Source organism: Ostrea edulis, chromosome 3, assembly GCF_947568905.1.
Source record: "Ostrea edulis chromosome 3, xbOstEdul1.1, whole genome shotgun sequence".
NCBI classification, from domain to species: domain Eukaryota; kingdom Metazoa; phylum Mollusca; class Bivalvia; order Ostreida; family Ostreidae; genus Ostrea; species Ostrea edulis.
In genome coordinates this window covers 18,154,963-18,210,703 of record NC_079166.1, presented here as the reverse complement: position 1 = coordinate 18,210,703, position 55,741 = coordinate 18,154,963, and the positions used below count along the sequence as shown (strand labels likewise).

General features: G+C 34.6%; 3 protein-coding genes across 5 annotated transcripts; all 3 read right to left on the bottom strand.

Moving 5' to 3' along the window:
* Positions 1–10,008: 10,008 nt before the first annotated feature.
* LOC125674639 (multiple epidermal growth factor-like domains protein 10) lies at positions 10,009–14,469 on the bottom strand. 2 transcript variants are annotated; one of them, XM_048911890.2, is made up of 5 exons: positions 14,356–14,469; positions 13,612–13,743; positions 13,358–13,483; positions 13,033–13,206; positions 10,009–10,379 (listed from the first exon to the last, which is right to left on the bottom strand). In XM_048911890.2, the coding sequence occupies exons 1-5, from the start codon at positions 14,444–14,446 to the stop codon at positions 10,177–10,179; spliced, it is 726 nt and encodes a 241-aa protein (XP_048767847.2). In that variant the 5' UTR covers positions 14,447–14,469; the 3' UTR covers positions 10,009–10,176. The 2 variants fall into 2 exon arrangements, with proteins under 2 accessions (XP_048767847.2, XP_048767848.2); XM_048911891.2 differs by having other exon boundaries at positions 14,352–14,467.
* A 10,060-nt stretch (positions 14,470–24,529) lies between these two features.
* Positions 24,530–28,658, bottom strand: LOC125674650 (multiple epidermal growth factor-like domains protein 11). The gene is made up of 4 exons (XM_048911908.2): positions 28,131–28,658; positions 27,568–27,623; positions 27,237–27,368; positions 24,530–24,922 (listed from the first exon to the last, which is right to left on the bottom strand). The coding sequence occupies exons 1-4, from the start codon at positions 28,220–28,222 to the stop codon at positions 24,720–24,722; spliced, it is 483 nt and encodes a 160-aa protein (XP_048767865.1). The 5' UTR covers positions 28,223–28,658; the 3' UTR covers positions 24,530–24,719.
* Positions 28,659–34,720: 6,062 nt separating this feature from the next.
* On the bottom strand, positions 34,721–54,361 carry LOC125674668 (platelet endothelial aggregation receptor 1-like). Of its 2 annotated transcripts, XR_007370184.2 has the most exons (6): positions 53,804–54,361; positions 53,272–53,702; positions 44,228–44,356; positions 39,590–39,715; positions 38,662–38,727; positions 34,721–37,260 (listed from the first exon to the last, which is right to left on the bottom strand). XR_007370184.2 is itself a non-coding variant. In XM_056160260.1 (5 exons), exons 2-5 carry the CDS (start codon positions 44,274–44,276, stop codon positions 37,058–37,060), a joined length of 444 nt encoding a protein of 147 aa, XP_056016235.1. In that variant the 5' UTR covers positions 44,277–44,356; positions 53,272–54,361; the 3' UTR covers positions 34,721–37,057. The 2 variants fall into 2 exon arrangements, 1 of the variants encoding a protein (XP_056016235.1); XM_056160260.1 differs by having other exon boundaries at positions 53,272–54,361.
* Positions 54,362–55,741: the final 1,380 nt, after the last annotated feature.

Sequence of the window (55,741 nt, the reverse complement as noted above, 5' to 3'; positions counted from 1 at the left end):
GAAGTGTCTCTTGAAGGAAGTAGCAGTAATACGTCATCCTTCCGTGACAATATTTTCCAGAAATGCTGTAACACGTTAATTTTTAAATTATTTTTTCTTTTGATTTCGTAAGCTCTATAGCACATTTATTTCCTTATAACATATATGTAAGTACATATTAGTACATGTATGATAGAGAAAAAAATGTATTGACTTAACAAAAGTCAAATATATAACCTGGCGGATAAACTGAACCGTAAACAAGTAATTCTTTTCACGATAATCATTTAGCAACACTCCAGGTTGTTTCTAAATTCGACATATTTAAGTCATCACATTTTCTTGCCACTTTTTGGGCATCCACTGCATGATTACACAGGTTAGCTGCCATTCATTTCCAAAGATGGGGAAGGGACATTGTTTTGTACAATCCATCCCAAAAAACTCAATCTCACAGGCTACAATTTCAGGGGGAAAAGAATCTTTTTCACTTTTGACCTCGAACACGTAGGACCAAATTGTAGTATATATTGATATGTTTGGGGATTTTAATTATCATACTTTTTGGTCTTTTGTATGAAATTACATTCTAAATATCTTCGTGCATGTACTGATAATGTGTTTGTTATATCTATATACATATGGAAGAATTTTTCACGATTGTTATCCCATTTCTAACCGTTATGCCATGTCTAACCACTGCAACATTTGAAAGATCTGCAAAAATGGATAAATGCGAATGTGATACTATGATACATAGTCTTTGAGTCCTCTCTACATTCACAAAAGTTTTAGCAATAGAACACTTACACCCACCCCCACCCCCCCCCCCCCCACACACACACACACACATTACCATCATCATATGCACACCTTTACTCTACTCACATACCGTTTAATATCATATGATATCAATAATTATGCAGGACAATTATGCGAACGTCATTTCTCACCCACCAGACGGAATCTCATTCCAACAAACCAGCTGCAGGGATAACTTAATGAAGATGGAAGACAACAGTCTCCCTGCGTTACAAATTAAGAGCATCTCCGGCTATCAGTTTCTCATTACCCACGTTAATGCTGTAATTGAACTCATTACACATGTCCAATACAAGAAAACAGAAAATCAATATCAATTCCAAGAAGTTGAGTGTGCCTAAACAAAATTGATCCCTAATTCACAATGATACATTATTATTACAACGTTATGAATTACCTGATCAAGATATAGGGTTCACGGTGGTTGTAACCGACCGACAGGGGATGTTTACTCCTCCTAGACACCTGATCCGACCTCTGGTGTGTCCAGGGGTCCGTGTTTGCCTAACTCCCTATTTTGGATTGCTTATAGGAGTTATAATATTGGCCACTGTTCGTTATCTTCATCTTTCATATATGTACGCTTATGTAGTTCTAAGAGAGAAATAGTTAGTTTAACGCACCTGATATAGCATCCAGGTCAAGTAAAATCATTTTCCTACAACTTGAGTTTTATACATAAAAATGTCTATCATTCACGTATGGATTAATTTTCATGAAAATGTTTACGAAAATCACTTGGTGTGATTTACAGGACGCTATCAAACTTTCACCTGAGGCATCGAAACTTTTGTAATGACATGAGTTATCGCTCGTAATTTTATAACGTCATCTGAAACAACTTTTGATTGCATGACAGACCAAATTTACAGAGTTTACATCGAAATGCCCTTCATTTATTGTACAATGCGCTGCTTTGAACTGCAACGTGTTCTTTGTTTTATATTACCATAATACAAATTAGGTATGCTTATTTATTTATTCTATGTATATATCCATATTTTTATGTTTGTGTTGCAAACTGTTTTCAGTGCTGCATGCGCATCTTAATATAGCTAGTCCCTGTGTATATATATGCATGACTTGTGATGTCTGTATACATGTATGCGTCCTGTTCTATTTCAAATTTCTGTTTTTATGTCTATGCATGCAATTATATATCATTAGTGCTTTTTTTTTTAATGCTATATAGTCGGTTAAAGAGCTCTTAGCTCATGTTTATTGTTTACCTGTATATAGTTCCGACTTTAAATAAAAATTACTTACTTAGATAGGTTGTCCGTACTTCTAAATGTATTTATGTTCCGTGGTTTGATTATTTCACATTGAAGATAACCAACAAGTCACAGTTTACATATAAAATTATACATGATAAAACATGAAAAGTTTATCACTTACAAAGCACAGGTAAATACAAATACAGGCGTAACACATCGTGTCCCGCTACACTGCACTTTGTAACAACATATTACCTGTTCTTCATACTGCAGAGTTCTCATCTACATTGTAAATCTTCTGTTGTTTTCCCACGATTCTTTGTTTCTACATGAATGTGATGAGATACCTAGATGTACATGACTGTTAAGATAAGAAAAAGTAGTTGTAGCGTTGTAATGCTGATAACCATACCTCTTTCCGTCTCGTTCAACGTTTTCCACATTCATGCAGAGTCACTTTGAATTGACGTTTCTAAAATATTTATGTCATCATGATTATAATGCAAACATGTAGATACATGGTGTACTGTACTGTATATCTGGTAATAAAACAGAGCATTTAAAGTACCCTGCAGCGAATGCAAGGTGAAGATAACGAACAGTGATCAATCTCATAACTCCTACAAGCAATACAAAATAGATAGTTGGGCAAACACGGACCCCTGGACACACCAGAGGTGGGATCAGGTGCCTAGGAGGAGTAAGCATCCCCTGTTGACCGGTAAAACTCTTGAAATTATTTTATGTAAATTCATATTGATCGTTGGTCATCAAGTCTTCCAAAAATGTTGTGGACGCCTAATAAGTGCGAATTGTGTTCCTTTATTAGTCGATATACTCTTATATTGTAAAAGAGGCAGTATTTATTCAAAAGCTTCTAGCATAGTGAGAGAAAAAAATGATTTTGCCTTCACCTTAAAATAAAGATTCATCAACGTTTGTTTTCTATTCAAAATATTCATTTTCATACATATGTAGATTCGATATATCCATGTGAACAACGACTTTCACATCTTCATATTTGGATATTTTATTGCAATATTCCGTGATCGCATATCGAAGTTATGCCTTTCGAATGATTCAATACACAAGAGCATGTTCTGCATATGACCAGTTTTTAAATTGAGGTAGACTACTGATACGTAAGTTGATGTTACAATTCCACAGTCAGTTCCGCAGATCGCCGGTGGTAACTGTATCATTTTAGCTATATTCGTGAGCATGCGCAAAAAGGGGTCATTCGTGATGAATGATTTTTTTTTCTGAATGGGTGTTAGTGTACGTTATAAAGTAAAAATGTCATCCCTTTCAAGAATATTATTTCAATCTGAATGAGTCTCTTGTTCAAACTTTGTTTACACGAAGTGTTTATTCCGCACGAAATTGTATTATAATTCAGAAGAGATTTGTATAACGTTTATTCGAAGAGGAATGCATGCTCAAATAAATCTAAAATCCATAAACTCTCTGTGAACATTAAGCATATTCTAATCTAATTTACCTTTGGCATATCTATAGGAATAAACTATAACTAAAACATACATGATTTTTTGGAATTCCGATTTTATCTGATATTGGAAGCATATAATATTTCATTTAACTCAAAGGCACGTGGATGATTTTTTTAAATTTATATAATCTCAACTAATGTGTAATCTAAAATGGAAATTTTACTTCTCTCGATTCTTCTTAATATTTTGAAAATTGCAATCTTAAAATTCTTTATAATTTTAGTTTTCCGTAAAACTTTGATCCATGGAAACACAAACAAATATTTGACAACTATACTAGCGCTTGTATTTTGACAAAACAGCACAACTATCCTGATAAAAGTTAAAGCTTTTCAATATGATTCGAATAATATACCAACCAACTTAGAATTTGGTGAATTTGTTCTGAACATTTAAGGTAGACCTATACTCGGTCGTAAATGGACTCAATCATGGAAAAATTGCCTTTATAAGATAGATATGTATTCCAGTAATAGATAAACATTGAAAAATATATATGTTAACGTGCTATTTTCATTGTTATTGCTTCTCAAAAGTAAGTACCCCATTCACATATAATCAGCATTAATGAAAATGTATTCCTCTTTCTTATTTTACTTAATAATTATTATTTTTACAAACAAATGGGCTGCAATAAGCAACATAGACTATATACCCATTGTTTAATGATATGTAATCATTTATTGTAATAAATTTGATAACTATTTTCATAATGTACACTTTGTGAGCCCAAACATGTTAAAACAAATACTGTTGAAAATGCCATTTGATGTCAATATTGGTCTTTTCTCCCAATTTTTATGGACTAAACCTTAAAGAATTGTTTTCTAATTTACAGATTATTATCTCATAAAAAAGATTTGCGTTGGAAAATAATATGTTGACGTATCATTTTAAAAGCTATAAGCTCTACAACAAGTACACCCCACCCCCCCCCCCCCAACAAATCTGAATTATACATTATCGTATTTTCATACGACATGTGAAATTTGAGTATATTTACAACCTTTGATAATAATTTAAACTATGCCAAATGATAAGTACTATAAGATACATGTGGTTTGCAATTAAATTTTACATTTTATCTGAAAACCAATTCTAGAAGAGGGTATTCACCATGTGAATGTAAAACGAAAGTAACAAACTGAATTTTGATAGTTTTGCTTATTATGATTAATGCATGTGTGTAATTTGTGTTATATCTTTTTGTCATGGAATCATTTGCATGTACATAAATTGGATACAAGTACATGTACACCACTTACGCCGATCTATGTAGATGCAATTTCAATAAGGAACTAATCACGTTATACAGATGCCGCCCCAATAATTTTGAAAAAAAGGAGAGGGGATGAGGAAAAAATGACAAATTTATGACGGTCGGTGAAATAAAACACATTATTTCCAGTCGTTCTTTGAAGCTTGCGTCAATATCTGCAACATTGGGGCAGCGAACACAACCACGATTGGTGTGGTCACTGGAGCAGCGAAGTGTGAATTGTATTTTTACACAAGCTTACCATGTATTTGTTCATGATAATTTGGATTCAACAGCTGTGTAGTTTTGAATTAGCAATTATTACGCTCGAGAATTATTTACTCATATGGAGACGTCACCATTACCGGTGAAGGGCTGCAAAACTTGGGCCTAGGCCAATGCTCGACGGGCTTTGAGTAGGGCTTTTTAGCGTGCCACACCTGCTGTGACACGGGGTCTCAGTTTTTGCGGTATCATCCGAAGGACGGTCCCATTTAGTCGCCTCTTGCGACAAACATGGGGTACTGAGGACCTATTTTAACCCGAATCCTCACAAAAGATATAATATTATCATGATGCTGGTGGAAATATGAATTGGTTCCCCTTTCCCATCCGCCTCTCCAACTTTCTGATGCCCGCGTAATTCCATATGTTGAACATGGATCATTTTAAAAATTTTACATACATGAATAGTCAAAGTACCTCACGGACGCCCTCATCCGCCAAAATGTTGTCTTTTCTCCAACCGATTTTTTTCTAAAGCTTGAATCATCTCTAGCCCCCTTTTTTTTTCTTGATACAAAATTTGACCGCAGCTGATAAGAACGCCTTGGAAGGAATTAATATAGGACATCCATATCGCCATGTAAAAATCAAACCGATGTCTTTAAAATACCACATTTCGGAAAACGGACGAGTGGTTCCGCATTTACATTTGATTGTGACGTAGGCCGAGTATAGGTCTACTTTAAGGGTTGTATTGACATATTTGGTTTTTCTATTTGAGATAAAGAAATTTAAGCCAGATTCTTTAGAAGATGCATATAGAATACCACTTAAAATTGACGATGTCCTTTCTTTCCTAGCAAATTTATATCTTTCTCATATCGAGGATGACAAAAGAATTGAATCAGTGTAGTACATATCATGAAAAGATGAAGATAACGAACAGTAATAAATCGCATAGCTCCTATCAGAAATACAAAATAAAAAAATTGGGAAAGTACAGACCCCTGAATACACAAGAGGTGCGATAAGGTGCCTAGGAGGTGTATGCATCTCCTGTCAACAGATCACACCCGCCGTGAGTCCTACATCTTGATCAGCTGAAGAAATAATCCATAGTCAAAATTAGCATTGAAAGAATTGTTATAAAACACGCTAGACCACATTCTCCGTGTGAGCACAGTGTAAATTTATTTTGCAGTAATTTAGTTTGAATTCTGGGCTGATTCGAAGTAAAGTTTTTACTTATTTGTGTAAACGAGGCAGTGTGTTTTATTTTGTTTTCGTTACCTTTCCGCAAAAGTGTAGTCCTTAATATAACAGTTGAAATGTCAATGTCAGCATCATGTCTTAGTGATACCGAAATATCATGGGTCATCCTGGCTTTGCAACAGGTGTTGCTGTGGCAGCTTTTGACAATATCTTCCAAAAATCCATCACATCATTGTATACTTTATTTCTATTTACTTTTAAAGGAATGTTTGTTTTCATTTTGTAAGTTGTGAAGTATAAATTTCCTTGTTAAGCACATGTATTATACAGAAATATTTGTAATAATAAAACTGTAGACCATGGTATCCATTTACTGGATCACACTTCACCTGTTCACAGAAACATTTATTCTGACATTCCGTACAAAAACTTGGATACCGGCATTTCACGTCACAAAAGTCACCTACATAGCCTGGCAGACAATCTGAAAAGTCAGCAAGTAACAGTTTTCAACATCATCATTGTACGTTATTCCAGGATGTCTCTAAGGTCAATACTTAATCATATTCCGGTATATTTTATATATCTCACTTTCTTGCCACTTTTGGGGCATCCTTTTGCATGACTACCCTAAATTTTAGAGCAGTTGCAGGATAACTGACATCCCTTCCCAAAGGTGAGAAAGGGACATTACTGTCTACCATCTATCCCAAACTAATATCACAGGCTACAATTTCAGGGGGACAGAATTGAAAGAATTCCGACAAAAAGTTTTGTTTCTGTGTTTGGGTTTTTAAACTATCATAATATTCGTTTATCCTCAATTCAAAATATCAACATACATATATTGATTGTTTCTTTTAAATATTATAGATGCTGATATTCTCATTTACAAATTCATGCACATACGAAGACATTTTGCAGGATATCTATCCCATTTGTATCCATTGCAACATTTGAAAAGTCTACAAACAGATAACACAGATGTGGTATTATAATACAAAGTCGGAGAGTCTTCTCTGCTCTCAAGATGTGTAGCACTAGAACATTTAAATACAATCATGTACTACTAATGTAAAACGTCTCCGTCATCATATACACGTCTTTACTTTACTCACATCTTGTTTCCTATTGTATGCAAGGTGAAGATAACGAACAGTGAAGCAATACAAAATAGATAGTTGGGCAAACACGGACCCCTGGACACACCAGAGGTGGGATCAAGTGTCTAGGAGGAGTAAGCATCACCTGTTGACCGGTCACACCCGCCGTGAGCCTTATATGCTGATAAGGGGTCAGTAAACAATGTAAACAATTATGGCACCAGAATCATTCAGGAGGAAAAAATCAGGAAGATTTATTAGTAAAAAACGTCATCAAAGGTTACAGAATACTAAGAAAGGTTATACATTATCCATTAGACGTAAGATAGTGAACGTTGATGCCAATAACAACGTGGTGATCGAGGAGAAGTTGGATGAATCAAGAAAATTTGTTCGTCTGGTGATAATTCACAAGAATGCCTAGGAAATGAAGACACGTATCGATCTGATGCATCAGAGAGTGAGGAATCGGAAGAAGAGCACGAGGAGGTGATTTGTTGGAGAAGTGGGAGATGAGTTGTGGAACTTGGAATTCTAGTGGACAATTTGGAAAAAGGTTGTGTTGCGTGTGGTAGACCACTAGATTTAAGACATTGCGAGGACGAAAAATGGTATTGACTTGGATCATTGCTATATTATAGAAGATGTCAGCAGGAAGCATGCAGTCATCTTTCTCCTGTTTCTACTTGGAAACGTCGAAATGCAGAAACTAACGTAAAATGGCACATCAAAGAGATGCTGTATTAGGCAGATCTTTATTATTTTTAGAGATGAATAGCAAAGTAAAACCAAGAGTGACAAAAACAGTAAAATCATCAATGCCATTGTAAATTATTTTCAGAAATTGTAAAATTTTATTCTTATATTATGGGAGATAGCTCTTCTTTGTCTTGAGAAAATCAGCCAATGCCATTCTTACAATTTTGCTTCTCCTCAGAAAATTCACCCCGTATGGTATATGTTCTTTAAGTTTATATTACACTTTAAACATTAAGTCAACATATTATGAAGTTTATTTCAATTTGTAAACCTTTACTGAGGGTGCAATGTCCATATATGTAATTTTATTAAAGCAGCAACTAATATTTTCCGAGTGTAAAATTTATAATGAATTAATAGTTTACATGCTATGTTGTAAATCTAATATCAGTACACTCTGTTCTCCTTGAAAGTCATTTTTTGAGGGATAAAAAAGGTAAACAAATGAAGAATAAACTAATTTACCATGCTAACTATTGTTTTGTACATTTTTGGAAATACAGAAAATATTTCACTCTCCAAGTCAAAGGGGGAAAAAATTCAAGGAATTATCCACTTTTATAAAAGACTGACATCATATAAAGCCTCTTCGAAAGAAAACAAATGTTTGTATCATCTGCTCTTAACACGTCAGACAGCATTTGACCCAATAATATAAATGATTATCCAGGATCATTATATATATATATATATATATATATATATATATCACATAATGAACACTGACACCAACTGTCTCCCCGCGATACAAATCATCACTAATTTTTGCTATCAATATTGTAATAATTTCTTACTCACGTTTGCGACACAAGGAAACGGAAATTATTTTGCATAAATTTCCTTCAATGCCACCTGTTATCACTACAACATTAAAAGTATCTATTTACATGCCTATTTGGTTCTTAGAGGGCAATAGCTATTTAACTGATGAATCATCCAGTTTTATGAGTTCACATGAGAAAACCCGTTTACTATCATCGTAAATCAAAGGAAACTATAGTAATTGAAACATATAGTTACCAGAAAATCTTTGACTGGTCCTCCTAGATTTCTTGTTTCTCCTAATGCGATTTCTTGGTGATGTACTGTTGTGGTACCAACCATCCTTGTGACGAGTATTAATATTGTGCGGCACAATTTGTAAAACATCTTCTCGCTAGTGTTATGTAAAGACATACTGGCTTGTTAATTATTTTTCTCAAACCACTTCCATCTTCTAGTTCATCATTCACTTTTGTTCTCCAACTCCTTTTCAAGGAGTTTGGTATCCATTACAAATTTACATATTGTTCACAAATGTACTGTGATTTAAGTTCCTGATTAGTTTAACTACCAACGATTGATTAAATGAACACTACTAAATTCCGAGAACTAATACAATTACGTGTTACGTCGAATTATTAAACTTATTACGATCTAAAATACATTTACCTGAAACGAAGCTCATTAAGATATAATAAAACGGAACACAGAACACAAAGCGGAATTTCATTTTAAAACTGAAGACAATCACGTCTCTATAAAACCTATTTGTTTGATAATGAACTCTATCTTGTTCTCTAATACATAAAGAAGGGAAAAAAGAAATTTCCAAATATAGACACATCTTTACTTCCTGATTTATACAGCCTGAGTCTATAACACTGGTCAGTAGAACGATGTGGCTACCTCATGACCAAATACTCGTATATAAGACACTGATGTCTACTTTAGAATGCTATAATAAAGATATAGCATCATATTTGCAAATTGGGGGGGTCTGGATCTTGAACAGATATCACCATTTGTTCATTGTTTTATATTAACATAAAATAAATCAGACAGGTTTCCCTTACCTATAAATGTATCATATATTCAGTAGTTTGATTATTTCAAATTGAAATACAACCAGCATATCACAGTTTACATAAATGTATTTATATAATTCCTGATTTTATTATTTAAATTGAAAGACAACCAGCAAGTCACAGTTTACATATAACATAATGAAGCATGAAAGGTCTATCAATTACAAAGCATAGTTAAATACAAATACAGGCATTACACACCATGTCCTGATACAGTGCACTTTATAACAGATTACCCGTTTTTCATACTGTAGAATTTTCATCTAAATCCTCTGTTGCTTTCCTACGATCAATTGTTTCTACGTGAAGTCTATGAGATATCCAGATGTACATGACTGTTAAGATAAGAAACAGTAGTCCTAGCGTCGTAATACTGATAACCATGCCTCCTTCCGTTTCGTTCAACGTTTTCCACATTGATGCAGCATCACTTTGGATTGACGTTTCTGAAACATTTATGCCATCATGATTAAAATGCAAACCTATAAATACACAGTATTTGGTTTTGTATTCAATACTGCTTTTAATTTTGCTTGCAAAATTAAAAATGAAGATAAGAAAACGAAATATTAACTTAATCTGGGATAAAAACTAAGAATTTATAGTACCCTGAAGCCAATGTAAAAATCTTGAAATTATTTGACGTAACTTCTTAATTGTCTTCGATCATGAAGTGTTTTGAAAATCTCTTGGACGTCTCATAGGTACGAATTGTGCTTCTTTCATAAACGAGCTATTTTTATATTCTAAACAAGGCAGAATTCATCCAAAAGCTTCTAGCATATGACGAAAGACACTTTTGCTCTGTGCAACGTACTTCATAGCAATATTTATATTTCATTTGATGTATTTTGTTTTTTTAAATTGTGTTTATTATAACAATATACAAGTACCTGGAATTTTTTATTGATATTTATATTTAGTAACACGTGTTCGTTATGTGAACTTGCAGTATTTTGTTATGTTGAAAGTTATATCTTTGTTGCTATTTTCTCACCCTTTTGTCAAGCGTCATAGGGATGAGGGTTTGTCTTAAAACACTACTGACGGAACAAGATTAAGTACGGGGACCCGGATTAGTTCATCAGTCGATATTCACGTGGCGCAAGATATGGTGACACGTTGGAGTTAGAAATGATGGTATTGGTACTGTATAATCCTGGAGTAAGATCAATGACATGTCTTACCTGTTGTACTGTATGTCACCTGTTCTGTAAAAGTCAACACCGCATCGTGTGTTTGTGTGGTGTCACTGTGTTCCATTTCGTAACATTAATATCGGCAGGATCCAGAACAGAAATCATCTGATGCTCACGGAAGATGGCAGATATTTGAACACGTTTGAATTGATTTTCAAATTGAATAATTGTATTTAGGAAAAGTATAGTGAATATGTGCTTGTAACAGTTATTCAAAACCGGCTCCAAAACTAGAAAGTATTAGCGTAAGGACTTAAATCAATCTGAAAGACTGAAACAATTTTGAGTCGAGATTTATCATTTCTCAACAGTATCTTTTTTTTTCTTTATGTCTATTGTATATTTTTGTCTTGTAATTAAATGTTTTGTTTATTGAAATTGGATTTGGTTGTGTTTTTTTGAGTAAACCCTTCATCAGTAGTGATAATTCATGACATTTGCAAGGTACCTTCATCTCCAAATATATACGAGTATTTCTCATCGATTCTTCTATTAACAGTGTTCATTTTCATTCATACGTTAATTAGATACATCCATGTGAACTCGAAATATCATACCACAGAGTGTCTGTCTCCTCTTATGCACCTGGTCCCATTTTGTTACATTCATTTCCATTCAATGGGAACATGCAAGGTGAAGATAACGAACAGTGATCAATCTCATAACTCCTACAAGCAATACAAAATAGATAGTTGGGCAAACACGGACCCCTGGACAACCCAGAGATGGGATCAGGTGCCTAGGAGGAGTAAGCATCCCCTGTTGACCGGTCACACCCGCCGTGATCCCCATATCCTGATCAGGTAAACGGAGTTATCCGCAGTCAAATCAGTGCGCCAAAAACGGCTTAACAATCGGTATGAAACACGTCAGACAGCATTTGACCCAGTGCGAGGTTGTATTGACGAACTAGATCGTTATAACGACCATATAATTTGCGAAATGCTGACTTCAATCAAGACTGTTGAAATCCCTGTACCATCAACTTGTTTGTCAGTAGCTTACCTCGATTTAAAAACTGACTATACCCAGAACAAGCTCTTGCATATCGAATTAGTTGAGATATATAAACACCATATGCAGGTGATAATAGAATATCACTACATAAATGTGGAAAGTTGACGATGGAGAAGCTGAAATCATCCCGTTTGTCATACAGTTGAGTTATCAGTTTGCCGTTAATGTCTACTTTCAATAAAATATCTAAATATGAAGCAGAAGTGGACGACTCTGTGGTGTCCTTTATTTCGAGCTCACAGGGATATATCAAATCGACATATGAATGAAAGCTATCATTGTTAATAGACAAAACGTCATCGATATATCTAAAAGTCGAATTGAAGGTCACAGCGATATATTTTTTCTTCTCACGTAGAAGTTTTTGTATAAATTCTGCTTCATATGAATATAAAAACAGGTCAGCTAACAAAGGAGCACAATTCGTGCCCATGGGAATTCCAACAGACTGTTGGAAGACCTGATCACCAAAGACCACGAAGATATTGTCAATGAGGAACTCTAGCATATTTTTTATTTCAACTTCAGAGAACATAAAATTAATTCAGAGAACATAAAATTAAAAGTTGGGAAAACACGGACCCCTGGATACACCAGAGGTGGGGTAAGGTGACTAGGGGGAGTAAGTATCCTCTGTCGACCGGTCACACCCACTGTGAGCCCTATATCTTGATCAGAAAAAATAGAAATCCGCACAATCCGAAGTCAAAATGATTGTGTAAAGAATGGCCCATCAATTGGTATGAAACACGCCAGATAGCATTGTCCTTGTCAGCGCGGTGTGAATTTTCTTTGCAATAATTCATTTTGAATATTAAGCTGATGCAAAGAATATTGTATGTATATTTGTGTAAAGAAGGCATTGTGGTTTTGTTTTCTTTACCTTTAGAACAATCTGAAACATCTGGAGTCGTTAACAGAACAGAGGAAATATCTCGTGAAGAAAGACTTCTGTTAAAATCAGCATCAGGTCTTAGTGATACGGAAATGTTAGGGGTCATCCTGGTCTTTGGAGCAGGTGTTGTTACCACTTCCATGACAATATCTTCTAAACTTCCTGTAACATACCATTCATTCTTTGTTTTCATTTACTTCCAAATAAATATGTGTTTTTATTTTGTAACTTGTAAAGTATATATATATATGTATTTATTTCAATGATAAGTACATGTATCATAGAGAAAATTTGTATTGATAAAACTTCCAACCTTGGCATCCCTTTACAGGATCACACATCTTCTGTTCACACAAACATTTATTCTGACATTCCGTACCAAAACCTGGATACCGGCATTTTACGTCACAAAAGACACCCAAATAGCCTGGTCCACAATCTGAAATGCAAACAATCAACATTTTTGAAGATGATCATTGTGGAAGATTTCTAGGTGTCCCTAAGTTCAATTCTTAATCATACTCGTATACATGCAAGGTGAAGATGTCTATAACTAAGCTTTCTTACCATCTTTTGGGCATCCTTTTTCATGATTACACTGATCTTCACAGCAGTTGCAGACTAACTGGCATCCCTTCCCAAAGGAGGGGAAGGGACATCGCCCTGTACAATCTACCCCAAAATACCCTATCGCACAAGCTACAATTTCAGGGGAAAAGAAATTTTTATAACAATATCACAAAGATTATTGTATACAGTTATATGTTTGGATTTTTAAACTATCAAATTGCTCCGTTATCATCAAAATTAATTTGAAATATCATTGTACATGTACTGCTATGTTTTTAAAATAATATACATGAAGATATTGATAATTTCATTTGCATATCAATGTACATACGAAGACATTTTTCAGTATCTCTATCCCATTTGTACCCATTGCAACATTTGAATGGTCTACAAACATAGATAAAGTGGATGTGATGATATGATATATATAGTCGTTGAGTCTTCTTGTACTCAAGAATGTCTTAGCAATATAACATTTACATTCATATCTTACTGATATAAATAGTCCCCATTATTATATATACTTCTTCACTCTATTCACATAAATTGTTATTAGAGACTATTATGCAAACGTCATTTCTTAACCAATAGAACATTCACATACAATCATATATTACAGACGTAAATAATCCTGATCAAAATGTATACGCCTTTACTTCACTCACAAATTGGTTCTTTTTTTATTATCATATAATTTCAATAATTATTCCGGACCATCATGCAACGTCATTTCTTACCCACCACACGACGAACCATTTCCACCGACCAGCTGCAGGAAAAACGAAATGAACAAAGACACCATCAGTCTCCCTCCTATCCGAATCATCACCATCCTCGGCTATCAGTTTCTGATGATCAACGGCAATGCTGTAATTAATTCCTCATGTTTGCGACACAAGGAAGCGGAAATACATCAATTGTTAATGCTGGTTTTACCTTCATATTTCCCTAATTCACAATGATACAGATTATAATTACAACATTCAAAATATCTAACACATGCCTATTTAGTTTTGAATGGTAATAGCTAGTTGATGATAAAGCATCAGAATTTAAGAGCACATGTTTTCTGATTTGAGATTCTTGTTAAGCCGCAAATATATAAACCGCTTCTCTTACTACACGTTGAAATGACAAACATTCACATGTGCAAAATATGTTGATACAACTGAAATTAATAAATAACGGATTACATGTAAATATCTAGGTTATTTGTATTGTATGGGTCTATATTGGAAAACATAATCAGTTGAGCAGAATGATACTAGAATTATCCCAAATACAAAATTATAAATGAAAAGGCTAGTACGTATAACATTTTATTTTCTGCAACTTTCACATATACATCTGTGGTATGTAGTATATTTATATATATTATATACAGCATACCAATTAGCTCATACTGTTATAATATATAAAGGGAAGATAACTCTGTATAGCACAATAAAACACATAGAATGTGAATCTCAATTTGCTACATAAGCAGCATATAACTATGTTATCCAGAATTTCATGGTATCAAACTATATTAAGAAATAATTAAAATTTGATATTCCGAATGAAAAGTGAAGTTATCGAATAGTTATCTCATAAATCCTATAAACATTACATAACTTATACATACGTGACATGTTGCTGTTCAGCAGATTTAGAATTTCCTCACTAGATTGTACATATATGTGCATGAACAAAACTGTTATCCTCACAATTGTGTTTGCACTTTTCAAAACAAAGTTCAGATGAACAAACTGTGAATCGAATAATTGAATAACGCCATATTACTGTTCGATTTTATATTGATACATTGGGTTAAACGCTGTCTGACACGTGATCCTATATCTAGGATATCCTGGGGTCCGTGATTGTCGAACTCTTAATTCTGTATTCTTTATAGGAATTATAAGATTGGCCACTGTTTGTTATCTTCACCTTTATACGAATTATGAGACTGATCGCTTTTCGTTATATTCACCTTTATAGGAGTTATGAGATTGATTACTGTTTGTTGTTGTCATCCTTATAAAAGTTATGAGATTGATAAATGATTGTTATCTTCACTTTTGTCATACATGATACATGTACATAGAACAAAATATACATTACAGTGTCCATATTTATTCAATTTTTAAGCACTTTTCTCAGAAATACAGTTCCTACAATTTGCAAATCCAATAAATAGAAAATGTGAACATGAGAACCATTATCAGTGTTGCAGATGTTAGCTTATTGTAATATCAAGGGCTATGCGGATCGTGTATATCGGTTAATTGATTAGAGCTCTGACAAGTAATGGAATTGTGATTTTAATCAGTTAAATTTGAAAGTGTAAGTGTATTGGGTTCGTAAGTTTGTGTGTAAACATGGTCATGTTCCCACCCTTGGTCTGTCCAACGGTTCATGTTACATTGTGTATTCTTTTTTAGGATTTTTGATATTGATCGTTGTTTGTTACCTTAACCTTCCCACCTTAGTGATATGTGACGAATGACGTTACATGTATAACTTGATTTAAAATTGTAATACACATAAACATTTAAATTTCCTTGGCACAATATCCGGATGAGATTTTGTGTGCCAAAACTCATTTAGAACAAGGACGTGCGTTTTTTTTATGTCTACATCATTGTCAATGGTAATCATGCTGCTTGCGGGATGGTGTTTCGGTCCTTGTATACACCTTTTCCACCCATGCGCATCAAATAATTCGAAAAATATCGCTAGAAAAACTTTGTAGAAAGCCTGTACAATATAAACGCCAAATCGTTTGACTAGCATATTGCCAAATGGAAACCATTCACTATTTACAAAGAGTAAATCACGTCACAGTATTCTTTAAGTATTAGAGGATGTTTGTCAATGAAAGAAACTGAGAAGCTATGAATGATTCTGCATCTGAATAGCAAGGGTGTTTCCATACAAAATTTTCCATAAACAGCTGCGTTAACTCCTATCATCAGCTCGATCGACTTTCCGATAGCTTTACGTGATGGTCACATTTTACGGTTACAAAGCCTGGTCCTGCAAATTAGTCTTCATTACCAAGCAAATGTACTTGTATGAACTCAAATACTGATTACTTATGAATGATTAATTCAACATCTGTCTTCTCTTAATCATCATAAGCGAGAGATGAAATGCAAACATTTTTGTAAAAGTATATACATCATGTACTTCTACATAGATACATGTTTACAATGGTCACTCACACGATGTATCATGTAATCATTTAAATGAATAGCCTTATATTGAACAACAGAGTACTTATTAGAGCATTTCCTGTAAACTCTATTTTGTTAAAGGATGTACTTAGAATTAACACATTCATAATTTTCATCCCAAACAACGCTCACTTTATAACCAAATGTTATAGACATTGAACTCTATATATTATTTTATCACAGACAACTAAGGGCAAAACACATCATCATCTCGTAACTAATACGGTCTGGTTCGATAAAATGGGCCATCCACCGATGCAGGTAGATTACGACCAATGACATACTCAAGAATTAATGTCTAGTTTACAGTGCTATCATGACGGTATCATTAGTGCATAATGAGCGATGGGAATCATACACATATAGCATCATACACTCACTGAAAATTAACCTGCATTTCACAATTTACATCTAAAAATATAAATGATGAAATGTGAAAAGTTTATTAATGACAAAACATGAATAAAAACAAATATACCATCGCACGCCATTTCCCCATACATTGCACTTTATAACAGCGGATTACTCGTTTGTTTGTTTTTTCATGCTATAGACTTTTCATCTCAATCTTTTGTTGCTTTCTCACGATTATTTGTTTTCACACAAATGCGATGAGATACCCAGATATACAAGAATGTTAAGATAAGAAGCAGTAGTCCTAGCGTCGTAATGCTGATAGCCATACCTATTTCCTTCTCGTCCAACGTTTTCCACATTGATGCAGCGTCACTTTGAACTGAAGTTTCTAAAACATTTTTATCACCATGATTAAGTTAAAAAATATATAGATTATGTAGAAACATGACGGACTAAAATATTTTTTCAATACTTGTTTTAATATTGCCCAAGAAGCCAAAAACAACCATGATATTAATGTGTGAATGAAGATAATTATTCAAAAGCTTCTACATGAGAAGAGAAACTATCTTGCTGTGGCCGTCCGATCGACATTTAAATATATCGACGACGTTTTAGCTATTGCCAAGAATGCTTTCATTCATATGTCGATTAGATATATCCCAAATTTGAGGATTTTTAAACTTGCGTATTGGCGTTACGAAAATGAACACAATGGTATTATGGCATAATTGAATAATTCAAAACATCGAAAACAGCTTGTAGATATTACAGAACGGTACCTGGTCGGTCATCTTTGTTTACAGACAGAGTGTAAAATCTAGTCCAAAACTCAGAGCCGCGGACTTTCATTGGTCAACAAACAAATAATAATCAATTACTAAGTATGTCATTTTGGGAATTTCCAAATTCACGTTTGGTCTGATGTTAGAAAAATTAAATACTTCATTCACCTCCAAGGCATATGAATGTGAATAAAACTTCTTGATTTTCCAGGATATGACATTCCAAAAGCTTAGCGGGATATTTTTCCCTATCCCGACTCATCGTACAATTTCCAAAATACACTTTAGTTTTGCATGATGTTACGTAGCTTTCATGCGAAAATCAGCACAAATACAAAGTATTGTAAATCGTATGTTTTGCATCTTATAAGGCGGAACACTCCGACAATTCTAATATCGGGATTCAAATTCCATCCGTAGGCAAAGCACAAATAACATAATTTCCCATTTGAAATCTTCTACAATTTATTTTCTTTCCAATTGCAGTATATTATAAATTGTGAACCACAGAAACACAAACAAAAATGTGTCAAATATTTCAGTTCTTATAATTTGACAAGGAGGTACCAATACCTTGCCCAAGGTCAAATATTATCATATTAAGAAGAATAATGTACCTGTAATTTAATCCTAGATATCAAAGGGCTCTACTGACCTACCTTCAATCTGGTCCTTCTAATTTAGAGCTACAGATTGTTGAGATGATGCATATAAATCAAAATTCATATTACGTGACTGAAGATACTCTTCCTCGAACATAATGATGCCCTTTTGTATCGCAAATGGCAAAAGAATTTAATCTCGATCATTGTAGTATATAACGTCCTTGCCTTGTGAGTGCGGAGGAAATTTACTTCGTAGTAATTCATTTAGAATACTTAGCTGACTCAATGTAAATTTTTATGATCGTTTTTGTAAACGAGGCGTTCTATAATTAATTTATTTACTTGTAATTTTGTATTCCTACACAGTGCTTTATTCAAACGTCATTTGTTTAATGGTAAATATAATTCAACGTACGACTTAACTTATCAGGCCTACGGTGAGTGTGACCGGTCGAAAGGGCATGCCTACTCACCTAGGCACCTGATCCTACCTCTGATATATCTAGGGGGTCAGTGTTTGCCCAACAGTCTATTTTTGTATTCCTTATAGGAGTTATGACAATGGTCACTGCTCGTTATTTTTAATTTTCCATCATATCAATTTATAAAATCACAATTTCTTACCGCTTTTTTTGGTACCCTTTTGCATGATTACACTGATCTATACAATAGCTGCAGGATAGCTGACAATCCTTTCCAAAAGAAGGATAGACACATTGCTCTACACAACCCCCGGGCTCACAAGCTCAGTGGGGGAAATTACTTCAAACAATTTCGACAAAAATAAGTGAATACATTGATATTATGACCCCTGGAACGAGGCCTCTGTTGGTGGACTGTTAGTCCCCGAGGGCCTCTACAGCCCAGTAGCTAAGTACTTCGTTACTAGCTTGAAAATACGGATATATATTTAATTGCTGTTACAAAATTTAGAAATTCATTTCAAAATTAAGGATTATCTCCCTCATGCATAGCTCTTATCCTTGGACGAATTTGGCTCCATTTTTAGCACGCAGTTTTGGGGTATATTTAGCTCTAAATCTTCATAGTTATTTCGGATTTCAAACATTTCGGTTGAGCATCACTGAAGACACATTATTTGTCGAAATGCGCATCTGGTGCATCAAAATTGGTACCGTATAAGTTTTACATTGACTTTGATACGATACATGTATATCCCTGTGAGCTCGAAATAAAAGACATCACAAAGCTGTCCACTTCTGCTTCAAACTTACATATTTTATTGAAAGTAGACATTAACGGCAAACTGACAACTCAACTGTATGACAAACAGGATGATTTCAGCTTTTCCATCGTCAACTTCCCATATTTATTTAGCAATATTCCATTATCACTTGCATATGGTGTTTATATCTCTCAATTGATTCGATACGCAAGAGCTTCTTCTACGAATAGTCAGTTGTCAAATCGAGGCAAGCTACTGGCAAACAAGGTGATGGTAAAGCGGTTTCAACAGTCTCGATTGAAGTCAGGATTTCGCAAATTCTATGGTCGTTATAACGATCTAGTACGTCAAAATTGGATTGCACATCAACATAAAGAAAACAGAGGTTATGTCTTTGAATATCAATCATCCACAAGGAATACAGATTAATAGTAAAAATCTGGAAAGTATCTTTTAAATACCTGGGTAGCATTGTTACAATAGATGGTGGTGCGGAAGTAGACATCAAGGCAAGATTAGAAAAAGCAAGAGGTGCCTTTATCAATCTTAGGAACATCTGGAAGTCAAACAGCATAAGCAAGAACACCAAGATGAGGTTATACAACAGCTGTGTCCTGCCAGTTCTGTTGTACGGAACGGATTGTTGGAGGATGACGGAGAAAGACATCAATAAAATATCAAGCTTCCACAATGGATGTCTCCGAACGATCTGCAAGGTATTTTGGCCTAAAAAAAAATAGCAAATGAGAATTTACATGCAAGAACAAAATTCTCAGATATGCGCACCATACTTATGAAATACCGCTGGAGATCGATTGGGCATGTGTTAAGGAAACCCATCAATGACATCACTAGGGTCTCACTTCAATGGACTCCAGAAGGAAAAAGAAAGCAAGGCCGTCCAAAGACCACCTGGAGTAGGACCGTTGAAACAGAAATGAGAGAGGTTAGCATGATATGGGGCAAAATTGAAAAGACTGCTAAAGACAGAGAGGAGTGGAAGAAACTAGTCCTTGCCCTATGTGCCCACGGGCACAACAAGGACTAGGTAGGTAGGTAGTACGTCAATACAACCTATCATTGGGTAAAATGCTGTCTGACATGTTTCATACCGATTGTCAGGCCGTTCTTGGCACACTGATTTTGACTGCGGATAACCCCGTTTACCTGATCAAGATATAGGGCCCACGGTGGGTGTGACCGGTTGACAGAGGATGCTTACTCCTACGCAACTGATCCCACCTCTGGTGTGTCCAGGGGTCCGTGTTTGCCGAACTATCTATTTTGTATTGCTTATAGAAGTTATGAGGTTGATGACTGCTCGTTATCTTCACCTTTCATCAGTGTAGTCCGTATTGCCCTTGCCGTATGAGCATGGTGTTAATGTACGTAATGTACTTGGTATTGCATTTTTATTTGCTTCACTTTTCTGCATGTCTGGATTCGTAGATAGAACAAGTGCCATATCTCTTGTAGAAATATCCTGTGGACATCAGCACCATGTCTGATTGACATGGAACTGTTGTGGATCACCCTGTGGATTTTGAAGCAGGTGTTGTTACCCCTTCCATGACAATATTTTCAAGAAATGCCTTAACACAGCATTCTATGCTTTATTTCTATTTACTTTTAAATGAATATGTTTAGTGTGAGTTGTAAAGTATATTCGTTTGCTTGTTACATAGAAGTAGGTACAAATTAGCACAGGTAGGATAATGAAGTATTTGTATCAACTTCACAAAAGTCACATACATATGCTGACGTACAATCTGAAACGTAAACAAGCAACCGTTTTCAAGATAATCATTGACCATCATTCCAGGTTGTCTCCAAGTTCGATATATTCATATAATTACACTTTCTTACAACGTTTGGGGCATCATTTTGCATGATTACTCTATCCTTTAAAGCAGTTTCAGGATAACAGGCATCCATTCCCATATGTAGTTCTAAGAGAGAAATAGTAGTTTATCGCGCCTGGTATGGCATCCACGTTTAAAGTCTTATACCCAAAAATGTACGTCATTAATGTATGGATTGATCTCCATGGCAATGTTTACGAAAATCACTCTGCATGATTTACTTGGCGTTATCAAACTTGGGCGATCGAAAATTATGTAGTAACATGATGATGATGGTGTAGCCCAGTAGGGGCCCTGCTACACTAGGTTTCTTGCGGCAAGGTGACGATGGTGGTCGACCCTCTGATCCCCTGGAAACGGGGGTGAAGTAACATGAGTTATCACCCGTAATTCATAACGTCTTCTGAGACAACTTACGATTGCATGACAGACAGTGTTTACATCGAAAAGCCCTACATTTATGGTACAATACATTGCTTTGAACTGCAATGTGAAATCAGGACGGATTATGTTTCTCATATCATCTAAGAAGGATCAGTTTCCCATCGGTGCTGTTGTAACATCAGCCATTTGGTTCCAGGTAAAGTGTAAAGTGCTGGTTAATGGGGCAATTCATACACTACAAAGAGAACGGGGTGCATTTTGATAAAAAAAAAAACTAATGAAAAGTGTTTTGCAAATATCATACCTTACAGATCCAAAATTGAATATGCTGTCATGGAACATTGTATTCAATGGGTCCAACAATAGATATAGACTTCCATTTTCACATAAAAAGATCAACCGTTACCTGATTGGAATTGAGTTTATTTCTTCTACTAAATGAAAGGCGAAGATAACGAATATTGTTCAATCTCATTACCCCACATGTATAAGGAAAACAAAATATAGAGTTAGACAAACACATACCCCTAGATATACCGGACGTGGAATCAGGTGCCTAGGAGGAGTAAGAATCCCTTTTCAACCGGCCACATCTTGATCATGTAAATAGAGTAATCTGCAGTTAAAATCAGTGTGTAAAGAATGGCGTGGCAATTGCTATGATACACGTCAGATATTCGATATATTCATATGCACTCGAAATAAAAGGAACTACGTCTCCTTCCTACTTCGATATTGCATTGAAAATAAATATCAATGGTAAATTAACAAGTCATCTTTATCAAACATGGGATGACTTCAACTTTTCCAACGTCAACTTCCCATATCTATGTAGCAACATTCTATTATCACCTACATACAGGTATGGTGTTTACATCTCTCAACTCAATTATATCTTGTTCGATTGGCAAAACCTTGTTCTATGTATGGTCAGTTTCTAAACCGATGGAGGCTACTGACAAACAAGGTGATGGCGCAGGTGTTTCAACAGTCTTGTTTAAAGTCAGCATTTCACGGATTCTTCTCATAGGAGTTATGAGATTGATCACTGTTCGTTACCTTTATTTTCATATTAGGTTGCAGCGGCAGACCAACTTTACGTGTTTACATCGAAAGGTCCTGCAATTACTGTCCAATGCGCTTCTTTCAACTGCAATGTGAAACCAGGACAGAGATTAAGTTTGTTTCCTTTCCCAAGAAGCCATACATTTCGGAGAATTTGACCACTGAAATTGAAAGGAGACAGATTGTTGACAAGCGACGAAGATCAGTGAGCGACATTTAAAGAGGATCAAGTCAATCCTGATCTATCACCCTGTTTGTTACCAGAGTGTAAAGCGATGACTAACAGGACATATTATGATACAAAGGGCGAAGTGTATTTCACTTTGAAAAGGATCAATCCAAAAAATAGGTTGATGGCCTTCCTTAGATCTGCCATTCATGCTTTCATGCAACAATGAATTCAATGGGTTTATTATTGCATATTGTATAGCATTTTTACATAAAAGGTCAACCATTGCCTAGTCCAAAATGTTTTATTTCTTTTATTAAACGAAAAATATTTTAAATAATCCATAATGTCTTAGGTCAACTCAGAGAGTAAAATTAATTTCATGAGATTATTAAAGTAATTTGAGTTGTAAGATTAGGTGATGTTTGCATAGTGCTTTTACAAACAAATTAATCATGGAGTTCTATAAAGTGAGAATTATGGATAATATGCCACATTTCTGCCGACGAGAAGGTACCGAAAAATCATGTTTACTATCGTCGTAAATCAATGGAAACTATAATAATTTATCCATGTAGTTACCAGAAAAGCTATGACTGGTCCTCCTAGATCTCTTGTTCTCCTAAACCGACTTCGTGGTGATGTGTTGTTGGATTGCCAAACATCCTTGTGACGAATAGGCATATTTGGTGGCACAATTTGTACCACATCTTTACAAATTTACCGTGATTTAAGTTCTCAGTTTGACTACCAACGATTGATTAAATAAACACTAATAGATAATTCGGAAAAGTAATAACAGTACGTGTTACCTCGAAAAATGAAAGTGATTATGAAAAGGACCTAAAATAAACTATTAAAACGGAACATAAAACACAAGGGGAATTACTTTTCATAACTTACGAAAATTACGTCTGTTTTATAACCTATTTTTTCGTCATTGAACGTCTTGTTTTATTATAGATAACGGAGGGTAAAAAGAAATTTAAAAATAAGTACATGTATACATCTTTATTTCATGACTAATTCGGCCTGAATCTATTAAAAATGGTCTGTAGAACGATGTGGCTGAATCACGACCAAATACTCGTGTATAATACATTGATGTCTACTTCAGAATGCTATATAGCATCATATATAGCATCATAATATAGCATCATATTTGCAAAATCGGCGTTGTGGATCTTCAACAGGGAACACAATCTTGAATAGATAACACCATATGTTCTTTGTTTTTATATTATCATAAAACAAAAAAGACACTTTTTCCATACCTATAAATGTATATATGTTCCGTAAATTGTTTATTTTGAATTGAAAGACAACCAGCAAGTCACAGTTTACATATACAATTATGAATATTACACATGTAAGCATGAAAAGTCTATCAATTACAAATCATAGGTAAATACAAATACAGGTGTAACACACCATGTCCTGATACGGTGCATTTTGTAACACATTACACGGTTTTTCATGCTCCAGAGTTTTCATCAAAATCCTCTGTTGCTTCCCTACGATTATTTGTTTCTACACGAAGTCGATGAGATACCCAGATGTACATGACTGTTAAGACAATAAACAGTAGTCCTAGTGTCGTAATGCTGATAACCATCCCTATTTCCTTCTCGTTCAACGTTTTCCACATTAATGCAGTGTCACTTTGTATTGACGTCTCTGAAACATTTATGCCATCATGATTAAAATGCAAACCTGTAGATACACGGTTTATTGATTTGTATTCATTACTGTTTTCAATTTTACTTGCAAAGTTAAAAATGAAGACAAGAGAACAAAATATTTACTTAATCTGGGAATAAAAACGGAGAATTTATAGTAGAAAATACGGATGTATATTTAATTGCTGTTATAAAATTTAGAAATTCATTTCAAAATTAAGGAGTATCTCCCTCACGTATATCTCTTATCCTTAAACGAATTTGACTTCACTTTTTTGGCACACTGTTTTTCCATATAATAGCTCTAATACTTCATTATTATTTCGGATTTCAAACATTTCGGTTGAGCATCACTGAAGAGACATTTGTCGAAATGCGCATCTGGTGCATCAACATTGGAACCGCATAAGTTTTACGCCTTGAAGCCAATGTGAAACTCTTGAAATTATTTTACATCAATTCATAATTCTCTTTGACCATGAAGTGTTCTGACAATATGTTGGACGTTTCGTAGATACGAATTGTGCCCCCTTATTAGCCGAGCTATTTGCATATTATAAAAGAGTCATACTTTACTCAAAAGTTTCTAGCATCAGAAGAAAGACACTTTTGCTGTGTGTAACGTACTTCATAGCAGTATTTATATTTCATTTGATGTATTTTGGTCTGTGAACTTCATCTGTCGATATTCACGTGACACAAGATATGGAGTCAGAAATGGCGGTGTTGATATTGCAATATCCGGGAGCAGGAACAACGTCATGTCTTACCAGTTGTACTGTGTGTCACCTGTTCCTTAAAAGTCAACACCGCACCGTGTGTTTATGTGATGTTACTGTGTTTCATTTCGTTAAATTAACATCGGTAGGATCCAGAACAGAAATCATCTGATGCCTACGGTCGATGGCAGATATTTGAACACGTTTGAAATGATTATTAAATTAAATGATTGTATTTAAGAAAAATACTGTGGGTATATGTTTGTAAAATTTATTGAAAAAACGGTTCCAAAGCTAGAAAGTATTAGCATTAGGTCTTAAATCAAATTGAAGGATTGAAACAATTTTGAGTCGAGGTTTTTCATTTTTCAACAGTATTTTAATCTTTTTCTTTATGTCTATTGTATATCTTTGTCTTGTAATTAAATGTTTTGTTTATTGAAATTGGACTTGGTTGTATTATTTGAGTAATCTTAAGAATTCAATAATTTTCATCAGTAGTGGTAATTCGTGAAATTTTCAAGGTACCTTTATCTCAAAATACATAGAAGTATTCTCATCGATTCTTTTATTCACAGTGTTCATTTTCATTCATATGTTAATTCGATACATCCATGTGAACTCGAAATATAATACCACAGAGTTTTCACATTGGATGTCTGCCTCCTCGTAGGCACCTAACCCACTTTTGTTATTCATTTTCATTAAATGTTGGGATGTAGAAATGATTTGATCAATCTCAAAACTACTATGAGGAACAAAAAAATAAAAGTTGCAAAAACAAGGATCGCTGGATACACCAAAGGTGGGAACATGTGCTTAGGAGTAGTAAGCATTCCCTGTCGACCGCACCCGCTGTGAACCCTAGATCTTGATCAGATAAAGTAGCAATCCGTAAAATCCGTAGTCAAAATGAGCATGTAAAGAACAGTCCATCAATTGGTATGAAACACGTCAGGCGGTATTGTCCGTATCAGCATGGTGTGAATATTCTTTGCATTAATTCAATTCAAATATTAAGCTGATGCAAAGTACATTGTATGTCTCTTTGTGTAATGGTTTGTTTCCTTTACGTTTAGGACAATCTGAAATGTCTGGAGTCGTTGACAGAAAAGAGGAAGTATCTCGTGAAGAAAAACTTCTGTTAACATCAGCATCAGCTATTAGTGATACAGAAATGATAAGGGTCGTTATGGACTTTGGAGCAGGTGATGTTGCCACCTCCATGAAAATATTTTCTACACTTGCTGTAACGTATCATTTCATACTTTCTTTTCATTTACTTCCAGATGAATATTGGTTTTTATTTTGTAACTTGTAAAGCATATATGTATTTCAATGAAAAGCACATGTATCGTAGAAACATTTGTATTGATAAAACTTCAGACCTTGGCATCCCTTTACTGGATGACATATCTCCTGTTCACACAAACATGTATCCTGACATTTCCTACCAAAACCTGGATACCGGCATTTTACGTCACAAAAAACACCTGTATATCCTGGTCCACATCATTATGGAAGATTTCTAGATGTTCCTAAGTTCAATTCTTAATCATATACGTGTACATTTCTATAATTAAACATTCTTACCGCCTTTTGAGCATCCCTTTTCATGATTACACTGATCTTCAGAGCAGTTGCAGAATGACTGGCAATCCTCTCCAAAGGAGGGAAATGGACATGGCTCTGTACAATTTCCCCCATAATACCCTACCTCACAGGCTACAATGTTAGGGAGAGGAAATTTTAAAAATCATCACAAAGATTATTATATACATATCTATGTTTGGATTTTTAAACTATTATTGCATTTTGTTATCATCAAGATTAATTCGAAATATCATTGCACATATACTGATATGTGTTTTTAATAGTATACATGTAGATAGTGATAATTTCATTTGCATATCAATGTACATACGGAGACATTTTTCAGTATATCTATCCCATTTGTACCCACTGCAACATTTGAAAGGTCTACAAACATAGATAAATTGGATGTGATATAATATATATATATAGGTGTAGAGTCCTCTTGCACTCAAGAATGTCTTAGCAATAAAATATTTACATACAATCATGTATTAGTGATGTAAATTGTCCTCATCATCATATATACTTCTTTAATTTATAAACATGTTTAATATTGTAATGATAATGATAATTCGAGTCCATTATGGAAATGTAAGTTCTTAACCAATAAAACATAACGAACAGTGATCAATCTCATAACTCCTATAAGTAATACAAAATAGATAGTTGGGCAAACACGGACCCCTGGACACACGAGAGGTGGGATCAGGTGCCAAGGAGGAGTAAGCATCCCCTGTCGACCGGTCAAATAGATAGTTGGGCATATATTACAGACGTAAATAATCCTGAACAAATTATATACTCCTTTACTTCACTCACAAATTGTTTTTTTTTTATAATTATATAGTGTTGGTGATTATTCCTGGTGATCATGCAAATGTAATTTCTTACCCATCACACGACGAACCATTTCCGCCGACCAACTGCAGGGAAAACGTAATGAACAAAGACACCATCAGTATCTCTCTTATCCAAATCATCATCCTCGGTTATCAGTTTCTGGTGATCAACGGTAATGCTTTCATTAACTCCTCATGTTTGTTACACAAGGAAGCGGAAATACATAAATTTTTAATGCTGGTTGTACCTTCATATTTCCCTAATTCACAATGATACATATTATAATTAGAACATTAGAAATATCTAATACATGCCTATTTGGTTTTGAATGGTAATAGCTAGTTTAATGATAAAGCATCGGGATTTAAAAATCCAAATACATGTATATAAACCGCTTATCTTACTACACATTGAAATGACAAACACCAACATGTGCAATATATTTTAATACATCTGAAATGAATAAATAACGGATTACATGTAAAAAAAAAAAAAAAAAAAAAAAAAAATCTAGGTTATTTGTATTGTATAGGTCTATATTGGAAAACATAATCAGTTGAACAGAATGATACTAGAATTACCCCCACGTACAAAATTATAAATGAAAAGGCTAGTACGTATGAAAAACTATTTTCCGCAACTTTCACATATACATCTGTGGTATGTAGTATATTTATATTTATTAAATGCAGCATACCAATTAGCTCTTACTGCTATAATGCATAAAGGGAAGATAACTCTGTATAGCACAATAAAACACATTCAATGGGAATCTCAATTTGCTATATAAGCAGCATATAACTATGTTATCCAGAATTTCATGGTATCAAAATATATTAATAAATAATTAAAATTTTGATATTCCGAATGAAAAGTGAAGATATCGAATAGTTATCTCATAAATCCAATAAACATTACATACATACGTGACATGTTGCTGTTCAGCAGATTTAGAATTTACTCACTAGACTGTACATATATGTGCATGAAGAAAACTGTTATCCTCACAAATGTGTTTGTACTTTTCAAAACAAAGTTCAGATGAACAAACTGTGAATCGAATAATTGTAATAACGCCATATTACTGTTCGATTTTATGTTGATACATTGGGTTAAACGCTGTCTGACACGTGATCCTATCTCTAGGATATTCAGGGGTCTATGTTTGCCCAACACTTAATTCTGTATTCTTTATAGGAATTATAAGATTGGCCACTGTTTGTTATCTTCACCTTTATAGGAATTATGAGACTGATCGATTTTCGTTATATTCACCTTTATAGGAGTTATGAGATTGATTACTGTTTGTTGTCTTCACCTTTATAAAAGTTATCAGATTGATAAATGATTGTTATCTTCACTTTTGTCATACATGATACATGTACATAGAACAACATGTACATTACAGCGTCCATATTTATTCAATTTTTAAGCGCTTTTCTCAGAAATACAGTTCCTACAATTTGCAAATCCAATAAATAGGAAATGTGAACATGAGAACCATTATCGATGTTGCAGATGTTAGCGTATTGTAATATCAAGGGCTATGTGGATCGTGTATATCGGTTAATTGATTAGAGCTCTGACAAGTAATGGAATTGTGATTTTAATCAGTTAAATTTGAAAGTGTAAGTGTATTGGGTTCGTAAGTTTGTGTGTAAACATGGTCATGTTCCCACCTTATTCTGTCCAACGGTTCATGTTACATTGTGTATTCTTTTTTAGGATTTCTGATATTGATCGTTGTTTGTTACCTTAACCTCCTCACCTTAGTGATATGTGACGAATGACGTTACATGTATAACTTGATTTAAAATTGTAATACACATAAACATTTTAATTTCCTTGGCACAATATCCGGATGAGATTTTGTGTCCCAACAATCATTTAGAACAAGGAAGTACGTTTTTATCTCTACATCATTGTCAATGGTAATCATACTGCTTACTGGATGGTATTTTGGTCCTTGTATACACCGTGTCCACCCATGCGCATCAAATAATTCGAAAAATATCTCTAGAAAAACTTTGTAAAATACCTGTACAGTATAAACGCCAAATCGTGTGACTAGCATATTGCCAAATGGAAACCATTCACTATATACAAAGAGTAAATCATGTCAAAATATTCTTTAAATATTAGAAGACTGTTGAGTCCCAATATCTCCGCCTGCACAATACGTCCGCCTTCGCAATATGCCCGCCCAATTTTAGACCAAACTGTCCTTATATGTCCGCCTGCACTATATGTCCGCCAATTTTTGTCCCCAAAGAGTCACTATATGTCCGCCTACACAAAATAATGGCCTCCCTACTACCATTTTTAACGAACTATCGCAATATGTCCATCCATATTTTTATGTATTATTTCATTTTCGTTGGGTAATATTTCTTCATAAAACAATCGTCAAAACGAGTCTGCATTATACATGTAAATGCATGTCAGCATGAATTAAATTCGCTTTCAAAAATCTTCGCAATGTGTCCATTCTGGTAAATCCTTTACCAATATGAATATTTAATGCATTTTTATATACATATAGGCACTATTATGAAATAATTGACCCGAAAAATAATCATAAAATAGCTCTTTTATATCTAATATCAAATTTATCAATTAATTGATTACTTCGAATTATATCATTTTAAAATGAATAACGGACCATCATGCAGTTGGAAGGTTACAGGGGAACATTGAAAGCGTGGGGATATCTATAGATTAAAGAGAATTGTCTTTGATGGCTTCGTTAATAATCCAATTATCAGGTACGGAGTGGGGTGTCACGGACAGGTGCCCGATAGGGTGTGTATATACTACACAGTACAGGAACACCGGGAACGTGCCTACAGAGGGAATACTTTGAGGATGTCGAGCCGTTCTCTTGTCCCCATTCCGAATTCCGTTAATTGCATAGTGTGTGGATATTCGACACGTGATATCATGAATTCGCTAATGAAATAACGCTACAGGTGTGGTAGGTTTTCCTAAATCGATCATTTTGCTGACCCCGTCGGTTCAAGATGAAGAGGTGGTGAGCAGTATAAGTATGGATTAATAACATTTAGTACTCTAAAAATAGTGGTTGAATCATAAGAATTCTCCATGACATGAGCTACAAATCTTACGTTCTACCTTTAAACGGTAATAATTATTTACAAGTATGAAAGAAAAAACATACCTATTATGATTATATTTTATCATTAGAGGGGCATAGTCAAGATTTGAGGTGAAAATTTTCAAATTTTATTTTACATTTTTAATGTTTACAATGCTTAACTATGGTACATATCTTCCTAATTTCAGTTGCAAAGAGATGCAGAGATCACAATTCTAATTTCTTTGTCATGTAAGCAAGGCTCGTGTAATTTTTTGTTTACATAGCTTAAATACACTAGTAAAAGTTTCGTTCAAAGCAGATTTATTTTTTTTTCAATTTACACACAATTAAATAGTTTTTAGTGTTTGTAACATCTGTTTTCGTTTTAAACGTATCTGTTGTTATTAACCGATCAATATATGTAAACAAAAGATTACCTTGTTTACAAAAAAAATTGTGAGTGCTTTATCTCTCAATAATTGTCATTCAATTTTTTGTTGACCATCAGAAATATCTTAGTTATTAAGCATTGTAAACATTTAAAATGGGAAAATAAAATTTGAACAATTATTTGTTCAAATTGTAACCATGCCCCTAAAACGTAACGATTGCATAATATTGTCGGTAGACTTTAATTAAATATGACCTGGTAGATGCAATGGTCTTCAACTATCTCATTACATGTATTTATGTCAGAAAACAAACACTAGTGTGACATAACAACTCCTCACTCTTCCAAGTTTTTCATGATTTACATTAGGAAACACAACACAATCTCGTTACTAGCAAAATAGTTGCACATAAAAGTCGCACTCTCAGTCAAGGATCTATGATTTACATTTACATTTACTCCTAGGCACCTGATCCCACCTCTGGTGTGTCCAGGGGTCCGTGTTTGCCCAACTATATATTTTGTATTGCTTGTAGGAGTTATGAGATTGATCACTGTTCGTTATCTTCACTTTGCATGTAGCAACGCGCTTCACTGCGAGTTTTTTTTTTTTTAATATTTAAGTTAGGAAACAGCATGGTTGCTTCACTACTTCATACACTTACGGATATCTAAAAGATGACGTAGCGTCAATCTACAAAATAATAACGCTTCACTAATCAAGTATCTCATTACTTGTATTCATGTAAGAAAACACGACAACGTTACGTCATACACTTACGAAATCGAGTTAGCATACCGTTATTCCAACGCCGCACACTTGAGTTTAATCTTATTATTTACGTTAGCCAACACAACATGGACACACTAGCTCATACACATGCGCAGAAAAGTATAATTACAATTAATCATTGTGTTATTCTACGGCATAACACCCCACAATTCAAGGTGGTTGGTTTTTTTTTGGGGGGGGGGGGGTCTTCAGATTTACGAGAGAGAACACAACAAAGTTACATTACTAGCTCATACACTCGTGTAGCAAAACATCACACATTCAGTCAAGTAAGCATCGCGTTATTCCATGACATAACAACACCCCACACTTCGTTTCTTATTAATTACGTTAGGGAACACAACATGGGCGCATCATTATCCCATATACTTGCGCAGAAAATATACATTTAATCCAGAAAACATTGCGTTATTCTATGACATAACAACCCCTCACACTTTTAAAAAGTTTTTAAACATAACACGGTTGCATCACACTCATTCAAGTAAATATTGCGTTATTATGTGACGAAACAATGGCTCATATTTCATGTTTCTTATTATTTGCGTTAGACAACACAACACGACATAATAACGCCCCACACTTCAAGTTTCTCATTAATTAGGTCTATGCGAGAGAACACAACATTAGTGTGTCCCATATTCGCGCAGTTTAAATTAACGTAGTGTTATCATATGTCACATTTTCTCATTATTTACGTTATGAGATACAAATTATAACCAAACGAACCCAATCTAATAACATGTCGTTGGTCTAATAATAACATTAGATTCTAACCAACACACAGTCAGATCTACGCAACAAAATACACCCAACACGTCCTTGAACTAGCAATAACGTACTTTAATAACCACCTTTAAGTCACGCAGACGCAATAACACATCGTTGGTCTTAGAATAGCATTGAATCATTTAAGCAACTACGTACACACAAAATGTCGTCGGCCGTACAATAACATGATATGATAACCAACACGAACTTGTGCAAACGCAGTTACAAACAACACGTCGCTGGTTTAACAAAAATTGAATTATAACAAACACAAACTTACGCTGACGCACCTATACCCATGTCATCGTTGGTCTAACAAGAACATGAAGTCAAGCTCAAACAATTGAACTCAACAATGTTTTCCCGTAACTGTAAACAAGACGCTAACGGTATTACATACAACACTCCATGGTTTTATGTTACTCTGTACACAACACACTAACGGTCTTACACACAATACTCAATGGATTAACGTAATTGTAAACTTTACGCTAACGGTACTACACACACCACTCTATGGTTCAATGTAATTGTACACAGCACGCTATCGGTACTACACAAAACGCCCCATGGTTTAACGCTACTCGGTAAACAACACGGTAACGGTACTACACACGACACTCCATGATTAACGTTATTCAGTAAACAACACGCTAACGGTACTACACACAACACTCCACGATTAACGTTATTCAGTAAACAACACGCTAACAATATTACACACAACACTCAATGGTTTAACGCAACTGTAAAAACCACGCTAACAGTACTACACACAAAACTCAAGTAAAAACCACGCTAACGGAACTACACACAGCACTCCATGGTTTAATGTAACATTAAACAACACGCTAACGGTCTTGCACACAACACTCAATGGATTAACGTAATTGTAAACTTTATGCTAACGGTACTACACACAACACTCTATGGTTTAATGTAATTGTAAACAGCACGTTATCGGTACTACACAAAACGTCCCATGGTTTAACGCTATTCAGTAAATAATACGATAACAATACTACACACAGCACTCCACGGTTTAACGTAACTGTAAAACACGCTAACGGTACAACACACAAAAGTCAATTAAACAAGACGCTAACAGTACTACACACAACAATCTATGGTTTGATGTAACTGTAAACAACACGCTATTGGTACTACACTCAACACGCAATGGTTTAATGTCACTGTAAACAACACGCCAACGATACTACACACACCACTCTATGGTTTAACGTAACTGAAAACAACACGCTATCGGTACTACACTCAACACTCTATGATTTGATGTCACTGTAAAAAAAACACGTTAATGGTACTACACACAACACTCTATAGTTAAATGTAATTGTGAACAGCACGCTATCGGTACTACACCACTGGTGTTAAACTGATGATAGTACGATCGTTACTATCATCCCAAAATGTGGTGTTAGTTTATCTGAGCCGAATAAAAGATAAAATAACACCTGATCGTAATTGTTGCTAGTGTATGATATTTCGTACCTACATATCATTCGCAAATAAACAATACAAATAGATGTAATAAGTAAACGTGGTATTTCCGGAATTTCCTTCCACCATTTTGGGATGGTAGTCACGATCGTTACTATAATCAGCTTAATACCAGTGACTATACAAAACGCCCCATAGATTAACGCTAATCAGTAAACAACACACTAACGGTACTACACACGACACTCCTTGGTTTAATATAACTGTAAACAACACGCTAACAATACTACACACAACACTCTATGGTTTAACATCACTTTAAACAACACGCCATCGGTACTATACACAACACTCAATGGTTTAACGTAATTGAAAAAAAAAACACTCAAGTAAACAAGACGCTAACGGTACTGCACACAACACTCCATGGTTCTTCTCAACTATAAACACCACGTATAGTCATGCTAACGCATCTACACACAACATGCGGTCGTTTAACGTAACTCTGAAAAACACGCAGGTAATCGCACTAAAATTGTCAAGCATAGTCACGCTAAAACAAAAACACGTTAAACGTGATTAAAATCCTTAAAACAGTCCTGCCCAAGATATCATGCCGTTGATCTAACATTAGCATAAAACAAAAACACTGCCACGCTCACGGAAGTACATACAACACGATATGTCGCTATCAAAATAAAGTTTCATAACATTTTCGAAGCAGTGCCTATCTGTATATAAACAACCCATTAAATATTCATATTGGTAAAGGTTTTACGAGAATGGACACATTGCGACGATTTTTGAAAGCGAACTTAATTCATGCTCACATGCGTTATACATGTATAATGCAGACTCGTTTTTGACGATTGTTTTATAAAGAAATATCACCCAACGATAATGAAATAATAAATAAAAATATTGATGGACATATTGTGATAGTTCGTTTAAATAGTAGGGAAGACATCATTTTGCATAGGCGGACATATAGTGACACTTTGCTAAAAAAAATGGGCGGACATATTGTGCAGGCGGACATATAGGGACTCAACAGAGGATGTTTGTCGATGAAAGAAACTGAGAAGCTATGCATGATTCTGTATCTGAATAGCAAGGGTGTTTTCATACAAAATGTTCCATAAACAGGTGTATGAACTCCTATCATCAGCTCAGTCTTTACGTGATGGTCACATTTTACGGTTACCCAGGCTGGTCCTGCAAAGCCTTCATTACCAAGCAAATGTACTTGTATGAACTCAAATACTGATTACTTGTGAATGAATGGATATTTAAACCATTGATTCAGCGTCTGTCTTCTCTTAATCATCATAAGCGAGAGATGAAATGCAAATAGTTTTGTAAAAGAATATATTTCTACATAGATACATGTTTACAATGGTCACTCACACGATGTATCATGTAATCATGTAAATGAATGGCCTTATATTGAAGAACAGAGTACGTATTTGTGTGCTTGAATTCTCAATGAAGTAGAGCATTTCCTGTAAACTCTCTTTTGTGAAAGGATGTACTTAGAATTAACACATCCATAATTTCCATCCCAAACAACACCGATTTTATAACCAAATGTTATAGACATTGAACTCTATATTATTTTTTCATAGACAACTAAGGGAAAAACACATCATCATCTCGTAACTAATACGGTCTGGTAGATTACGACTAATGATATATTCAAGGAATAAATGTCTAGTTTACAGTTCTATCATGGAATGACGGTATCATATGGCGATGGGAACCATGCATATACCGCATCATACACTCATTGAAAGTTAACCCGCATGTCGCAATTTATATCTAACAATATAAATGATTGTCACAGGGTGACAATTACGTATTTTAATTATCAAATGTTATATGCATTTTATTCATTTCAGATTGTTCAATACATTTTCATTCATTCATTCCCCTGTTTACTAATTCATCCATGCATTGTCATCGTATTCGTGTTGTGTTCTTGTGTACGTGGTGTCACGTGATTGTTTTGTGAATAGGGTTTTGCTGAGTTAGGTATTTGTAGAGCGAGTGAGTATTTTATTAGAAGTTGCAGAACAAGTTTTTTAGGGAGTGGTAGTAGTGTGCACATGTGTGTGAGCTTGTATAAAAGGATGAGCACGGATTAATTTAGAGATTAACAAGACTTTAACGCAGTACATCAGGGTAAGTCTCACACCGAGATACCCTATACAGATATATTCCTTACGGGATATAAAGATATATAACTAATCATCGTCATATTTATGATTGCAGTATCGGATAGGTTGGATACAAATAAAATTAATTGAAACCTGACCAAGAGTTCTTCTTGTTGTAAGACCCCGTGACATGATGAAATGTGAAAAATTTATCAATGACAAAACATGAATAAAAACAAATATACCATCGCACGCCATCTCCCGATTCATTACACATTATAACAACGGATTACTCGTTTGATTGTTTTTTCATGCTATAGAGATTTCATCTAAATCTATTGTTGCTTTCTCATGATTATTTGTTTCCACAGATATGCGATGAGATACCCAGATATGCAAGGCTGTTAAGACAAGAAACAGTAGTCCTAGCGTCGTAATGCTGATAACCATTCCTATTTCCTTCTCGTTCAACGTTTTCCACATGGATGCAGCGTCACTTTGAACTGAAGTTTCTAAAACATTTATATCACCATGAATAAGTTAAAAATATATCGATTATGTAGAAACATGACGGACTTATTGATTTTTTCAATATTTGTTTTAATATAGTCCAAGAAGCCAAAAACAACCATGGTATTAATTTTTTAATGACGATAATTATTCAAAACCTTCTACATGAGAAGAAAAAATATTTTGTTGTGGTCGTGCGATCGACATCTAAATATATCGACGACGTTTTAGCTATTGCCAAAATGTTTTCATTCATATGTCGATTCGATATATCCCAAAGAAAAGACCAGAATCTTTTACATCCCCTTCATACTTCGATTTTTCAACATTTATATTAACGGCAAAATAACAACTCAACTTTATTACAAACCGGATTACTACAGTTTCTCCATCGCTAACTTTCCATATTCAAGTAGCAATATTCCGTCACCAACTTCATATGGTGTTGAAATCTCTCAACTGATTCAATTCGCAAGAGCTTGTTCTGCGTATGATCTTATTTTAAATCGAGGCAGTCTACTGAAAACAGGTTGATGTTACAGGGGTTTCAACAGTCTCGTTTAAAGTGAGCAGTTCTCAAATTATATGGTCGTTATAACGATCTAATTTGCCAACACAACCTGCTGTTGGGCCATATGCTGTCTGGCGTGATTTATACCAAATGTTAAATCGTTCTTTGTACACGGATTTTGACTACGGATAACTCCGTTTACCTGATCAAGATATAAGGCTCACGGCAGTTGTGACAGCAAATTATTATTCCTCCTAGGCAACGGATCCCACCTCTGGTATGCCCATGAGTCCGTGTTTGCCTTACTCTTAATTTTGTATTTCTTATAGAAAATTTCAGATTGATAATTTTTCGATCTTTTCACATTGTCATAGGAAAATGGAATATTTACGTAATCTAAAAATGAAAATAGAAAATTCAGTGCAGGTATCAATTTGAAAATCTGAGTACCCTGAGGGGGATAGAATCACGTCATTCATTTTAAATCTATGAATATCAATTGATAGGTGTGGGGATATAGAAATGCCTTCATATATCGATAAAAATATATTCCTTATGGGGGTTTAATTAAACGTGGTAGGCCTCCGTGGCCGGGTGATTAGAATATGGCGCTGAAAATCGCACGGCCTTTCACCTCAAGTCGGCCGGGTTCGAATCCCTAACGGTAGTAAATAATAAATTGTAAATAAATTCAAGACGTCTGCATGATAAATTATGCCTACAACATGTATATAGATATTGTGATATAGATATGAAGATAAATGAGGAATTTGAAACCAGTCACTCCTATTCAGTATATACACAGGTACTAGATCTATAACACTTTTCTGATTTGCAATTACCAAATCAGGAGAAATGTAAAGGATATCTAATTTCCTCTGTGACAACGTACCGGTAGTGTTGTTGATTGTAGGAAAGGTGCTCTGTTGGTAATTGAACTCCTTTGTTACTGTGCCATCTGAAGGAAAAGACAGTAAAATAGCACAACTTCCGTTAATTGAATGTAATTTTGATATCTCTATTATGCTAATTTATCACAAAAAATTCATTATGACGTATACTATAGTATATATAAATTAAGAATATGTTTTATGAAACATGATAACGAAGAGTGATCAATACCATAACTCCTAGAGTCGTCCACTTTTGCTTCATACTTAGATATTTTATTGAAAGTAGCTATACAGGCAAATTAGCAACTCAACTTTATAACAAACGGGATGATTTCAGCTTCTCCGTCGTCAACTTCACATATTTATGTAGCGATATCCCATTATCCCCTGTATAGGGTGTTTATATCTCTCAACTGATTCGATACGCAAAAGCTTGCTCTACGTATGGCCAGTTTTCAAATCGAAGCAGGCTACTGAAAAACAAGTTAATGGTGCAGGGGTTCCAATAGTCTTGTTTAAAGTCAGCATTTTGCAAATTCTATGATCGTCATAACGATCAAATTTGCCAAAACAACCTATCATTGGGTCAAATGTTGTCTTACGTGTTTCATGCCGATTGTTAGGGCGTTCTTGTGACACTGATTTTGACTACGGTTAACAGGAGATGTTTACTCCTCCTAGGCACCTGATCCCACCTCTGGTATATCCAAGGTTCCGTGTTTGCCCAACTCTCTATTTTGTATACCTTATGGAAGTTATGCGATTGATCACTGTTCCTTATCGTCACCTTTCCTATACAAATACAAAATCAATAGTTGGACAAACACGAACCCTGAAAATAACAGAGGTTGAAACATTTTTATTTTCATTTTGCGATCATTAGCTTATGAAAAGTACGTTTTATATAAATATGAAAATTATATTTACCAGGACATCCGGTGGAATGATTACATATTTCTGGTGGACATATACATAGACTCTGGCAGTTTTTACCATAACTGGGATGTCGACAACCGAGTTCACAATTCTGACCAAAGTAACCATGAGGACATCCTGAAAATATACTCGGCGGGCTACATCTATATTATTGGACAGTATATCATTAGTAAAGTTTTCAAATCATCGTAGAAATTCCTGTATACAGTATATACATGTATGTAGATAGGTGTGTGTTCTGTGAACTAAACTTTAGGTATACATTAACTTATTTTCGCCCAGAACATTTCGCGAACTTAATATATATATATAGTATAATGCCACTTCATTATCATTCAAAGCATTCAACATATACAATGTACTTGTGAATTTGTGGGGTGGATAACATACTATATAGGGGTTGTAGATATAAGTGGATTTGTTTGAGCGAAACCACAATTTAGCAACTTCCCCATTAAAATGGGTACACATATTTAGTGAGAGCTAATTTTAAAAACTTTATCATTCCAGGAAAGATAAGTATTGCATCCGATATGGAATAATTTTTTAGCGTTATTTAATTTTAGCAACATCTACACTCTCGCTTATAATACCATAATTATATCATCGCTAAAAATTCTGTTTATAAGGTGTATACACACACACACACACACACACACACACACACACACACACACACACACACACATATATATATATATATATATATATATATATATATATATATATATATATATATACAAATGTGAAAAATTGTATCAGTGTCCGGTTATCAATAAGCAAAATATTAAATAAAATATGACAACACGTTGTAAAACGTAAGCGCTTTCATTTTTAAAAAAATCTTCAGACGTTTTACATAATTATGTTGTTATGACTATAACAATATAATGACGTCACAATGTAGAGGGAGTTATTTGGAGAGTATTATTGTGACGTAATACAAATAATTTACTTTAACCTATTACAGTCCCTGAAACGTTCTTCTTTACCATTTTTCCGTTCGCTCACCGTTCGTTCACCGTTCGCTCACCGTTCTCTCAGCGTGCGTTCACCGTTCGTTCAGCGTGCGTTCACCGTTCACAAAGCGTTCAGCGTGCGCTCACCGTTCGTTCATCGTTCAGTCTTTTCATTGTGATTCGGAACACCAAAGTGAAAGGACCAATCTTGATAACAAGGCGAAAATGAAATTTGAACGTGTGCGTAAGAGTGGAAGTGTGTTGCCGAATTTTCCGGAAAACTCAATTCCGTCCATACGGGATTAGCAATTTAAGTCCGGGACTTCGTCAATGCAGCGGGGCTGCTACATTTACTAAAAATTTGTTCTTTTTCAATCCCTTGAGATGTCACACCGATGTAAGTTATCATTAGAACACTGATCTAAATGCATTTATATGTTTTTGTATAATTTAGTAATATCAAGCACGTGTTCGATAATTCTTTTAACATAGGTGAAAAAATTCGAGTTAGGTGTTAAACGATTGTTTACTTTGAAAATATAGCAGTTATTCATGGTTAAATTTACCTAGGAATCTTTTATACTGTTTAGATTTGTCATATCATATGGTTGCCAAAGTCAGTTAGATGAAATTATCAAATTTATGAGTAATAAGTCTTTTTTCTAAATCAGGAATTTTTTGTGTAGTAATTTATTTGTGATTTATATTTATTTCAGTCTTTTACCTCTTGTGAAGCCATAACCATAATAAAGTATTGAATTACCACTTGGCTTCAAGGTTATTTTCCCACCCTGCAGTACACCAGTCTTGAACTTGAGCTGCCTAGGAAGGATACTTTCTTACATATCAGAAATTTAATTTTGAAGTACAGAATGTCAGGATTATCCAGTGTGAATGCCGAAAGATTCATTTGAGCTTTTGTTAAAAAAAATCTAAATGAGAGACGAATATAAGAACTTGTTGACATGAATTCAACCCAAGTACAAAAAATAAGGCAGTTCCAGGTAATTAAAACCTCTTCCCCTGTGTTCATGATTTAGCATTTACAAGTTCGGGCACAAATTATTATAATTATTTTGCATTGCTTGACAAGAGTTTTAAACAGGTCACCCCCCTACTTTGAAAAATAAAAACAAACAAACGATGCTACATAATGTACATTGTACCGTATGTACGTGTCAGAATGTCAAACTGATATGGCTATTTTTACGCGTATATTTATGAAAGACATTATCAATAAACTGATATTTACTACTCTTGCCAAACTTTTGTAACACTTAATACAAAGATGTAATTGTTTATCTGGTACGTTTCTGCATTAGCCTTTAAAAATTCTACGGGTAGTTCAGTATCATTTTGACATCCAACGAGTGCCAATATTCGCCTATATAAGATCGATAACCCTTTTATTATATAGCTAAAGTATTTAATTGTTAAATTATATCCCTTTTCACTCAAACTACTTCAAAATAGACGAGAATTCATCAATATTGGCAGTGTTCAATAACAGCATGCATTTCTTAACTGTTCAATATTTAACCCGTCATTAATGCATGAAGAAAACTGATTTTGTAAATGGGAACATCATAATTTATGTACAGTAAAACATTTTGCTTACGTAAATATCAAATACCGGCTCTGTCAGATTCGGAGGACCGTCGTCTGCCATTTTGACTTGTTTACGTCGTTACGGTAACGTCAATATTGAACGCTCATACTCGGAATGTTTCGGGCGCATACAATTTAGGCAATGCAAAGTTAGCGTTCAATAAATTCTCAGGATAATGAACGCTAACATTCTCTAGATTTTACGTAGATTTTATATTAGACTATTTATTAGCTATATAATAAATACCAATATTACACGATCGAACTGCAATCTATGGTCACATCAATGATTAAAATGCAAAATTTTGTACTGATTATTTCCTCGAGTCGATGTAGCTGAGACAAATGAATGACACAAAATGTAATTAGGAATAGTTAATACTGTTAGGAGTGTTGAGGTATGGACATAGGGTATACCGTCCGTATTGTTTGTTTATTGCAACTATCTTGACTCCTTTCGGGGGTGTTTGTTAATTACAGGTATCCCAAACGATCGAGCTCGTAAAGTTTGAAGCCATACATGAACACCTGTTAATTCTGGTTGTCACTACAAATGTAGACTATAGTGGTTTCCTTTTCACGTGCATTGTTTATATATTATACCCATGCATTAAATGTATCTGTACATGTAATAGTATACACAATGTATATACGAAATTTGCTTTTGTTTGTGTATGACTGTTGCATGTATTAATGTATAATTTGCGATAATTTCATGAAATATATACATGTATACTCGGTACTTGTATAAAAATGTATTACATTGAATATATCCAGAACTGTAAAATATGCTGTATCACGATTCCGGTTTATTTAACTTTTTTATTAATTGATGAAATTGATGAAATATACATGTATATGTATTTTATTTGCGCTCTGCGTTCGCTCACCGTTCACCAAATTACGTTAACCGTTCGTTCTGCGTTCGTTCACCGTTTGCTGACCGTGCGTTCTCCGTTCGTTCACTGTGCGTTCACCGTTCAAGTGGGAAAGAAGAACGTTTCAGGGAATGTAAGAGTAGACTAAATGAGCGAATTGTACTTACATACCTATAGAACATTGCACTTGAAAAATAGTTTTTCCCTGTAAAACATCACGTGCATGTTTTAATTTAGACACGGGTATATTTCTAAAATGTTTGGAACCTTAATATTGTTAAAAAACTGTCTGCACACTAAATGTGACCAAATTTAAACTGAAACATTAAACTATATCTCGTTTACAAATCAGAGAAAATGTAACTTAAGGAAAAGCCTGGTAAAATGATAATAGAAAATAAGGAATCATAATAAAATACAAAAACATGGTAAATGCAGATAACAATTCTTATCAACTAATATGTGATCCCGTTTAAGGTTCTCTGGTTATGGCACTCACTTTCTATCTGGGATCCTCGATCCCATCATTAGACGTGTAAAAAATATAGTGACTGTTCTTTCGCCAAGTTTCCATCGCCAGTAGCAAAAGCAATGTGTATTCCCGAAATAAATTTGGAAACAGTTCCCGTTTAATATTAGAACTTGGAACGATAAAGCACCCTTATTGATACGGTCATGAAGAGGATAAAACTAATGATTTTCCTTGAGAGTTGAACACAATATTCTCGAAACGAACGTAAAACAACATACAAAACAAAGGGATTGATTGATTGGATCTTGCTTAACGTCTCTCTCGAGAATTTTTCAATCATATGGAGACGTCACCAAAACCTGTGAAGGGCTTTAAATTTTGGCCTATGATCGGCGCTTATGACCATTGAGCAGTGAGGGTTCTTTAGTGTGCCACATCTATTGTAACACGGTATATCCGTTTTTAAGATTATCTCAGAGGACCCCTGATGCCGAGCATTTGGCGATGGAACGGTCACTAACTGTTTTAATGACTTAGGTTTTTCACGGCCGGGATTTGAACCCCGACCTTCAACTTACGGGGCGACAATGCAAAAGGAAAGGTATCATTTACACACACAAAGACCATTCAACCATTAGTAATGCTTATTTTCGAATGGATTATAACACAAGACATGATAACACATATTTATGCAATTAAACATTTTACTCACCACGAATGTAACCAACGGAAACAGTCAAAAACAGAATCTGGACGTTCATAATGCAACAAATGATGGCGAGTAACAGGTACAGTATTCCATGATACGCTGCTCAAAACAAATCTTAGTTGGAATATTAATCTGCAATGTGAATATCATGGAAGTAATTAGCACATTGGAAACAAATGTTTGTTTCTACTAATTATGCAATAAGCCGGAATGAGGAGATGCCTCTTCATAATAGATTATATTTATTCCAACAGTTCCCTAAATTCAAACTGTGTTGTCTAAACAGGTGCGCGGACGATAACCTACACACACAGCCGTACTTAGCTCTAGTGTAAACAGGAATTTATGGTTTTGAAGAGCAATTGATAGACCTAACTTCCGTTGAAATTTTGTCAAACTTCCCTATCAATATTCGATATTTTTCAAACAATTTCTACGTCCTATTGTTTTCCTTTAAAGGAATGACGGTTGGTCTACCGTACTCACATTTTCCAAGTATTGATATGTCATCTTATGAATGAAATGCGACGATAACGAACAGTGATCAATCTCATAACTCCTATAAGCAATGCAAAATAGGTAGTCGGGCAAACACGGACCCCTGGATATACCAGAGAGATGTGAACAGTGCCTAGGAGGAGTAAGCATCTCCTGTCGATCGGTCACACCCGCCGTGAGCCCTATATCTTTGATATTGTACACATTATGCAAAGCAACGAGTTTCCTCCAGCAACATATTAAGAATCACTAGTTATAATATTCCGATAATTATATGTAAGTTGCGTGCATAGTTCAAATCAAAGTGGAATGAATTGATCAACATTGAAAACAGTGACAATCACTTTGTGGTAGCATCAAATAGCAGTAATTGAAGTGAAATTAGCGCGAATCACCACATTCATTTTCCACTTCATGAATACAAGAAGTTTGTTTATGAGTTCAACAGTGCATTCATTTTATTTCAGTGTAGAAACAACTGGGAACTTTCCGAATCTTTCACTTGTAAATTGAATTAAATAACTACAATAGATAATTTTGTGTGTGTGTTTTGGAGAACATTTGTAATGAAGAAATTCGAAAAATCTAACCACATGCTGTAGAATTTCAGGCCATGATAAATTTCACAATCCGCAATTAGTTGATTGTGAGATGGAGCATGCGGATCTCTTGTGTAAAACAATTACTACGGAAAACTTTAATTGCTCTTTGTTGAATATATAGATTAAACAATTTTGCTGTCTCATCAGGCAATTCGATTTATAACTGTAAAATACTTTTACATAATACTTAGTTCATTGATATTCAATTAGACATGTAAATAAGATTTTACAGGACTCATTGTGTAGAGTTAATCATGCTAATTTTCCATAAGCACTAATTTTCTCCATTATTTGTGCACAAGGTCGAACACCTTAAATCTTAGTTGAAATTGCTCATTTAAAGAACAAAGATATGAATTTCTGGAAAACTAAGATATATTCTGTTCATCAAGGAAAATGATACATGCATGGGAGAACTTTGTAGAAACGTATATCGATCGTTTACCGACATTTGGTTTTACTATAAAGTAAATAATGAATCAAATCTTAACATACAATTCTCTCTACGAGTTAAATAGACAAAAGTATACATTTAGAATTGACAATATTTGTTTTTTTAACCCGATCTTCAGTTTTTCCACAAGTACACAGAGGACGATCGATGATGTTACAATGGAATAAATATTTGTTTAAATTGCATCGAAGTATTGTATGATCATTTACAATAGTTGCTACATAAGATCTTTATTATTATAAATTTACATTTAGGTAAATGCATTAAGAATTTCTTGTGTTATAATTTCAGCAGGGAATATATCTTTATGATGGTTTGGCTTAAAATCTTGTCAACTTTAAACATCATATTATGCTGTTTTTGTTGGCCTAATTTGAAGCTGACCCCAAACTGTGCCTTAATAAAGACATTATCTTGATGCGTGTGAAGTTAATTCTTTACCTCATTTACTGCAATAAGCTGAAATGCTTCTAGCTAATTTTGCATATTCGTGTTAAGTTTTATATCCTCCCTATACTCTGTTGGGTGAATATTGTTTAAGGAGGTACTCTATATCGCCAAATTGGCTGACTTTCTTTTAAAACATGGAAGAAAATATAGATATCAGCAATATTTGGATATTCGATTCAAAATGCATCACCTAGCCGAGTAGCGAAGTAGGCTAGCATGCCGACTGCTGAACTGTGGAACACGGGTTCGAATCTATTAGGGATTTAAAATTTGTTTCAGATTTGTTTCAACTAATACTGTATTTTTGATTAATAAAGTAAATTTGAAATCATATGAGTGAAACAAACTCGAGTGGGACATTAAGGAGGTATGCTGCACCAGCGAAATTTGATACGGATGGAAATTGGAGGATATGTACAATATTACTATTACAGACTAATTGATATACAATTAATGATAGCAATATTGTATTTTATGATTTATACAAATGTTTGATTATTGTTATACAATTGTTACAGGGCTTTATTTTCAAGCAACTTAATATATACTTTGCTGAATAAACGCCTTGTTCAGAAAATCAACAGGAGTTGATCGTCATTAACTATTCTCAATCAACACCCTGTTACAAAATGGCGCCCACGTTGGGACCTGGGTTATCTCTGGCGGGTGAGAGATATTGTCTTCAGTACTTCGCCTCACAGGTGTTGGCACTCCGGAAGAGTCAGGGACGACTCTTAAAAAGGAGGGGGACAATGTGGTAGTGTGAGTGATATGGCATTCCTACTAGCTCTGGCTAGAGGGTTAACCCTTTAGCTCGATTGGTAGAGTGCTGGAATTCAGTGCCAGAGACCCGGGTTCAAATCCCATCAGAGGCATAAAAATGTTTCTGTTACACTAAGATAAGGATTAATATACATTTCTTGCAAGGCACTTTTTACTTGCATTAGTCCTAGAAGGAATATATGTTACTCATTAAAATTATTTTTAAATGGTATGCTTGAGGTGCCTGAAAGATAAATAATGATAATGTGCGGCATTTGTATAATTTGTAATTACTCTAAGCGCTTTAACAATATGTAAACTGTAAAACATGATAAGATTAATCAGAGCATAAAATATAACATCCAATAAAATAAAACAATTTAAACATTACGAGTTCATGCGACAAACCAGCCTTTACTTTAAAAAATGATATATTACAAAATATGGTTATAAGATTTCATAAAAAGATATGTTTTGAGGTTTGTCTTAAAACTTTTGACAGTGCCACACGAACGGGTGTCTATCGATAAACTGTTCCATAGTGTGGCAGCTGTTACATCAAACCTTCGATCTTCATAGGTCTTTGTACGAACACTAATTTGCTCCATATGTGTTACTTGCATTACGATATGTATTTCAATTTACAAGATTAGAGGCGCATATATCGTTTTTTCAACAACAAAAAAAGGGGAGGGGGTTGACTTCTCGAAAACATTAACAAACACAAAAATAGGGATTTTGGTATCATTGGTCAATGATGTGGGTTAATGACATGTATCCAATGTATCACTTACAATTACATTTCATCTATCTTTCTCTACTACTATAAAATGCAGTCCGGGGGAGGGGATTAGGCCTACACAAAGCGAATACACAACATATGGATATATACAAATATAATATTGAGACTCGCAGTATTGAGCATTTCGTCAAAATTTGTTTTTTCTCCATTCGAGATAAATATACGATGTATGTATCTACTTGCATAATGAGAAAATGCAGTTTATATTTGAATGGTTTTCTTTTATCAAGGGGCAGGGGTTGGTTAGCAAGTCTTTAAGTTTTATTTCTCTTGTATAACCTTTCGAATGATTTTTGTATTTTACAACTTTTAAGAGGGTTTCTTTGGGCAAAAGTGGATACAATGACACAAAATTACTCAAACCAAGTGTTGAGGTGTACCAGCTTTGTATCGCTCAGTTGTACAGTACCGAGCACATTGACGATTTTTTTGTGGCGAAGCCTGATAGTGGTGAGTGAGAGTGTGTGTGAATATGTGTATGAGAGATGGTCTGTTTGAGGCATGCTATATTTATGAGAGAGAGAGAGAGAAGTATTTTGACTTCAAAAGTTTTTCATGTTTTGTTTGTTTATTTTACGTCCTTTCGAGAACTTTTCTCTCAAATTGAGAAATCATCAGTTCTATGTGAAGTACCACATATAAAACCTATGCTTAGCACTTAAGGCTATAACATTGATTTTTTTTAACGTGTCAACACCTGTTGTGACACAGGACCTCCTTTTTTAAGGTCAGAAAAAGCTGAAGATATCGAATAGTTACGGAAGCATATTAGGGCCACAGCAGTACCTTTTTTTAGTTTGTTATAACAGATTATCAATATCAACGACAAGACATTATAATAGACAATCGTGAATTTTCTCTCCATAGTCTCCACATATCAAAGGTCTATGTCAAAAGACAAAAAAGCTATGACCCGGACAAACTTAGTATGAGAATCGGAAGAAGATGAAGAAGAATTCATACTAAAACAATATGTCCCCTTTCTGGGAAGGGGAGGTATATTTATATTCATAAATATGTTTAAAGAAAACATGTGAAATACCACCGGTACAACAACTTTTCAATCAAGAACATGCATACATTTTCAAAATGGGTTTCCTGCAAACTGAAAGTCATGTGCTCAATATCAGATCTAACACCATGTATTAGAAGGCTTTTTAAGTTACAATTATTCACAGTTGTAACTAAAGTGGAAATAAAGCAAAACAAAAGGTTCATGGGCCTTAAAGATCGCCTGAGTCTGAGCTAATCTGCAAAATCTAAATATAATATGAATAGAAATTACATATATGTAGCTTAGATATGCAACCAGGAAAATTAGTATTGATTTCATAGCCCTTTGCAGTAGTGATACTTTTAACTATTGTTCAGGTTACCAATAAAGCATGTGGGCCTCTTGTTAAATTAATGATTTGAAATAGCAATTTAGTAACTTGAAATAACGAATTGATAATATGTTATAACAAATTAGCAATTTGAAATAACAAATTGATAATTTGTTATAACAGATTGATAATTTGTTATAACAGATTAGTAATTTGTTATAACAGATTAGTAATCTGTTATAACAGATTAGTAATCTGTTATAACAAATTAATAATCTGTTATAACAAATTACTAATTTGTTATAACAAACTAAAAAAAGATACTGCTGCGGCCCTAATATGCTTCCGTAGTAACCTGAGCAATAGTTAAAAGTATCACTACTGCAAAGGGCTATGAAAGGTGAAGATAGCAAACTCAATCTCAAATCCTATAAGCAATACAAAATAGAGAGTTGGGCAAACACGGGCCCCTGGACACACCAGAGGTGGGATCAGGTGCCTAGGAGGAGTAATCATCCCCTGTTGACCGGTCACACCCGCCGTGAGCCCCATATCTTGATCAGGTAAACGGAGCTATCCGTTGTCAAAATCAGTGTGCCAAGAACGGCCTAACAATCGGTTTGAAACACGTCAGACATCATTTTACCCAATGATATGTTATATTGGCAAACTCCATCCTTATAACGATAATAGAATTTGCGAAATGTTGACTTTAAACGAGATTGTTGAGATTATACGTAGGTTCAATTAGTACGTGTATGATAGAGAAAAAATTGGATTAACTTCACTAGTCAAATACATAACCTGGCGTGCAATCTAAAACGTAAATAAGTAACCGTTTTCAAGATAATCAGTGAGCATCATGTAAAACGTATACGGTAACAATTTTGATGCACCAAATGCGCATTTCGACAAATAATGTCTCTTCAGTGATGCTCAACCGAAATGTTTGAAATCCAAAATAACTATGAAGTTTTGGAGCTAAATATAGCCAAAAACAGCGTGTTAAAAAAGTGGAGCCAAATTCGTCCAAGGATAAGAGCTATGCACGAGGGAGATAATCCTTAATTTTGAAATGAATTTCTAAATTTTATAACAGCAATTAAATATACATCCGTATTTTCAAGCTAGTAACGAAGTACTAAGCTACTGGGCTGTAGAGATCCTCGGGAACTAACGCGATAACAAGCATGGCGGAGCAGACGAAGAATTTTGCATGCTGTACATTATATTTAATGAAAAACACCTTTATTAGACATGCCCGAGCACAAAGTTGGTACTCCTTTTGGTGTAAACAACATTTGGGATTAATACACAGAGTTTATTATCGGTTATTCATAGAATTATTTTGCACCATTACGGAGATCCTATGGAATTGTAGCCCTATCCCGAAAACGTCAGAATAAAAAAAAATTGGATTGGGCTACATTATTGCAGCTAATCAACATTATGTTTCAGAATTAATTTGATACACCAGAGCATGTTCTGCGTATGATAGTTTTTAAATGAAAGCAAGCTACTGATAAACAAGTTGATGTTACAGGAGTTTCTTGCAAATTCCATGTTAGTTATAGTGATGTAATTTCAAAATACCACCCCGGTTGTTAGGTTTGTAAGACATGTTTCATACCAATTGTTATGCCGTTCTTTACATACCCATTTTAACTACGGATTACTACGTTTACAATATTGGGTTAAAGGACTGAAGGCGGGTGTGACCGATCAACAAGGAATGCTTATTCCTGCTAAGCACCTGAACCCTCCTCTTGTTTTCCAGGGGTCTGTCTTTGCCCTTTTAATATTGTATTTTTATAGAATTTGTAAGAATGATCACTATTCGTTATTTTCAATTTTCATTCTATAAAGACTAATTTATAGCTGCGGGAATACCCCAAATATGTCTGTCCTTTTGTGTGTATCGTTTAAACTAAGAAGAATTAATTTTGAGACTTAGTGATATGATTCGCGGCTATATTTATTATCGTATCGCCGGTCGTAACTCTTCTTTCAGTTATATTTGTAAGTGAACACAACAAAGGTGCCCCTGATGGTTTTTTCTGACGTATGATTGAAGGTTGGTTAACGTTAGAGAGTATAAATTCCATCCCTTTGGGGAACATTATTTCAAAATAAATATGTCTCTTATTCAAGATTCCTTTACACAACGACTTTTTTGCGTATGAGATTTTATGACAACTCAGATAAGATCTGTAAATTGTTTATACGGAGTATAGTGCAAGATAAATTCAAATCTAATTCATCAAACCGTTTCTATAAACGCCAAGTGAATTAGAATGTAGCTTAACTTTGACACATCGATATTTGTAGTAATATAATATAGCTAATACATACACGCACTATACAACTACTGAAATTTTAATGTCAGTTCAGGGATTTGGCTATCTAAAATGCACTATATTCATCGAGATCGAGGGACGAAGTGAATATTGTATTTTTAAGGCTGTACAATTCTGAAAAAGTGGGAAGATAACGAACAGTGAAAAATTTTATAACTGCTATAAGGAAAGGGGAATAAGGTCTGTAAGTCTTGTTTGGTTCACTTTCTCTTTTACCTCTTCCGGGTACAACAACGTTTGGAACTTACACAGTCGTAACAACGACTCAGGGTTAATATGTAATTTGGTGTGTTGTTTTTCAATCGGCTACGCACACAGCACTGGGGAAAACCCTGCCTAGCAGTTTGTGTAGATTCCTAGTAGATGTCATGCAAGCGATGGATACAGAGACGTAGGTACGAAATTAGAGAAATGAATAATGTCACATTTTAAAACACGTGTGGATACTGACAGCATAGATTGTACATGTTGTATAGTTATTTCAGAAGGGGAGTAGGCCTTCAAAAATGTTGACAGACGAACTAAGAAAACGACAGAATAAGAAGAATCGACTACGAATTTCCTACATTAAGGGTGTCAGTAATTCTCCCTTATCCATGTTAAGTTTTAATTGCAGTTTTTTGTTATATAACTCCTTTCTGTCAAAAAAAGGGGAAGGGAACTATTCCCGTATAAATATACAAGAAAACACCCTTTCTAAAAAAAGTGGAAGGGGTTGACACACCTGATATTACTTGCTTGTATATAATTCAGCTGCTACATGATTAAAGTTTGCATTGTGTTTCAAGAGACCTCGTATATTATTTTAAATGTATAATCATGTAAAAGTGATACATGGTCTTAATAAGAATGATTGTCAAACTCATATTTTGCGCTGATTTTAAAACTACAATTTTATTGTGTAGTTAGCCATTTTAAGTCTATTAAAACAGCAGCTTGCAGTATACTACTTTTTTATATACACCATGTTACGAAACCTACTCCAAACGTACACAGGGACTATCTTCAAACATCTAACCTGAATACTGGAGCTTATAAAACGATACCTGGTTGTTAATCTTTTTTAACAGGCAGAGTTCGATACCTAGTCTAAAGTTATTACAACTGTGGGTTTTCATTGGTGGACCCAAAAAATAATAATCAATTTACATTAAATTATCTGATATTGAAAACATCTAATACTTCATTTAATTCAAAGATATGTGGGTGTAAATATACCTCTCATATTTTCTAATCTCTACAATCTCAGTCAATGAAAAGTCTGGCCAGCACATTTTTCCTATCTTACTTCTTAAATTATTTGAAAATTATTTAGGACTTTAATTTTGCATAGATAATTGAACATTGGAAACAGAAACAAAAAAAAATGACAAAGATGTCAGTGCTTCCATTTTAACAGAGCGGCAACAATGTCCTGCTAAAGACAAAAGCTTATTAATGTGAGGTTAATGATTTACAAACCAACTTAAATGTAGCCTATATCTTCTAAACATTAAAAGGCTGTATTGTCATCAGTTTGTTTCTTCTATTTTAGAACGACAAATTCAAGTAAGATTATTTGAGTGTCCAAGAGGAGTAATCATCCCCTGTCGACTGGTCATACCCTCCGTGAGTCCTATATCTTGATCAGGTAAACGTAGTCAAAATCAGTGTGTACAGAACGGCATAACATGTCATACAGCATCTCTGAGTAAGCACGGTGTAAATTTCCCTTACTGTAATTTAGATTGAATACTAGGCTGATCTGAAGTAAAATATATGCCAATATGTGTGAATGGGGCATTCTCTTTTCGTTACCTTTTGGCATGTCTGGAGTGGTAGATAGAACGGGTGAAGTGTCTCGTGAAGAAAAACGTCTTTTAACATCAGCATCATGTCTTAGTGATATGGAAATTTTAAGGGTCATCCTGGACGTTGGAGCAGGTGTTGTTACAACTTCCATGGTACTACCTTCCAAACTTGCATCACATAATTGTATAATTTATGATTATTGACTTTTAAAGGATTTTTTCTTTCATTTTGTAAGTTGTAAAGTATAAATTTCTTTGTTAAGCACATTATCATACAGAAATATTTGCAATTATAAAACCATTGACCTTGGCATCCATTTGCTGGATCACACATCTCCTGTCCACACAAACATTTATCCTGACAATCCGTACCAAAACCTGGATACTGGCATTTCACGTCACAAAATTCACCTAAATAGCCTGGTCCACAATCTGAAACTTAAAGAAGTGACTGTTTCCAAGATAATGAGCATCATTCCAGGTTGTCTCTAAGTTCATGTTTTAATGATATATATTTCTGTAACTAAACGTTTTACTACTTTTTTGACATCCTTTTGCATGGTTACACTGATGTTTAGAACAGTTGCAGGATAACTGGCAGTCCTTCCCAAACGATCTTCAATGCCATCCTTCTATTTCGGAGCAACACATCTAAGTAAAATTATTTAGAAGATGCATATCAAAGAAATCTGTTGGGACTTATTAATTTTTCTAGAAAAAATTGTCTTTTTTATATCGAACAAGGCAAAACAAATTATTCCGTATCACTGTATGGCGCATTGCTCTTGCCGTATGAGGACAATCTTAATTCACGAGGTATTGCATTTTTGTTACGTCCCTGTATCTCTGGAATCATATATAGAACAAGTGAAGTGTCTCTTGATGGAAGTCTTCCCTGGACATCAGCACCATGTCTCAGTGATAAGGAAATGGCATGGGCCATCCTGGAGTAGGTGTTGTTACAACTTCCGTGACAATATTTTCCAGAAATGCTTTAAAACGTCATTGTATCCTTTATTATTAATGGATTTTTGTTTTGATTTCGTAAGCTCTATAGCACATTCATTTCCTTGTAACATACATGCAAGGTGAAGATAACGAACAGTGATCAATCTCATAACTCCTACAAGCAATACAAAATAGATAGTTGGGCAAACACGGACCCCTGGACACACCAAGATATGAACCGTAAACAAGGAATTCTTTTCATGATAATCATTGATCAAAATTCCACGTTGTTTCTAAGTTCGACATATTTATATCATAACATTTTTTGCCACTTTTTCGGCATCCTTTGCATGATTACACTATTGTTTTTAGAACAGTTTCAGATTAGTTGCCGTTCATTATTAAAGATGAGGAAGGGATATTGCTGTGTACAATCCATCCCGAAATACTCAATCTCACAGACTACAATTTCAGGGGAAAAACAAATTTTTCCACTTTTTACCTCAAACACGTCCGACAAAATTGTAATATGTATTGATATGTTTGGGGGTTTTAACTATCATACTTTTTGGTGTTTTGCATGAAATTACATTCAAAATATCCTCGTGATTGTACTGATAATGTGTTTTTAATATATTTATACATACGGAGGAATTGTTCACGATTGCCATCCCATTTCTAATCACTATCCCATTTCTAACCACTGCAACATTTAAAAGATCTGCAAACATGGATCAATGCAAATGTGATACAATGATACATAGTCTTTAAGTCTCTACACTCACGAAAGTCTTAGCAATAGAGCATTTACATACACATATTACCATCATCATATGTACTCCTTTACTCTACTCACATCGTATAATATCACATGACAACAATAATTATTCAGGACAATCATGCAAACGTCATTTACCACCCACCAGACGGAATATCATTCCAACAAACCAGCTGCACGGAGAACTTAATGAAGATAACAGTCTCCCTGCGATACAAAATTAAGAGCATCTCCGATTATCATTTTATAATGACCAACGTTAATGCTGTAAATGAACGCATTGCAAATGTCCAATACAAGAAAACGGAGACTTGTTTTACATCACTTCCAAAAAGTTGAGTGTGCCTAACCAATTGATCCCTAATTCAAAATGACACATTATTATCAGAACGTTATGAACTACATGATAAAGATATAGGGCTCACGGTGGTTGTGACCGGTGGATAGGGGATGTTTACTCCTCCTAGAACCCTTATCCTACCTCTGGTGTGCCCAGGGGCCCGTATTTGCCCAACTCCCTATTTTGTATTGCTTATAGAAGTTATGACATTGGTCACTTTCCGTCATCTTCACCTTTCATATATGCACGCTTATATAGTTCTAAGAGAGAAATATTAGTTTAACGATATCACATCCACATTTCAAGTTCAAGTACAGTGATTTTTCTACAACTTGAATTTTATACACAAAATTGTCTGTTGTTAACGTGAGGCGAAGATAACGAACAGTGAGCAATCTCACAACTCCTATA

Excerpts from the sequence above, each read along its gene's own strand:
- LOC125674639 (XM_048911890.2), bottom strand. The coding sequence starts at position 14,446 with ATGGTGATGATTCGGATAGGAGGGAGACTGATGGTGTCTTTGTTCATT. Across the intron at positions 13,744-14,355 it reads TGGAAATGGTTCGTCGTGTG|CTTGTGCGATAGGGTATTTT; the intron begins GTGGGTAAGAAA and ends CTGAAATTGTAG. Across the intron at positions 13,484-13,611 it reads AAAAGGATGCCCAAAAGATG|ATTGTGGACCAGGCTATTTG; the intron begins GTAAGAAAGCTT and ends TTTGCATTTCAG.
- LOC125674650 (XM_048911908.2), bottom strand. The coding sequence starts at position 28,222 with ATGATGATTTGGATAAGAGAGATACTGATGGTGTCTTTGTTCATTACG. Across the intron at positions 27,624-28,130 it reads AATGGTTCGTCGTGTGATGG|ACCTTTCAAATGTTGCAGTG; the intron begins GTAAGAAATTAC and ends CTATGTTTGTAG. Across the intron at positions 24,923-27,236 it reads AAAGGGATGCTCAAAAGGCG|AGACGTCAATACAAAGTGAC; the intron begins GTAAGAATGTTT and ends TAAATGTTTCAG.
- LOC125674668 (XM_056160260.1), bottom strand. The coding sequence starts at position 44,276 with ATGAACGTCCAGATTCTGTTTTTGACTGTTTCCGTTGGTTACATTCGT. Across the intron at positions 39,716-44,227 it reads TTCCGTTGGTTACATTCGTG|GATGTCCTCATGGTTACTTT; the intron begins GTGAGTAAAATG and ends GTATATTTTCAG. Across the intron at positions 38,728-39,589 it reads TCATTCCACCGGATGTCCTG|ATGGCACAGTAACAAAGGAG; the intron begins GTAAATATAATT and ends CTTTTCCTTCAG.